This window comes from Pinus tabuliformis, chromosome 1_2 (assembly GCF_031772625.1).
Source record: "Pinus tabuliformis cultivar Carrire ecotype Pingquan chromosome 1_2, CPIR1, whole genome shotgun sequence".
NCBI classification, from domain to species: Eukaryota; Viridiplantae; Streptophyta; class Pinopsida; order Pinales; family Pinaceae; genus Pinus; species Pinus tabuliformis.
In genome coordinates, this window is record NC_142298.1 from 749006017 (window position 1) to 749078105 (window position 72089).

Genomic DNA, 72089 nt, shown 5'->3' on the forward strand with positions numbered 1-72089 from the left:
AGGGTTTGCCCAAATGTCAGTCCATGTCATCATTCAGCTGAGTTTATCATCATTCATAGGGTTGTCATTATCATGTCAGTGTCAAATGAGTCATTTTACACCTTGTTCATGCTTCATGTTGCGCCCAGGCAAGGTCATTTCCCTCTCCTAGGGTTTTGAAGGCAATTTCTCTTGGATGGTCAAATCACCGGCAAAACTTGTTTCCTGATGTTCATACACCTTCCAATATCCTTAAAGTACCTTACCAAACACTTCCCATCCCTTAGATCCGCCAAATTCCTCATTTTTGCACAAACCCTAGTTTCTAGCTACAACCTGGCAATTTTCTAGGTTTGGCCTGTGTTTTGCCCTTTTCGACTCCTTCCCCTCACTCAATCTCTGAGATTCCACTTTCCCCTGCTTCCTAACATCCCTCCCCACTCCCAAAAATTTCCCCAAGAATTTAGAAGCCCCCTATCCCCTTCATTTCGCTCCATTTCGTCAAAATTCCTTGCTTCACACATCGGGACAAGTCGCACTCAAATGATGTTCCAGAGCAATCAAAGATGAATTTTGGAAAACTGAGAGAGGTTTTTGTCCACAACATGCCAAAGAAGAAAAACCTCTTTCACGTTTTACACAGGTGTCATGGTTTGAGAGAAATGTCAAAAATACCGGCGAGAATGAAGGTGCTCCAAGGACGGTTGGCCAAAGCACAAAAACGAAGGAAAACGCCCGATCCACTCCAAATTTTGGCCAAAGCCTCTTTGACTGAGCATGGCACTTGATTGGGGACTCCCAGCCCAAATTTCAAGAAAATTGGAGAAAAATTTGTCATTTGTGAATTTTTTGTGCAATTTACAGGTTTTTGCCCGTGGAATGGTCTCACCCCGGGTGAGACCATTCTGGAGGATTGCTCGGAATTTTGAAAACTTGGCATTTTTGGAAAGGGCATGCAAAGAGAAAAATTACCAATACTTGGGAGAAGCCTGATTTTGAGATTTGAGCCTCCAAAAGCTCAAAATACATCAAACAAATGACTTTCTGCCCACTTTTTGAGTTGCAGAAAGTGACCTTGGGAGAAATGGTTTTTGAGGGGGCAAAACAACTCAAAATTCAGAAATTCCACTTGGGATGGAAAGTCGACAGACCAAGCTTTCCAATGAGCCATCTTGCACCTGATTTGGATCAGTGGAACCCACTCAAAAGGTGCTGCAAAGGGGCGCGACCATTTGAACAGGGGGCGCGACCATTCGAGCCAGCTTTACCAGAATTGACCTTTCTTGTCAAAAAACACTGTTTTGACTATGGTTGACCATTTTTATTTGTAGATGATGGATAAATGTGATATTTTCATGGCATTTTGATAGATTTTATCTCTCTTTACCCTTCTAGAAGCTTCCATGATGTAAAAAGTGAAAAATTAATGCATGGATGAGTTAGCTAAGTAATAGAGGCAAGTTGTTTGGCTGCCTATTTTCTAGTTCTTAGTTTAGAATTAGTTCAAACTGCTCCTAGGAAGCTGAGCTCGACCCCTAGAGGTGGGGAAAGGAGTTAGATGGTCTAGATGGTCTATATTATGCTCTCTCCTTCTCATTTTCATGGTTGGACTCTTGTGGGAGAAAGCATTATTGTGTATTGTACATCTATTTCTGCAATTTAAGGAAAGGAAGGCCAGTGTTTTGCAGACTTCATTGTGGATTCTTGTGGATTGTTGTGTTGATGGTGTGTTCTCTACATGTTCTTGTAAGTTTGTTTATGTATTCCACATCTCTCTTTTGCTTCTAATTGGACAGATGAAGTGGTAAAGTTTGAATTCATGCTTTGACATGCTCAGCTTTTTAGTTTGTTCAATATTTATGTTTTCTACTGTCTAGAGAGGATTCAAAATGGTTGTTTTCCCTCTTTAGCTCCTCTTCTATCATCCCTGATCATCCATCTCAGATTAAGGCATCAGCGCTCACTCCTACCTTGCCCCAAAGATCCCCCTGCAAAAACTGTGCTCATTCCCCGCACCCTGAATTGCACTTCCACCAATTGCCACCAAAAACCCCAAAAATCATTAAATCAACCCCCTTATCAATTTACTAGCCTAAAATCTTTATTATTAATTGGTCAGCCTAATCATATTGAAAGATCTATCGAATCTGACCCGAGAGAGCCTTCTCATACCTCGTAGGGCTAGCTACGAGGTGAAATGGTTTGATGTAGCCTTGAGAGTTTGTCTATCTCAGCCTAGGTGAATTCCAAGCGCTAACATAGTGGCGACCATACTGGGGAGAACATATTAATCATTTGCTTATTGTCGTGTTATTTCATAAGTCTTAGACGGAGCCTGAAGTTACGCCAGAAGCCTTCGAAAACGCTCTTGTTTTACATCAACGCAAGTAGATAAACGCTGCTTCAGTCTATCTCCGTGGGATTTGTGAACATAGCGCTTCATTGATACTTTACCCCAGTACATGTATCAAGTTCAGATCTGATTATTGATAGTGGACAACGATCAGACACTTGAAAGGCTGAAATCATTCACTGGCGACTCCTTTCACTGAAGAATCCAGCAACCTGTGCTTCATGGTGACTTCACTGCAGAGAGATCAGTAGCTTTGAGATTTCTCAAGATGGATCAGATTGCAAGAAGATATGCTCCCTTGAGCCAAGATCATATTCCAAGTTTTCCAAATAAAATTCCGAAGGTAGATTGGTCAAGGAATTTGCCTACATTTAGTGATGATGGTAAGAAGGATGTTGCTTTACATCTAGTCAGATTTCATATGCATATTCGCAAATTCAAGATCGATTTTCCTGAGGATTGTTTGATGAAGATATTCTTGGCCACTCTGGAAGGTAAAGCTCAATCATGGTATGAAAGTTTGCCGCCTGCTTGTATTTACTGTTTGAAGGATTTTCATGTCTTGTTCATTGAAAGATATCAAGCATCGTATCCATCATTAAAATTGGTTCATGATTGTTGCAAGCATGCATATAGTTTTATCGAAAGCCTTGAGAAGTTTTATGAAGATGATAATTTCATGGATGAAGAGACCATGGAGGCTTTGTATGAGAATCCATTTCAGCAACATGAAGAGAACCTAGAGGATTCCCATAGAGACGATCATGAAAATTTGCAGCAGGACCAAGATCTTAGTATGGTGGAAAATGAAAAAATTTCGCCTCTTGACAATCAACAGAAATTGCATGAAATGGATCAGCAGTATGAGGAAAATCTGTATACTCCTTCACTTGAAATCAATGAATACAATCACTGTTTGAGCAGAAGAAAACAAAAGGCATTATCTCCTTTGTCTGAAGAGGAGATAGATCTACTTTTGAGAGGTCTTGTTCCGGCTCAAGTTAACGCAGATTTGCAGTGCACACATGGTCAAGAAGATGATGGTGGACCTTCTTCCTCTTCTGAAAAGGATGATAGTCTTGTAAGCAGCTTTATAGATCAGCAGGTTGAAATTTGTTATATGGCTGAAGATGGTGAAAGAGAAGAGCTCATTTCAGATCTACCCACAGAAGAAGACAGCATGTAAAGCCTGCATGAGGAGGTAATTCAGTCAGTTCATGAAAAGCAAGATGACATCTTCATTCAAGTAAGTGAAACAGTTCCTTTGGATGAATTTATGATAGATGATAGAAATGTCATTTTTGCACGTCAAGAATCAGCTGAAGTTTCTTTCCTTATGATTGAAGAATGTAATAAGGAACTTGATGATTTGGTTGTGATATCATATGAAGATGACCTACAACACATTCACACCATAGAAGATCATAGCATTCAGGATTTCCATTCAGATTCTTCATATGTTTCATGTGCTGAAATGTTTTTCCAAGAAGAGATCTGCTCATCTACTTGTTCAGAGTTTTTTGAAGCCCATGAACATACTCTTTCTGAAGCACATGAGGAGGGTAGATCAGACTTTGAAACAAAAGACATCTTGTTCTTTCAGCAGGAGGTGGCAATGGCAACTCTTCATGTTTTTCACGATCCTCTAGTAAGTTTGTTGCAGCCAGCAGTGATAGTGTTTATTGCAGTGTTCAGTGATGAAGGAAATCATGGTCAGCTATGTTTTTGGATGCTCAGTTATAGGTTTGTACTGTTGACCAAAAGATCTGATAAGAAGAATCAATCAAGAAGGCATCTGCTTGATTGGTTGCATTGGCATTTTGATATAGTTTGATGTATATTGTCTTGTAAGAAACACAGGTGGTTGTCATCATGATTTCAAATCTTGATGGACTGCTGCCCTTCATAAGCTTTGTAAGTCTTGTTTTAAGTCAGTCATGAGTCATTTGTGTTTGGTCTGTTGAGTGAGTTTTTCAAGTTATTTCAGTTTGCCATCGAGTCGGTTTGAGTCAAGTTCTAGTTAAGTTTCAGTCAAGTTTTCATTCAATAAATGAGTCAAAGTCTTGTGTCGTTTGCTGAAATAATGACTCCATCGCCCAATGGTTGCAAGCACTGGTCTGCTCTCCCAGATGTCTAAGGTTCTTGGCACCTCCAAGGAGCTACCATCCCCATTGGAGCCAATGTTAGTGTCAGTCTTTCCAGCCTTCCTACAGTGATCAAATATGCTCTTACAAAGTGGTCTCAGAGTTTCCAAGTCAAATTTTGTCATTTCAAAGAGTTTTCAAGCAAAATTTGGTCACTAGGCATTAGGTCTAGGGTTTGCCCAAATGTCAGTCCATGTCATCATTCAGCTGAGTTTATCATCATTCATAGGGTTGTCATTATCATGTCAGTGTCAAATGAGTCATTTTACACCTTGTTCATGCTTCATGCTGCGCCCAGGCAAGGTCATTTCCCTCTCCTAGGGTTTTGAAGGCAATTTCTCTTGGGTGGTCAAATCACCGGCAAAACTTGTTTCCTGATGTTCATACACCGTCCCATATCCTTAAAGTACCTTACCAAACACTTCCCATCCCTTAGATCCGCCAAATTCCTCATTTTTGCACAAACCCTAGTTTCTAGCTACAACCTGGCAATTTTCTAGGTTTGGCCTGTGTTTTGCCCTTTTCGACTCCTTCCCCTCACTCAATCTCTGAGATTCCACTTTCCCCTGCTTCCTAACATCCCTCCCCACTCCCAAAAATTTCCCCAAGAATTTAGAAGCCCCCTATCCCCTTCATTTCGCTCCATTTCGTCAAAATTCCTTGCTTCACACATCGGGACAAGTCGCACTCAAATGATGTTCCAGAGCAATCAAATATGCATTTTGGAAAACTGAGAGAGGTTTTTTTCCACAACATGCCAAAGAAGAAAAACCTCTTTCACTTTTTACACAGGTATCATAGTTTGAGAGAAATGTCAAAAATACCGGCGAGAACGAAGGTGCTCCAAGGACGGTTGGCCAAAGCACAAAAACGAAGGAAAACGCCCGATCCACTCCAAATTTTGGCCAAAGCCTCTTTGACTGAGCATGGAACTTGATTGGAGACTCCCAGCCCAAATTTCAAGAAATTTGGAGAAAATTTTGTCATTTGTGAATTTTTTGTGCAATTTACAGGTTTTTGCCCATGGAATGGTCTCACCCCGGGTGAGACCATTCTGGAGGATTGCTCGGAATTTTGAAAACTTGGCATTTTTGGAAAGGGCATGCAAAGAGAAAAATTACCAATACTTGGGAGAAGCCTGATTTTGAGATTTGAGCCTCCAAAAGCTCAAAATACATCAAAAAAATGATTTTCTGCCCACTTTTTGAGTTGCAGAAAGTGACATTGGGAGAAATGGTTTTTGAGGGGGCAAAACAACTCAAAATTCAGAAATTCCACTTGGGATGGAAAGTAGACAGACCAAGCTTTCCAATGAGCCATCTTGCACCTGATTTGGATTAGTGGAACCCACTCAAAAGGTGCTGCAAAGGGGTGCGACCAAATTTGAACAGGGGGCGCGACCATTCGAGCCAGCTTTACCAGAATTGACCTTTCTTGTCAAAAAACACTGTTTTGACTATGGTTGACCATTTTTACTTGTAGATGATGGGTAAATGTGATATTTTCATGGCATTTTGATAGATTTTATCTCTCTTTACCCTTCTAGAAGCTTCCATGATGTAAAAAGTGAAAAATTAATGCATGGATGAGTTAGCTAAGTAATAGAGGCAAGTTGTTTGGCTGCCTATTTTCTAGTTCTTAGTTTAGAATTAGTTCAAACTGCTCCTAGGAAGCTGAGCTCGACCCCTAGAGGTGGGAAAAGGAGTTAGATGGTCTAGATGGTCTATATTATGCTCTCTCCTTCTCATTTTCATGGTTGGACTCTTGTGGGAGAAAGCATTATTGTGTATTGTACATCTATTTCTGCAATTTAAGGAAAGGAAGGCCAGGGTTTTGCAGACTTCATTGTGGATTCTTGTGGATTGTTGTGTTGATGGTGTGTTCTCTACATGTTCTTGTAAGTTTGTTTATGTATTCCACATCTCTCTTTTGCTTCTAATTGGACAGATGAAGTGGTAAAGTTTGAATTCATGCTTTGACATGCTCAGCTTTTTAGTTTGTTCAATATTTATGTTTTCTACTGTCTAGAGAGGATTCAAAATGGTTGTTTTCCCTCTTCAGCTCCTCTTCTATCATCCCTGATCATCCATCTCAGATTAAGGCATCAGCGCTCACTCCTACCTTGCCCCAAAGATCCCCCTGCAAAAACTGTGCTCATTCCCCGCACCCTGAATTGCACTTCCACCAATTGCCACCAAAAACCCCAAAAATCATTAAATCAACCCCCTTATCAATTTACTAGCCTAAAATCTTTATTATTAATTGGTCAGCCTAATCATATTGAAAGATCTATCGAATCTGACCCGAGAGAGCCTTCTCATACCTCGTAGGGCTAGCTACGAGGTGAAATGGTTTGATGTAGCCTTGAGAGTTTGTCTATCTCAGCCTAGGTGAATTCCAAGCGCTAACAGATTCAACCAAACCGTTTGCTTGAGGATAATAAGGAGTAGAACTATCATGGCGTAAACCAAGCTGGCTTGTAAGTTCTGTCATCATAATGTTTCGAAAATGGCACCCATGGTCAGTGATGATCGCTTGTGGGACACCAAACCTAGCAATAATATGATTGAATACGAAAATCGCTGCTATTTTTCCGCTTGCCTCGAATGTAGGCATCGCCTCGGCCCATTTAGTAAAATAATCAACCGCAAGGATGATATACGCATGCCCCCCGGCCGAGTGAGGGTTACAAGTAATAAAATCGATACCCCATTTAGCAAAAGGACCAACGACAATTATAGGGTGGAGAGGAGCAGGTGGTGCGCGCATCTTGCGATCAAACACTTGACAGTTGTGGCATTTTCGGACCGCAATGATACAATCTTTAAACATGGACGGCCAGAAATAGCCAGCACGCAACACCTTCTGAGCTGTGGCATACCCAGACATATGACCGCCACATGCTCCAGAATGACAGTCATTCAAAACCCTTTCTGCCTCTTCATGAGTTAAGCAACGACGAAAAACCAAGTCCGCCCCACGACGATAAAGAGTATCTCCAATAATTCTGTATTGTTGGGACTGGAATCGAATTTTCCGGCGTTCCGACTTTGAAGCTTCGGGCCGAAAGGATTGGGTTTGGAGATAGACGATTATATCCCCATACCAAGGATCTAAAGTGCTGATAAGAAACAGAGATTCGTCCGCAATGGGTTCCTCTGCCACAGTTTCTGTGTCAGCACGCGGGAAGTCACACATCAATTCCGCAAAAACTAAGGATTTCTTAGACTTGGACTTCTCAAACTCCAAATCGAACTCCTGCAGGATAACAATCCATTTGGAGTAGTTGCCCCCTAGCAATTGTTTTGCAATCCGAAATCACTGTAGTTTTACGGAGAAGAATGTAATGACGAAAACGCTGGACAGCCTGAACAGCTGCCAGGGCCAATTTCTCCACATGCGAATATTTTAGCTCAGTGGGATTTAACGTCCTACTAAGATAATATATCACATGTTCCGTTCCGAATTCATCTTCCTGAACTAAGACCATTCCAATGGTGGAGTGGGAGGCGGTGAGATACAAAAAGTAATCCTGGTTGTAGTTGGGAGGATGCAGCAACGGTGCATGGGTCAACGCGTGCTTAAGTGCATCAAAAGATTTCTGAGCTATCTCATCCCAAGAAAATTGAGCGTTTTGTTTCAACAACCGGGTGAAACCCTTTGTGACCTCGGCATAGTTAGGAATGAATCGACGTAAAAAGTTTGCTTTCCCTTGCAAACTTTGGAGTTGACGCAAACTCGAAGGAGGAGGCAATTTGATGATGGCTTCGACCTTCGAGGGATCGACGCGGATACCGGCTTTTGAAATGACAAATCCTAGCAATCGTCCCACTTCTATGCAGAAGACACATTTGTGTGGGTTCAACCGAATTCGATAATGCCGACACTGATGAGCCCCAATTTTTGGTACAATTTGGGCTCATTTGTCCTACTTGCTCTGCTCAAACCATTCATTTTTTATTGCTTATGCATTCATTTCTTGGTTTATTCGTGTTGTTTGTAGGAAGAAGGGTAGGCATTCTATCTACGTGACTAATGCATGATGATTTCAGGTTTTTGGCATCAAAAGGGAGCAAAGACCACGAGAAAGGAGACAAGGAGACAATAAGGTGGCACTGTTGGTTTTTAGGAGAGGATGTCCACAGTCTTGGGGACCTTCCTCGTGATTCCCACCATAGCTCCGAGCTCCAACCAATCTCCCCACCGAGCTTAGAGGCAGCCAACTGTTCTACAGGAACAGCAGTTACAACTGTCCTACAGGATCAACAGTTTAACCTTCAGTTGGACAGCCGAGCTCCACAAATCAAGGAAACCTGTTGGACTATCATTTTGCATAAATACTGAGGCCGTAGCCTTGGATAGGAGCTTTTTGAACTTTTGCATTACTCTTGTAATTTCGAAGTACGAGCTACAACTCGGTGTTGGTTCTTTTTGTAAGCCAGTTTTGGCATGACATCAGATTTATGGTTATGAATAAAGGCAGGCAGATTTTGATCTCATTCTGAGTTTATAAGGGAGCTATAGCTCTTAGGTTAGGGCCCAACCTGAGAGCAATAGATCTCCTCGGTGTTGTAATGTTATTTGCCTTTCGTTCCAGCACTTCTTTTCTTTAATTTGCCATGCAATTCGAATTTACAGTCTGCTGATTTAGTTTTTTGATGAGATTGAATAGGATTAGTTTATGGTGAATTTGCTTCCAGTTGCTTAGGTTAGAAGAGGATAGTATAATTCATTGGAGCTCCAGAAAAAGGTTGTTAGAACTCACTGCCATCTCTGCTTAGGGATTGGGGTGCAGTCCATATCAACCACCAAAAAGAAACGCAGTCTTTTACTTCCATGCAAGCTGCAACATAGTCATTTTCGTTGAAGATCCATCCATGCACTTTTGATATTGAACCATACTTCTACATTCCACTTCCATGCATGAGTTTCTTTTCTTGGTTTTACATTGCTGTTCATAGGTTTAATGGCACAGGTATCATAGGTTAATGAATTCTCGTTGTTGATGCAAGACATAATTCATTTGTTTCATTTACGCTGCTCCATATCGTTCCACTTCCTTCTTCTTCTTCTTGATCCCTCCTCAAGCCACCTACTCGGCCTCTGTCCAGCTCATTTACCCTCCAACTCTTCCATTGTCCACGTAGCTTCATTTTCTTGACCTTTCGTTGTTCTAGCCTTCCATCCACCAGCCAACCTTATGCACTCTTTCTCCATCTGACTTCTCTGCTCCTGAGCCATCACCAGTTCCATCTCCATCTCACTTATCCTCCCACACCACTCCAACACTTCACCATCTCCCAAAACTCCCACGATCGAACATCCTGTAGAATTGCACAGACTTCCTGTAGAATCCCTGAGTTTCCTGTAGGATCCCCTGCAGATTTCCTGTAGAAGCCTGCAAACTCGGTTGCTGAGCATCCGAACGTGGTAGACTTCTGTGGACTGATGCTAGAGACCCTCAGGGACCTCCCCTAGCCATCCTGACCTTGCCCATGCTTTCCTTCCATTCAAACCGCTCCTGCACAACCAAACCCTAATCAAAAGCATCATCACAATAAATCCAACCACTTAATGAAAAAAATACAAAAACATGTCTTTTCAGATGCAAGTAGCTTAGATGCATGTATTTCAGCTCACTGTAAGTAATGGCATCATTGGTTGAAGTTTCATTCACAGTTTTGCATTGTAAGGGCCTAGCTAGTCAAATTAGGGTTTCCTAGGGTTTTCATGCTTTGTTGACTTTCAGCTTCTTTCTGCAACTAGATTAGTCTCCTTTAAGTTAGCTTTCATCCATCACTCATAAAGCTTCTTCTGTGAGCATATAGAACTTGGCTTGAGCCCTAGCAGACTTGTGCCAGCTGACCAAGTGACAGCTGCGACAAGAGCTAGTACTTGTGCATACAGCACTGTCGCTTCCAAGTTTGTACGAACTACCGGGTTGATAAAATTAGAGATAGGGAGCTCCAGGAGTTGTAGCATTATTGCTACAATACTGGAGCCCACCATCTTTTTGGCGCCATTGCCGGGGAAGCATCAGAGTATTAGTAATTGTTGCTTTTCTTCTACTTTCTTACTCTTGCCTTCTGCTAAGTAGTTTACTTCATTTCCATTCTGCAAAAGTAACATAGACATTTCCTGCTTTCATAGATTAGCATTTCCTGCTTTCATAGATTAGCATTTCCTGCTTTCATAGATTAGCATTTCCTTTCTGCAAGCGTAGACTAGCATTTCCATTTTTGCAATTTCATTTGAGCAAAGTAGAATAGTTCTTTCCTGCTTTCAGTTTAATTCTGCATCTTTCATAGTTAGTGTAGATCAATCTGTCTCAGTTTTGCAGGTACCAAAAGAAAAGCAAAGCAAAAACAATCAAAAGAAAAAGAAAGTCTTTTCCATTTCATGCCTCGTAGGAACCGAGATAGATCAGGCAAATTCCTACCAAACACCCCCACCACATCACTGAGTCACCCTTCTCTCTTCTTTGGTGACAGTGACCCAGAGGAACCTATAGGTGAACATCCTGAGATATACAAAGATCCTATAGTAGAAGAAGAGTTAGAGACCACTCCATCTGAAGCTATGGCTGACAACAGAAGAGAAGATGAGAGAATAGAAGGTGCCTTCCCCATCCGAGAGACCAATGGAGAGATGAAAATGAAGAACATTAGCCCCTCCGCCTTACCTCACTTCCATGGGCTGACCACTGAAGATCCGGATACCTTCCTGTTTGAGTTTGCTCTCCTTTGTAGAACCTATGACTATACTGAAGATGAGCAAAAGCTGAAACTTTTCCCTTCCACTCTTAAGGATGCAGCACTACGCTGGTTCATGGGCTTACCTGGGAATAGTATCACCACTTGGGCTCAAATGCAGCAAGCTTTCAACACTAAGTACCGGGATTACTGTAGGTCCAAGGAAACAAAGGGGGAAATCTTTCGGATGACCATGGGAAATGATGAGTCCTTAGAGGATTATGAGGAGAGGTTCCAACTAAGCTATAAGCGGGCCAGGTGCACACTTGACCCTGAATCCCTCAAGTTGGTCCTGCTCCGAGGAGTCCCTGAAGACCTCTTAGATACCCTTCACATGTTAGCTGGGGGGGACATTTACCAACTGCCTTATGAGGACATCAAGACTGTGTTTAGAAACCACTCCAGGGCAGCTCGGAAACGAGGTAGAGGAAACCACCTCTCAACTAGTGTCCCTTTCTCCAAACATGAGCTTGCAAATCAATTAGAAGATCTTAAGAGTGAGGTGAGACAGAACATTGCCATGCAGCTTGACACATTCAGGATTCAGCAAAAGAAAGAAGAAGCTGAGAGAGCCTTGGCTGTCTTCTGCCCTAGGTGCACAAGGAGACACCCTAAGAACGAATGTCCATTGCATTCGGTTGAAGTGTGTTTCGTTTGTGAGGAGGACCATCCCACAAATCAGTGTCCAACCTTACCTGGGTTTAAAGCCATGTACCAAGGGACAGAAGCTCCCACTGAACCTCTCTATTACCTCAACCAAAGGAGGCCACAAGGATCTAGAGCTTATCAGCAGGGGATGCAAGGGGCATCTCAAGCTTATTACAGCCCCAACCAATCGACTCCTATGCCTTCCTAGGGTCCCCCTGCTCATCCCTCATGGTCCATGCCTCCTCCATGGTCTTATCCACCTCAGTACCCCACTCAACCTACTTCTCATTCATATCACTCACATGCCCAGCCACAGCCTCAATGGAATGCACCTCAGTCGGGGTGGAGGCCCCAATACAACACTCCTCCTGCCATCTTGCCTCCACCACCAGTTCAACCTCAGCCATTACCTCCTGCTCCTCCAAGGCAACCTCAAATGCCTGCTCAACTGAACCCGAACCCCAACAATAGGCAGGCCCAGCAGGTATACACTGGGGAAACCTCATGCCCTACCTATGTTGTGGAGATCCAGGAGATCAATCTTTGATCTGGAAAGACTATACCAGATCGCCAACCTCCTCCCCCAGAGGATGAGGAAGCTAAACAGGAAAGTGAACCAAAGGCTATTCCACCCTTTCCTGAGAGACTAACAGCCACCACACAACCCAACCCAGAGGAGGATGAGCTTCTGGGTGAGCTCAAGCAGTTGTGTGTAAAAATACCACTTCTCCAAGCCATCAAGGATGTGCCAATATACAACAAACTGGTTAAGGAGAAGTGTTTCAAACACCCAGGCAGACGGAAGAAAGATGCTTCAACTATCAATGTCATAGGACAACTGTCTGACCTTATGTTAGGACAAGTCATCTGCCCAAAGTACCTAGATCCTGGAAGTCCTGTAGTAGATGTTCACATCAATGGCACCATTATACCTCACACTTTGATTGATCTGGGGGCTGCCATTAATGTGATGACCAGGGATACCATGCTTAAACTCAATCTTCAGGGTTCCCTGAGGAAGACCTCGACCGTACTGCAATTAGCAGATCGCTCCACCTTGACTCCCGAAGGGATTGTGGAGGATGTCTTGGTCTCTATTGACTCTTGGGAATACCCTGCAGACTTCCTGGTTCTGCAACCAAAGGCAAAGCTTACTAGATATCCTCTCATTTTGGGAAGGCCTTGGTTAGCTACTGCAGATGCTTACATAAGTTGTCGTGCAGGAAACATGACCATCAAAAATGGTCCCATGTCCAAGCAGCTAGTCCTATACCCTCCTGCCCAACCCTCCTTAGAGCATGACTTACCACTCTGGTTGGAAGAAGGAGAAGAAGACGAGGTGTACTCAGCACCTCTGTGCACCTTAGATACCACTAGAAGAGACCCCCCAACCGAGGATGACTTGATCGAGACCTTGATCCAGAATCCACCTTCCAGTGCACTACCCTTAGAGAAATTGGTGGAGGATGCCCAAGCCAGCACCTTAGTGGATCTTTGTACAACCAACCCTGTTACTCCCAGAGTCAAGAATGTGGAGTTCGGCCCCGAGAAAACATTGAAGATCAGCTCCTCCCTATCTCCTTCCCAGGAAAAGGAGCTGTGTAGTCTGTTGGCCAACCACCTAGATGCTTTTGCTTGGAGCTATAAGGACATGAAAGGAGTCCATCCTTCGGTCTGTACCCATCATATATACATCAAAGAGGATTATAAACCAGTTAGGCAACCTCAGAGGAGAATGAATCCAGCCCTTTAGGACATTGTCAAGGAAGAATTGCAAAAACTGTTGGATGTCGGGTTCATCTACCCCATTTCAGATAGTGAATGGGTGTCCCCTCTAGTGTTGGTTCCCAAGAAAAATGGGAAATGGAGAATCTGTGTGGACTACCGAGAACTGAACAAAGCTACCAAGAAGGACCATTTCCCTCTACCTTTCATAGATCAAGTGTTGGATGGACTGGCAGGAAAGAAGTTCTTCTCTTTCCTGGATGGGTTTAGCGGGTACAACCAAATCCAAATCAGCCCAGAAGACCAAGATAAGACCACCTTCACTTGTCCCTGGGGTACCTTTGCCTACCGAGTCCTTCCCTTTGGGCTATGCAATGCTCCTGCTACCTTCCAGAGAGCTGCCTTGAGCATCTTCTCGGAGCTGGTCCATGATGCAGTAGAAATCTATATGGATGACTTTACTCCTTATGGGGCCAACTTCCAGGAAGCATTGTCCAACTTGGGAAAAGTCCTAACCAAATGCACCGAGATGAACTTGTCCCTTAGTCCTGAAAAATGTGAATTCCTAATGACTGAAGGGACTGTGCTAGGCCATACCATTTCTTGCCAAGGGTTGCAGGTGGATCCTAACAAAATTGCTCTCATCAAGAGGGTTTCACCTCCTCAAAAGGTAAGGGATGTCCGGAGTTTCTTGGGATTAGCAGGATACTACCGGAGATTCATTAAAGATTTCAGCAAGCTAGCCTCGCCATTGTTTGGCTTGTTGGCAAAAGATGTGGAGTTTAATTGGACTGACGATTGTCAGAGGGCTTTAAATGAATTAAAGGACAAGTTGGTGTCAGCCCCAATCCTGAGAGGTCCAAACTGGGCCCTACCTTTCCACATTCACACTGATGCCTCGAACAAAGCCATAGGTGCAGCTTTAGGACAAGTTGAGCAAAAACTTCCATATGTCATTTACTTTGTTAGCAAAAACTTGTCCAAAGCTGAGCTGAATTACACTGTAACCGAGAAAGAATTCTTGGCTGTGGTCCATGCACTGAACAAGTTCCGACATTATATTACTGGTTACCAGACCTTTGTACATACTGACCATGCTGCAATTAGATATTTAATGAATAAACCAGATGTGAATGCTCGTATTATTAGATGGTTACTTTTATTGCAGCAATTTGATTTGACCATTGTTGACAAACCAGGTAGAGAAAATGTTGTTGCTGACTTTTTATCTAGATTGGATTTGTTTGCAGATGAGGATGGAACAGTGGATGACCAGATGCCCGATGAACATCTGTTTGCTATTTCAGTACTCTCTCCATGGTTTGCTGATATAGCAAACTATCTTGTTTCAGCACAGTTCCCTCCGCACCTATCTTCCAAAGAGAAGAGCAGAATCATCAGAAAAAGTGCCTCATTTACTTGGATCGGGGGCAATCTGTTCAAGCTTGGCCCCGATCAGATCTTAAGGCGTTGTGTAAGGGAGGAGGAAGTCTTTGATATCCTCCTCACTTGTCATGATGGGCCTTGTGGAGGACATTTTGCAGCAAAGAGAACTGCCTTCAAAATCCTGCAGGCGGCTACTATTGGCCCACACTTCATCAAGATGTCAGAAGATATGTCAGTCAGTGTGACCAATGCCAAAGAATGGGGAAACCGACCCAAAGGGATGAGATGCCTCTCCAACCTCAAGTGACTCTTGAGCCATTTGAGAAGTGGGGCATGGACTTTGTGGGCCCAATCAACCCCTCTTCGAGGCAAAGGACTTACATCATTGTGTGTACTGACTATTTGACAAAGTGGGCAGAGACCAAAGCAATCAAAGCAGCAACAGAAGAAAAGGTGGCCGAGTTCCTAAGAGAAAACATCTTCTATAAGTTTGGCTATCCAAGAGAGATGGTCACCGATCAAGGGAGCCAGTTCACCTCCAACCTGGTTGAAGATCTACTAGCTCATCACAAGATCAAGCATAGGACTTCCACCCCTTATCACCCTCAAGCAAATGGGCAGGTGGAAGTCACCAATAGAGCCTTAGAAGGGATCTTGACTAAGGTGGTGAGCAGCAGCAGAAAGGACTGGGAAGATCGCCTGGTTGAAGCCACATGGGCTTACAACACCACTTGGAAGACCACCACCGGCTTCACACCGTATGAGCTGGTCTATGGGAAGAGAGCTTTGCTGTCCATTGAGTTTGAATACAACACTTTGAGGATGGCAGCTTAGCTAGACCTAGATCTCAGCCATGCACAACAAGAAAGGCTACTGCAGCTGAATGGCCTGGATGAGCACCGAATGCAGGCCCTCCTTCACTCAGAAGTGGTTCAACTTCAGAGAAAAGTGTGGCATGACCAACATCTCCATGACAAGCAATTTTAGCCGGGAGATTGGGCTTTTTTGTATGACTCCAGATACAAAGATTTCAAGGGGAAGCTGAGAACCAGATGGCTAGGACCATATGCAGTGGAAAAATGCCATGACAATGGATCTGTCCTCATTCGAACCATTGATGAGGAAGCCATTCCCATGCTTGTCAATGGGCATCGATTGAAGATCTACAGGAGACCTCTCTCAAGACAAGAGTTCATCAAAACTATGGAGAAATCTGTATTGGTCATAGAGAAGGGTTCTGCCTCTGCTTTTGGCATACCCTGAAGGATATATAAAAAAAAAAAAAAAAAAAAAAAAAAAAAAAAAAAAAATAATAATAAAGATCCTTGGGTGAAAACCTCTCTGAGGCGCCCAAGGCAGGTGGTAGGGGTGAAAACCTCATTGAGGCGCCCCTATTGTCTTTCAAAAAAAAAAAAAAAGAGAAAAAGGGTTGAAAAAGATCCTTGAGTGAAAACCTCTCTGAGGCGCTCAGGGCAGATGGCACGCGTGAAAACCTCTTTGAGGCGCCCCTGTTATCTTTCAAAAAAAAAAAAAAAAAAAAAAAGAAAAAAAGAGAAAAAAACAATAAGCAAAATATGGTAAAATTGCATGCAGGTTGCAGATGTTCTATGGAGGAGAGGAAGCCCTTCAACTCAAAGCCAAGGGTCCTTATCATGCTATCAAGAGACCTCACCAGAACCTCCTCCAAGGGTACCCATGTTTTTTCAAGGTATGTGCAATTTTATCATGGTTTGAGTCCTCTACAGGAAGATGCAGTTTTTCTACAGGAAGATGCAGTCTTTCTACAGGAAGACGCGGATTTTCTACAGGAAAGTGCAGACTTTCTACAGGAAGCCCGAACTTTCTACAGGAAGCTCTGTGTTCTACAGGAAACTTCCTGTAGAAGTTTGGGACGGCCCAGAATTCATCTTAAAAGGAGATTTAGCGACTACGGATTGGTTTGGATGCATGCAAGCCTCTGTTGGCACCCTTGCACATTGTTGTCACCTTGCTCCACCATCCTTGTCGACATGCAACCGAGTTCCCTGCACCAACAAATCAGATCGATGAGTTCTCGCGGGAAAAGCCATTTTCGAAGATAAACAAATGCTGAGATCTCATACCATAGGCATCAAAAGCTCGGGGAACGTGATTGAAAGGCCAGATCCTCCGTCGTGCAGCATGCACCCAAGGAGGAAGAACTGTTACGAGACACCCCGCGGGGATCCTGTAACAGTTAAACCTGCTAGAGTGGATACCATTCACAGCACCGCCATCTGAGATGAAATGCGGGCGCATGCAACCAAAGCATCCACTCCATCGTCGGCAGCCTGTAACCACGAGCCTCCGGGTCTGTGTAAGTTCGCATGCAGCAGGTAGATCCACTCACCATCGTCCAAAGACTGGAAAAATCGTGTGCAGCCACGCAGGTAAGTGTCTCGACCCTTCCTTCCATCAAATCGCATGAATTTTACTTTGAATTGTTTGCATGGCGTAAAAGTGAATGGTTGAGCGGCCGTATGGCCAGTCGACTGGCCACGTCGGCTAGTTATGGTGTAATTGGATGATTGGGTGGCGGCCACGACAAAGAGAATGAGCGGCACGCACGTGAGAACACTCCCGTCGGAAGCAAGAGTTTAACAGGAAAAGGCGGCGGCAGATCTGTGTGAATGGATGCGGCAGCAAGTGAATACGCAGGCGAATGATGGATGACGTCGCCCAACGGTCCGGCGGGGACAGCTCACCCCCTGCGCCACGAATTGCGTCGATTCAAAATCTAATCGGCTCGATCATGCGCATGCATTTATCAACCACCACTTCAAACTCGGGTGGCCATTCTGATCTCCTCTGCACTTTGATACGCCGAGCTGTTGGCTACCAGAACACCGGTGAAGCACACCTCGAGCGCAGGCCAACTACAGTCCTCCCCGAAATTTGCGCACTGCTCCTACAGGAACACAGTTTCTACAGGAACACAGTTTCTACAGGAGCGCAGTTCTACAGGAACGCAGTCTTCTACAGGGAAGCGGGTGTCTCACGAAAAAAGGTGGCCAATTAAAGAGGTAACCCTGAACTCTTCATGCAACTGGTTAGTAAGAGTGGCAAGACCATCGTCCACAGTCTGGTCATAAAGATATTGGTGAAATTGTTGTTTGTTGTGCCTATGCTGTCGTTCTACAGGATGTCAATATAAGTAGACTGTGTTGAATTTTGTGGATTATGTGCATGCTCTGTTTTAATAGACCAAATCTCTTTCGCATTTGCCACCTTTAATTAAAACAACCGTGTTCATGATGCCAGGTGGGTTTATAAGACGGGAACCCACTGATTCAACCAAATTAAGGGAAAACCCGGCAGTGGTAGAGCTCTTCACCAGAGCACAATGGATGTCTTTTTGTGATAAGCTGCAAGGTTACGATGATGAAGTGGCCGAAGAATTCTTGCAGGCTCTGAAGCCGAAATCCCAGACATTGGCCACAGTGAACTTCAGAGGCCTAAGCCTCAAGCTCACCCCGCAACATATCAGTCGGATCACAGAACTTCCTATGGGTTTGCCGTGGGATAAGGAGGAAAGAAAGCTGAGCCAGCAGGCAAAGAAAGAATTCTTTCCACCTGAGGAAGAATTCTCGGAGGACAAAAATAGGGTGTGAAGAACGAGCCTGTTGCCACCATGGAATCAAGTCAGTTTGCAAATCATGAAATATATCACTTGTGAAGGCCGTTTTAGCATCGTGTATGCATATCACTTTCGGTTGCTCACTGAATTGAGGCACCAGATTGATCTTCCTGTAGAACAAAAACTGAGCATCCCTTATTTCCTATTGCAGTCTCTAATGGAGTGTGCCACAAAGCTAAAAGAGGGCATACCAGATCAGATAGCCCACCATGGGTTGATCAAGCTTCTTGTGGAGGATGCGCTACATTCATATAAGGTTCCCCTCTCATGGGAATCCTTCCGGAATTTGACAAAAGATGGGGACATTAAAATGTTGATCGAAGAAACGGGTTCCTCCAGCAGTGAGGAACAAGAAGCAGTGGCCGAGGAACAGAGAGAAGAAGGCCAAAAGACCCCGACCACAGTACAGAAGAAAGAACAAAGGAAGAAGCATGAGGAAAAGGAGGACAAAGAAAAAGGTGGCACACCTATCTTGTCAGCAAGAGAAAAGAGGATGAAGAGCAGAATGGACAAAGCTGAGGTGGTCCACGTCAGCCCAAGTACCTCAACAGCACCTGCAACCAAAGCAAAAAGCAAAACTCAGGCAGGCAAGCAAGCAGAGGTGGAGACACCTGTGTCTACAGGAAAGCAGAAACAGGCTTCTACAGGAAGCCCGAGAACAAAAACAAAGGCTTCTACAGGAAGCCCAAAAATCATTGAGAAACAGGCTTCTACAGGAAGCCCGAAATTGGAAAAAGGGGCTTCTACAGGAAGCCCGAAAGTCATTGAGAAACAGGCTCCTACAGGAAGCCCGAAGACAGAGAAAGGGTCTTCTACAGGAAGCCCGAAGATTACCAAAGCAGGGGCTTCTACAGGAAGCCCGGGAGTGGCTAAAGCCGGGTCTTCTACAGGAAGCCCAAAATCGGGAAAGAAAGAATCTTCTACAGGAGGCCCGGAAGTGGGCAAAGCAAGGTCTTCTACAGGAAGCCCGAAATCTGAAAAGGAGGGGCCCTCTACAAGGAGCTCTGAGAGAGCAAAACGCAAGAAAGAGAAGGCTGGTATTCTCGAAAAGGAGGCAGCAGCGGCGCTGGCCGCCCTCAGTACACCTCCAAAGCCGAAGGAGAAGAGAGAGAGGGAGACCCCTCTACCATCTGAAGCCAGGAGAAGCAAGAGGATAACCACGGGCAAGCCACAGCCTCCACCCGGCAGCCAAACCATTTTAGGGGATGTCCCTACTTCACCCAGTGCAAGAATCCCCTCTAAAACATCAGCCACCCCCGAGAAGGGAAGCCCAAAAATAACTTCCTGGACACGAAAAATAGGCCAATCGCCTTCCGAAGCCCGACTCAAGGAAATGGGAAAGGGGGAAGAAGCACCACCTTCGTCACCACCAGGGGCAGCGAAGGCAGGGCCGCCAAAACCAGGAAAGGAAGAAGCACCACCTTCGTCACCACCAGGGGCAGAAAAGGCAGGGCCGCCAAAAACAGGAAAGGAAAAGCATGCTCCGGGCCCTAGTTCTCGGCCAAAGACGAGGAGCCAGGGAAAAATTGCTCAAGGATGAGCAAATAGTTTAGCTGGGGGGTGATGATGAGCCCCAATTTTTGGTACAATTTGGGCTCATTTGGCCTACTTGCTCTGCTCAAACCATTCATTTTTTATTGCTTATGCATTCATTTCTTGGTTTATTCGTGTTGTTTGTAGGAAGAAGGGTAGGCATTCTATCTACGTGACTAATACATGATGATTTCAGGTTTTTGGCATCAAAAGGGAGCAAAGACCACGAGAAAGGAGACAAGGAGACAATAAGGTGGCACTGCTGGTTTTTAGGAGAGGATGTCCACAGTCTTGGGGACCTTCCTCGTGATTCCCACCATAGCTCCGAGCTCCAACCAATCTCCCCACCGAGCTTAGAGGCAGCCAACTGTTCTACAGGAACAGCAGTTACAACTGTCCTACAGGATCAGCAGTTTAACCTTCAGTTGGACAGCCGAGCTCCACAAATCAAGGAAACCTGTTGGACTATCATTTTGCATAAATACTGAGGCCGTAGCCTTGGATAGGAGCTTTTTGAACTTTTGCATTACTCTTGTAATTTCGAAGTACGAGCTACAGCTCGGTGTTGGTTCTTTTTGTAAGCCAGTTTTGGCATGACATCAGATTTATGGTTATGAATAAAGGCAGGCAGATTTTGATCTCATTCTGAGTTTATAAGGGAGCTATAGCTCTCAGGTTAGGGCCCAACCTGAGAGCAATATATCTCCTCGGTGTTGTAATGTTATTTGCCTTTCGTTCCAGCACTTCTTTTCTTTACTTTGCCATGCAATTCGAATTTACAGTCTGCTGATTTAGTTTTTTGATGAGATTGAATAGGATTAGTTTATGGTGAATTTGCTTCCAGTTGCTTAGGTTAGAAGAGGATAGTATAATTCATTGGAGCTCCAGAAAAAGGTTGTTAGAACTCACTGCCATCTCTGCTTAGGGATTGGGGTGCAGTCCATATCAACCACCAAAAAGAAACGCAGTCTTTTACTTCCATGCAAGCTGCAACATAGTCATTTTCGTTGAAGATCTATCCATGCACTTTTGATATTGAACCATACTTCTACATTCCACTTCCATGCACGAGTTTATTTTCTTGGTTTTACATTGTTGTTCATAGGTTTAATGGCACAGGTATCATAGGTTAATGAATTCTCATTGTTGATGCAAGAAATAAGTCATTTGTTTCATTTACGCTGCTCCATATCGTTCCACTTCCTTCTTCTTCTTCTTGATCCCTCCTCAAGCCACGTACTCGGCCTCTGTCCAGCTCATTTACCCTCCAACTCTTCCATTGCCCACGTAGCTTGATTTTCTTGACCTTTCGTTGTTCTAGCCTTCCATCCACCAGCCAACCTTATGCACTCTTTCTCCATCTGACTTCTCTGCTCCTGAGCCATCACCAGTTCCATCTCCATCTCACTTATCCTCCCACACCACTCCAACACTTCACCATCTCCCAAAACTCCCACGATCGAACATCCTATAGAATTGCACAGACTTCCTGTAGAATCCCTGAGTTTCCTGTAGGATCCCCTGCAGACTTCCTGTAGAAGCCTGCAAACTCGGTTGCTGAGCATCCGAACGTGGTAGACTTTTGTGGACTGATGCTAGAGACCCTCAAGGACCTCCCCTAGCCATCCTGACCTTGCCCATGCTTTCCTTCCATTCAAACCGATCCTGCACAACCAAACCCTAATCAAAAGCATCATCACAATAAATCCAACCACTTAATGAAAAAAATACAAAAACATGTCTTTTCAGATGCAAGTAGCTTAGATGCATGTATTTCAGCTCACTGCAAGTAATGGCATCATTGGTAGAAGTTTCATTCACAGTTTTGCATTGTAAGGGCCTAGCTAGTCAAATTAGGGTTTCCTAGGGTTTTCATGCTTTGTTGACTTTCAGTTTCTTTCTGCAACTAGATTAGTCTCCTTTAAGTTAGCTTTCGTCCATCACTCATAAAGCTTCTTCTGTGAGCATATAGAAGTTGGCTTGAGCCCTAGCGGACTTGTGCCAGCTGACCAAGTGACAGCTGCGACAAGAGCTAGTACTTGTGCATACAACACCGTCGCTTCCAAGTTTGTACGAACTACCGGGTTGATCAAATTAGAGATAGGGAGCTCCAGGAGTTGTAGCATTATTGCTACAATACTGGAGCCCACCAGACACCTCATAAAAATAGCGCGTAAGTGGACAAGGTGGTCAGCTCGATGTAAAGAATGAGCAGGCAAATCATCGAGGTACGGTTGCACAATGTGCTTGATGTCGTGAAACGCGTAAGACATTGCCCGTTGGAAAGTGGCTCCGGCATTCTTAAGTCCAAAAGGTAATTTGAAATAAGCAAATGTCCCCCAAGGACAAATGAAAGCCGTTTTTGGTTGATCGGCAGGTAGAATATTGATTTGGTTGTAACTGGAAAAACCGTCCATAAAGGAAAATATTTCACTACCGGCACAATCATCAATTATTTGATCGATATAGGGTGTGGGATAGTTGTCTTTTGGACAAGCACGATTTATATCCCTATAGTCGATACATATTCTTATTGTTCCTTGTTTCTTGTTAACCGGAACAATATTCGATACCCAATCCGTTAACGGGATCGGATAAATGAAACCTGCTTTCAATAGCTTCTCGACTTCTGCTTTAATCGCAGCCGCTTTCCTAGGGTGTATCTGACGCAAACGTTGCCGAATGGGTTTAGCGTCCGGGTAAGTCTTGATTTCATGAACAACAATGGAGGGATCAATTCCTGGCATTTCCTCATAGGACCAGGCAAACACGTCGCGGAATTCTTGAAATAGGACCTTGTATGTTTGAATTTCGTTATCTGTACACGAGGCACCTATATGAATGTTTTCAATAACTCCGGTTTTGACTGAAATGTCGATGGCAATAGTTTGGGAAATGTTTCCCAAATTCAACTCTGAATCAGGATGTTTCATGGGATTCTGAGCGTCCTTGACATATTCAGCTGTAAAAATTGATGAAAAATCATTTTCAAAGTCATCACTCTCAGGTAAAAACGAAGATCTATGATGAAGATCTTCCCATGGTAGATCGTCTACACTTAGGATTTCGCGAAGTTGTTTTTCAGATGACACAACTTCAGGAAACGTTATCCGTTCTGAGGTTGATGTGAAAAGTGATTCCTCACGGACCACATTCATTTGGTCAAATTGGGTTGAACTGGAGTCGGAAAATGACTGCACGGCCTCATAAGCAATTTCATATGGACTCAAAGGCATTGCATTACCGAAGGAGTCTATTTCAGATTCAGATGGGACAATCCAAGGATCATCGTAAATAATAGTGTCTGAAGTAATCATATGAATGGATGCGAATGAAGGGTCTGCATTGATCGAAGGAAAGGGAAAAGTTCCCAGTAAACCGGAATCTTTAACCAATCCTACACCAAGATCCCTGTAAGGGATAGTCGTTTTACCGACATGCTGGATACTCTCTGAAGAGGCTAGGTCGGATGAAAAGTAAGCCAGCTGGTCTATCGTCACGATCTTACCATTATGTGGAAACTTTATAACTCTGAAGACCGATGACACGACCGCTGTCATAGCATAAGACCAACTACGAACCAAAAGAAGGTTGTAGTCTAGAGGGGCATCAACCACCTCCACATCCAGACTAACGGTTTTTCCTTCAACCCCTATAGGAAAATCCTGTAGAATGCCAAATGGATGGAACCCACGGCCATCAAAGGCCTTAAGAATCGTCAGGGATTGGTTCAGTGAAGGAAAACCAAGCGATCTCCAACACTGAATCGACATAATACACGTAGAAGCACCTTCATCAATTACAGTCCGATGAATAGGCGTGTTTTTTACTATCACTGGAATCTGGAAAGCCATTTGATGAGGGAGACACGGTGTACTATTTTCTAGATCAAAGATTATCAGGTTCGGGTCCTGAATATCAACAGCTCCTATAGCCGACAAGAGTAATTTTCGTTGTGCTGGGCATGATTGCAGCACTTCCAAAGCCGACATTGCTGAGGGTGAAACAGCTAAATCCTCAACAATGTTATAATTCTGAGCTGCTCTCGCATGTGGATTGAAAGCAGACTTTTGAAGTATACCCTTGGCGGGCGGTTTAATTACCAAGTACGGGTTAGGTTTCTCGATCTGTAGTGGATCGGAACCGGGAGCTGAGGTTGATGGATTAGAATGAGAAGATTTTGCTTCTTTGCCATCAACAGGATTCTTACTACCATAATCTTGCGATCGAGTCGCAATCCGTACATGAGACATCATCAATATGGGTTCTTCACTGGCACTCGAGGAAGAACCTATCATTTTACTCTCCTGCTTTGGAAATGGATCTTTCAAAACAGTAGGAGTTGGGGAACCTTTAACGATTTTCACAACCTCTGCCTGATGAGGGCAATCTCTTGTGAAATGATCTTCTTCACAAATTAAACAAGGATAGCGAGGTTTGCGCTTTTCGTCGGTAGATTCCGACTTCTCTTTTTTCTCCTTTGGAGCCTTGTCTGCTTTATCCTTCTTTTTGCCTTTCTTCTTACCACCGTTTTTTGATTTAGCTGGAGATGACTCTACAGCGTGAATATCGGTAGTAATTTCAGGAGAAGACTCTCCTGTCGGGGAGTCTGGTAAGGTTATTATTGGAGAAGAATTCTTTGAGGATTTCTTCTTACTTTTAGTATTTACCGTACCAATCACGCCATCAGCAGCATGAGACCCCGAAGGAGCATCAGCAATTTGATTCGACTTAGGAAGATCTGGGATCTTCTCGTGCAACGTACCCGACTGAGTGTAAACTAAGTCAAGGTATTGGGCTTGAGAAGTGACTTGCTCCTCAGTAACTACTCCGGCCTTAGCTACATCTTCAGTAATCTTCGGTAATAATGATTTTACAAACCATTCAGCTAAGATTTGGTCCGGGATAAAAACTTTCACTAAACGTCTTCGACGTCTCCATTCATGAATATGATCGGAAATATAAGTGGAGGTCGACTGTTTTAATGAAGTTAATAGCTCCGTGCCGTTATCGTATCTAACCAGCAACTGAAAATGAGTTAGGAACGAGGTATCTAACTGGCTAAAATTGTAAAAAGAGGCCCGTGGTAACTCAATGTACCACTTGGCCGCGAGACCAATGAGCGTACGCTGGAAAAGACGTAAGCGGATCGAATCATCCGAGATAGAATTGGAAGCACACCAGAGGTGGTAAGTCATCACTTGATTGGACGGATCCTCTCCAGACTTACCTTCGAACTTGGGTATATCACTGGGAAACTTATTTGGCATTGGCGGCCAGAACGGAAGATATTGAATTGGATCGTTCGTTAGATACGTCAAGTCTGGTAAATCCAAAGTTGCGATAAATGGTAACTGCCGGTTAGGATCTCTAAAACTCTGGGTCACAAGACCAGTCCCAGGAGGAGGATATCCAGGATAACTAGGAACAGGAATCGCATTAGGGATATTATATCCTCCTGGAAAACCAGGATTAACTGGACCGTACTGGGGTTGTTGAGGTTGTTGATAAGTGTACCCAGGATACGGTTGATACTGGTAAACCGGTTGTTGGACAGCAGGACCGAATTGGTACTGTCCCTGGTACTGTTGGTGGGTAAATTGAGGTTGACTTGTTACAACAGTACTTAAACCAGGCTACCCTATAGGCATCTGGACCGTAGTTTGAATCGTAGATCCGAACAACGGTAAAGATGTCTGAGGAGTGGTTGCAGAGACAGTAGAAACCGGAGCTGTCGATACTCCAGAAGTAAGTGCGGTAGTTGCAGCAGCCGTTTGAGATGGAGTACTAGGTACAATTGGTGGCTGAGTAACTACCGAAGTTACAGAAGTTTGAACATTTGACTGGACAGGTTGCGGTTGCTGGGGTGAAACAGAAACTACGGGTTGTCCAGTTTGAGGTACCAACTCTATACTTGGCTGCAACACCTGTTGACCCTATGATGGATCCCACACTATCATTCTGGGGTATTGACCCGTAACAAGTTGAGGATACTGAGATCCATAACCGGATTGAGGATAGGATTGATAACTGAAAGGCATAGTTCCCATACCTTGAACATATGACTGACCTTGAGGTGGTTGATAACTTTGACTCGAGTATTGACCTTGAGGTTGATAACCTTGGGGTAAATACTGATACTGGGGTTGACCTTGACCTTGAGGTTGATACCCTTGAGGTTGATACCCTTGGTGTTGATACCCTTGAGGTAAATATTGATACTGAGGTTGACCCTGGGGTACATATTGAGGCTGGGGTTGACCTTGAGGCATGTATTGTACCATAGGTACATAGTGACCTTGAGGCTGCCCCCCAGACACAATTTGTGTACCTTGAGGTTGCCCCCCAGGCGTTAATTGAGGCTGCCCCCCAGGCGGTAATTGACCACCTTGAGGTTGAGAAATGGGAACTGAACCTGACATCATGTAAATGTCCCCTACACCCAACGGTTTATTACCATTGTTTCCAGCTAATAACCCATGATCAATGAGTTGAGGAGATGCCCCCGCAAAGGTACCAGAAAGTGACTGATACCCGATGGGAACAAAAGGACCGCCATGTAAGAAAGATTCAGGAGATTGAGTGAACACGGACGACTGACCAGACATATTTACAGGAGTATAAATACCTCCAGGTGGAAAAGGAGTACGAGGTGGAGAAAAACCTACCCTTGAGTTGTCTAAATAATTGGTTAACGAAAGGTACCAAGTAGTACTTCTAGGAGGACTGTAAAAGATAGATTCACGCTCCCTTAGATCAATAGTAGGTTGATCTTCAAGGGTAGACACGCCTAATTCTTCCTCTGGAGCAAGCTCTTCAATAGCTATCAATCCAGTAGGAAGATTTTCGGTGATGACTCTTTCTACCCTAGGTGAATCTGGTACACTAGAAGTTGGAGTAACAGGTTCAGATATTTCAGGTTCTTCGCCTATATCACTAGTAGATGAAAAACTACCAGCAAGCTCAGAAACCTCAACTGTTTCAGGATTATAACCTATCTCTAGACTTTGGTAATCTTGATGGACTACCAACGAAGACTCTCCTTCTTCTGGTGAACCTACTCTACTGCCGCTAGGAGGAGTTACAAGGACCTTTAAACCTTCGTAATGACTTGGGACCTCTTGAGGAGATTCACCCCGAAGTCTACGGGATTTCCTCAACAATTCGGCCACAGAAACAACCTCAGGAGACTTGCCCCAAAGTCTACGGGACTGTCTCGGTAATTCCGACACAGTTAAAAACTTTTAACTACTGCACACGCAAACAAAGTAAAATCTCAAAGCAAACCACCTAAAGTCTCTAAAGAACCAAACAAATTTGAATCATACGCCTAAAGAATCTAGGGCGTCAAACCAAGCACAAACAGTAGCCTTCCAGACCGAAAACGCTAGTTGGAGATGAAACCCAACATCGCCGGATTCAGTACAGAAGTGGCGGGTGGAACAGTTACCCCGGCAACTTGCTTAATGAATAGACCGGCACAAGTTCCTCCACTTTAACCGTCTCGAGTGAAGTGAACCCCCCGGAAAATCCAAGTGAGTCTAGCCGACGTCTGCTCCAAGTACAGTGGGATCTTCCCTCCACCGTCACCTCGGTAGAATCCTAAAGATAATGGTTACTAAGGTTACCAACCGCAACAAATGAACCTGGGGGAACAGTCTACACTCCGACAGCACGCAAGGGCAGAGTATCAAGCTCAATCCCCTTGCCGGTTCCTTGACAATAATCCAAGGTTTACCGACAAGTGACCCCTGGCTCCTCGACAATGGTTAATCCGAGGTTTACCGTTTGTAATACGTGCGTGTCTGGTGTCGTTCCCAACGAGGGAGGATTGATCCCCTCACTGGTTCGGACACGAGCTCGTGCTTCTCCTTTAAGAGGAGCTTTCCTAGAGTACAAATGAGACAATTGGATTTATTCTATCACAAGATAAGCTACTTGTTTGGTTTTGTTGTCTTGGAGAGTTAATTACTCTCCTACTCCAAGACACTAGCCTGATCTAAATTGGTGTTTCAGAGCCCTAGTAAATAAAAGTTACTAAGTTGATTTTACTTTAAGCGTTAATTTTTTGGTTTTTCTTAAAGACAAAAGGTAGTGGAGATGAAACTGGTGGTGTGTAGACTCGACTCGCAACCACTACAAAGATGCATCTAAGATGATTTACACTACTTTTCCTTTTCAATGAATCTCCTAACTAAGAGAGTTGGAAAATGCAAATTTTATGGAAAACAACTTTCTTAGTAAAGACAATCAAAGAAACAATTCTCTTTATCTTTTCAAAACACACAACTCATGACCACTAATTACTCTACGAAATTTCCTTTTTCTCCCAAAAGTCTACAAATGCTACCAAAGCAAACTTTTTCCAAAAGAATTTTTGTGTTTTTTCTATGTTAATAAAGCATGTAAAACTATTTTATCAAATCGAATTTAACAAATCTAAGACAATCAAATCAAATTCACTCAAAAGCAAATTAAAAGGAATTTTACCTAAAAGCAAAAATAATGAGGACAAAAGCCTACAAGGATGATTCCCGGATGTTTTACTTAGTTAAAATGCAACTAAGGATCAGTTCATGCAGAATCATAAACTAACCAAAAAACAAAATCGAAATCTTTTTGTTCTTTTTTCTCAAGAATGGAATTCAAGGCTTTAACAAACAAACTTTTCGAGATTCGCAAAGAGAAGACACAAAGGTAGGTCTCTCACTAGGGAGACTTCTATGACAGGTCCGACTCCTAAGAGGATTGATCAAAACCAGGGAGATCCAAAGTTCGACAACCTCTAACGCCAAAGTCACTACAGGACCAGTTAAAAATCAAACCCTAAGGCAAAATCCCTATGAATTCCACCAAAACCCTCGACACTAATGGGACAAGTTCAGGTGAAGATCTTTGACAGTAAACTGATGGATCTAGGCAGTAAAAACAAAGTAAAAACAAAATCTAAAGAGCAAAAAGCAAAAATTGAAATTTTCTCAAAATTGACAGGGGTACGCAGGTCATCTGTTCACACAGGCGCGGGTACGCACTGTGCACAAAGACGCAGTGCGTACAAGTACGCACTGTGTTAAACCCAGAGACTGCGTACTGCTGGCAAGGCTAAGAAAAATAAAAAACTAAATTGACTCTAAGCTAACCCACCCAAATACACAGCTAGACAACCAAAAATCAGAAAACAAGCAATTTTTCTCAGACCAAAATATTAAATCAAAAAGAACTCAAACACATTCATGGAGTCCCCAGTATGGTCGCCATTTTGTCACGCGGAAAGAGTCGTTAGTGCGGACACAACTGACCTTCCTAGAAAGCCTAAGACTTTCTAATGACAAACAAGACAAATAAGAGCAATCCTTCCCTAAATATGCTTTTACAATATGAGAAATCAAGTGTTTAGATCCTACTTGTAATCCAACGCTGTTGTAGTAGTCCAGCTTCGTTGATCCGGATGAGCTCCTCCTTCCCTTCGAAACCTGTATTCACTAACAATCAAACGATTAAATAGCACCTGAATATCACATAAAATAAAACATATTTAACATATAGACCAAGGAGTATATGAAACAACTCATAAATAACAAATTGTTGAGAAGAATGGACTAATTTGTATTAAAAGGTAACAAAAGGAACCATTACAACCTGAGCCTTGGTGTTGTGCAAGCTCCTCCCAGGGTCCACAAGAGTTCTCCCTTACTCTGATCAGCTCACCCACCTCCCAATGGAAACAAGTAAAGATGGTAATCTCTCCTCACAAGCTTCTACAAAGAAGTCCTAATTCCAGCAGCATCTACCCTTAGGAATGTTCAGCTTTCAACCTCTCTTCCCTTTGGCCCAATGCCTGTATTTATAGTGCTCTAGAGGAAGTTATTCAGGTCCACCATCAATGGGATAAGCCCCTCTTTGGATGGGATAGCTCCCCTATTGATGGGATAAGTTCCTCTTTGGTAGGGATACATGAACCATCTGGAGGCGCTCCATACACGTCAAACATGCTTCTAGAAGACTCTAGAAATGACCACAAGTAACTTTTTTGGAGTGAAACTTGCGCCTTTTGACCTTTACAGGAGTACGCACCCACCCCTTTACATACAGAGCGTACAAGTACGCAGGTATTGTGAACTTGGGTTGCGTACCTGCAGGTAAGGCTAAGAGAAACTGCGTACCAGAGATAATTGACTTTAAATGACTTTTCTCTCTTTCTTGAAGTTTGACATGGAAAGCAGAGGCATGAGACTTGCCAAGGAGGATAGTATGACAGTGGATGGGGCCATACTAACTGCAAATAGTCATGGTGAAATTTTTTAGTGTAACAGAGGTATTAAATTTATTCACTCTATTTGGACTTGAAAGAAATATCTAATCTATGAAAACTGTGGATCCTTGTAAGAAGTTCATTTTGTGAGTATTGTGCATCCTTTTATCTCAATTGAAAATACTTCATGCTTAGATTGTTGATATCATATGCTTGATTTTTTTGTAGCCCTTTTGTAGTAAGTAATTGTTTCTTTTGCAGGACGTTCTGAATTCAAATTTACAAACGAATTTAAGAGAAAAACTGGGAGGAGGAGATCCTAAAGGCTTTTCTATAGGTTATGCTTCTGCAAACTCATCTGTATTTGATAGTGCCACAAACATGTCTAAGTGTCTTGTTCAAACAAACCAACATCTTTATCAAGGTAAGGTTTTGGTTCAAGTTTTTTTATTAAGTAATTTATCTATTTGTTGGTCCACCAGCTTTTACTAGTTTTTTATATTATAATGTACTGAGATGTTCAATTTCTGCTTATAAATTGTTTCTGTTGAGCCAAAACGTTCTTGACCTTCTAAGCAAGTCAAATAATCCAAAAGAAAGTGACGCATTAAAGCACACTATATTAGGAACTTCAATGTAGCTAGCTATAGTTTTCCCACAACATGCAACAAGCTACCCCTAGTCTTATCTCACCATACCTCTGCTAGGAGAGATTCTATTGGCCTTCAATTGGTGGCTCAACTTTCATGGCACGCTAGTAAGCAAGCAAGTTTTCCCTAAAGTTGTGGATCCATAAGGCAATCCTTCATCAATTAATCAATGCAGCTAGCTATAGTTTGCCCACAACATGCAACAGGCTACCCCTAGTCTTATCTCACCATACCCTTGCTAGGAGATTCTATTGGCCTTCAACTGGTGGCTCAAATTTCATGGACTCTATGGTATGTAATCTTAGTTGGATTTCCAATATACTTTTGAACCGTATTTTCATTTTATTTTTTAGCACTATTAGATATTACATCTGACCTCATTTTATGGTTAGCATTGTACAACAAAAACATGTGTTGTGTTATGTAATTAATACTAACAAGTAATATTGATTTTTTTGTCAGAATGTTATAGGTAATGATTGCCAAGATGATGATCACGATGATGATCCAAACTATGCTCAACATATATCAGGAGATGATGAGGATGAGTATGAGGATGATGGTGGTGAAGGACGAGATGATGATGATAGTTGTGGTGTTGGTGATGATGTGGATGAGACTAATGAGGATGGTCAAGATGATCATGAGGATGATCTTGGTGGTGGTATCTAGGCATGCACATGCATTGTTTTGGATGAAGAAATTATTGTGTAGAATGACATTGTTATGTTTAGATGGGTGTTGTGAATTTACCCTATATCAATGAAACATTTTGATTTTGTAATCATATGATGAGTTTGATTTGATTAAAGATGATGATGATATTATCATTATTATATTTTTATTTGGTTTATATATTGGAAAGTATCATCATTATTTTGATATAGAATTATAATGTATGGTGATATTACCATCTTTGGATGTATGTTGTTAATTTATGGTAGAATAATGATATTCGAGAAATATTTTGATCTATTAATCATATTTGAATTTTAGTTGTTTTGATTAAAAGTAATACTAATGTTATTAGTATTATGTTGCTATTTTATACCTATGTGTTGAAAATTGTCAATGAATCATTGTATATGATGACATTGTTATATTTTTGGATGGATGTTGTAAATTTCCCTTAAATTTCTTTACAAATGATTTTGAACTGTGATATCTTCTTTAATGATATTTAGAAACTATGATACATTTCACTATGCAATTGAAATTAGTAAAATGAATTTATAAAGGGGGTCATATATGTAAAGAAAAATATACTCTGCATAAGAAGTCAAATGCGGATGTAACTATGGATGCAAAATTGAAAGTAAAATTGGACGTTAAACTAGGAATTAATACAAAATTCAAACAATGACATACAAAGTGTTTTAAACTAGAAGTGAAATATTGTGCAATAGTTGACACAAAGAAGGGAACAAAACATGGCATACAAAAGGATATCAAATTGGGAAAAAACAAGGACACATAAATGGACACCAAATTAGATGCAAAAAAAGACAGACAACTAGATGTAAAATAAGATGCAAAGTTGAGTGCTAAAAAGAAGCAAAAAATGTTACAAATTAAAATGCCAAATGATGATGCAAATAATGGTGTAAATTTGGGACGCAAACTTTGGCATAAAAAAGGAAAAAAAAATGTAAGAAAAGACATAAAACAAGATGCAAAATGGGATTGAAAAAAGGTGAAACCAAGGATGCCATATTGGATGTAAAAAATGATGCATAATCAAATGCAAATTTAGGCTCAAACTTAGACACAAAATTATATGCAAATGTGGACACAAAATGAGGCAAAAAAAGATGCAAATTTGGATGGAAAAGTGGGTGTAAACAATGGTGCAACATTGGACACATAAGTAGACACAAAAAATAGTGCAAAAATGGGCATAAAAATAACTCAAAATTGGATGAAAAACTTGGTGCAAAAACAAATACAAAATAGACGTAAAAAATGACTCTAAATTGAATGTACCATTAGACACAAAATAAGATGCAAAGGTGGAAACAACACATGAATCAACATAAGATGCAAATATAAATGCAAATTTGGATGCTAAAAATGGTGTAACATTGGATGCAATAAATGGTGTTAAAAACAATGCAAAATTGGATGCAACAATTGACGCAAAATATGGTACAAAATGGGATGGGAAAAATGGAGACAAATCAAACGTAAAAGTGGACGTAAAAAATGGTCCAAAAAAAGATGCAAAAATGGGCACAAAAATGGATGCAAAATTTGGTGCTAAATCAAATTCAACACATTGTGCAAAGATAGGCACCAAATCTGGTGCAAAAATATAAGAAAAAACTAGTGTAAGACTAGATGCAAAACCTAGCGTAAGGTTAGATGCAAAAACTAACACGAAATGGATGGAGAAAAAGACGTTAAATTGGATGCAAAATACGGTGTAAACTTGATGCAAATTATGGCGCAAAAATGGAAGCAAAGAATGACACAAAATAGGAAGCAAAACAAGATGAAAAATAGATGCAAAAAATGACACAAAACTAGAAGCAAAACCTTTCATAAAATAAGATGCAAATCTTGGTTCAAAATTTGACACAAAAAATGATGCGTAGTTTGGTGTAAAAAATGATGCAAAATCTAGCGTGAAAAAGGATGCAAAATCAGGCGCAAAAAAAGACGATTTAAAAATTGTACAATAGAGCCAGATTTAGCGCTAGGTTGCTCATCACAATTACAAAAAAAATGCACTAAAATATGGCGCTAAATCTGGCGCAAATCGCTAGTTTTGTTGTAGTGATTGGACCACATGTAGACCATTAATGCCCAATCAATATTCTAATCAATTTCCATGTGTTTCCATGTCACTGCCAGCTTAGTTCCCATTCAACAGTATGTTATTGCCATGTGTTGCTACACTATCATGCCACTTATTCTGCCACATCACGTCCATACTACCACATTAGCATACACTTTTTACATGTGTCACCATATAATCCTACATAATCATCATACATATTTTCCACGTCACCATCTTATAGTGCCACATGGTGCTTCCTGGTGCTACCATATGGGAGGCCTACTAACATTTTCTCCTATTCTATGCAAAATTTTGAACGTGATAACATTCACATATGAAATATGTTTTCTTTCATTTAATTTGCGTTGGAATCATCTCATCGAGCGCTTCAACATGCAATTTCTTACATCAGATTCTGGTTACTTTTGATTTTTTTGTTTGGTGTGTGTTATATTATTTCCATGACTACCCCACGTGCAGGGGGTTCACAGGGGCTGTGGTTGCCCCCCTGTCGAGGGGTATGCAGGGGGGTGGTATCCCCCCTGCACGAGCTCCAAGGAAACACATAGGAAAACAAAATTGTACCCTATATTAGGTGGGTAGACCTACCTATGGTTTTGTGCATGGATTTCGCACATGGTTTTGGGCATGATGGTTTTATGTCCATGGTGTTTTGTAGATCCGGTCAAGGGAACTACGATTATGTTCTAATCCAGGGTTAATGGATTGGGCTTTATGGATGCTTTGACATGTATATATATGTATTGTAACATTAAAAGGAATATAATTAAAAGTCAATCTAGTAGTCCCAGTTTTTGGATCTAGGAGAAAATCTCTGTGTATATATGTTTTATGCTCTCTCCATTGTTTATTTTCTGTTCTTTAGAATTTGTATGAAGGTAATTTATGTACGAGGTTAAAACCTAGATTTGGTATCAAAGTAGTTTTGGCTTCAAGGGGACACCTTTGTTGTTGAGGGGTTTTGCTCGGGACTATGGTAGACCCTATTCAGTGGGAGATCTACGAGATTGATTCTTGTGGTGAAAGAAGATAGTGAGCAGTGGAAATATAGAGATCAAGAAATTTAACGGTCAAAGTTTTGAGTTGTGGAAACTCAAGATGGAGGATCTACTGGTGGATAAAGATCCGTGGATAATGGTAGATCTGGATACTAAACCAACAACAATGCCAGCTGAAGACTCGATGAAGTTGGATCAGAAGGAAAAGAGCACAATATGATTGTGTGTCTCAGATTCAGTATTGTTGAATGTATCGGGGGAAGCTTCGGTGAAGGCTTTATGGGACAAGTTAGGGAATGTTCTAAGTCTCTAGTGAACAAATTGTTCCTATGGAAAAAGTTGTATAACCTAAGGATGAAAGATGGAGACTCGCTGACAAAGCATCTGAACGCCTTTAATATTGTGGTAAGGTAGTTATTATTTGTTGATATTAAAATATTATATGAAGATAAGTGCATCAGTTTGTTATGTTCCCTACCAGATTCATGGGATAGTATGGTTGTTGCAATAGGTAGAAATGTAATTGCCTTGCAGTTTGATGTAATAGTCTCATCCTTGCTTTCGGAGGAGATGAGACGGAAAAATATGGAGGGCCAGAATGGTGATGCCTTTTCTATACGAGGATGGTCCTAGAACAGAAATAAAAATAAGTCCTCGAGTGGGAGATCTAAATCTCCAAGAAAACTTGTAAAGGTGTGCTGGAAATATGGAAAGGAAGGGCACTTCAAAAGGGACTATAAATCTAAACCTCCTAAGAAAGGAAATGGATTTTATGATGCTCCTTTAGTATAGGCGAAAACCACCTCAGTTGAGGGTGGGGATGTGTACTTGGCTTCTTCTTCAAGTACACATGTAGATCATGAGGCATGGTTGATTGACTTAGGTGCATCCTTTCACTTCACTCCCCATAGAGATTGGTTTTGCGAGTATGAGAAATATGATGGTGTCTTCTTAGGGGATGAAAAGAAGGCTAGAATCGTCGGTCATAGAAAATTCAAGTTGAAGTTGCAAGGTGGAAGGATTAGAACACTCCCGGGTGTTTTGTATATTCCTGCATTGGCCAGAAATATGATTTTTGTAAGAAAGTTGGATGATGCAAGTGTAAAAACAGTGTTCGAGAAAGATATCTGCAAGAGGGTTCAAGGAGCACTGGTATTGATGAGCGAAGTTTGGATTGGAACTCTGTACAAGCTTTATAGTAGCATTGTTATTGATGGGTGCAACAATTCTGTGGTTCCTGAAAGTGGAGTAGAAAATCTAGTGGTCTTTGGACAAAATACCATGCTATGGCATCAAAGGCTTGGACATATTGAAGAGAAGGGTCTTCGAATACTTCATGGTAATGGTATGGTAGATGGTATGTCTAATTTCTCTCTGGATTTTGATTTCTATGAAAATTTTGTACATGGGAAGAAAAATCCAGTGAGTTTCCCCTCTGGTGCTAAGAGGGAAAAACGAATATTAGAGCTTGTGCACAGTGATGTGTTTGGACCTATGTCAGTTCCATCACTGGGTAAGTCGGTGTACTATGTATCATTTATAGATGACTTCTCAAGGAATACATGGATATATTTCCTCAGGAAGAAATCTAAAGTCTTTGACAAATTTAAAGAATTTAAGTCTCTGGTGGAAAACCAGACAAAGAATAAGATAAAGGTGATAAGGACAGATAACGGTGGAGTGTTTTGCAAGAAGGAATTTGAAGAGATCTGTAAGAAGTGTGGTAAAGCATGGCAGAAGAATACTCCATACACACCTCAACAAAATGGAGTTGCAGAAAGAATGAACATGATGTTGATAGAAAAGGTAAGAAGCATGCTCAGTGGTGTCAGGATAGGACAAGAATTCTGGGCAGAGGCGGTGGAGACTACATGTTACCTAGTCAACATACCACCTTCATTGACTTTGGAGGATAAGACTCTATTGGGTCCCTATAATACTAGTGATTACCCCATTACTATTGTAGTTGTACCCCTTATTAATATTGTTGTGCCCCTATTATCCCATATTGTTATTACTGTGCCCCATAGAATCCCTCTATTGTTATTTTTGTGGCTTTATATTATTATTGTTAGGTCGGCTGGGTTATATTGTGACTCCTTAGACTCCTATATATAGAAAGGAGGTTTTGTCATTTGAATCATCGAAGAATTGTTCATTTATGTAATGTAAAGGAGGTTGACCCCTCGAAGAGGCTGAATTCTAAGGCATTGATCTATCTTTTCTATCTTTTTCTTGAGCTGGATTCATAACATTTGGTATCAGAGCTTTGGATTCTAGGGTTTCGCTGCTCCAAACAGGTCATCGTGGCATTTTGCCTATAACTTTTTTCTGCGACATGTCAGAAGTTGCAAAAAAAACCCATTTGAGAAGAAATCGTGCTAAACCTCGGGTCCAAATTTCAGAGTTTTTCGTGCTATATTTGCGGAGATATGATCTGAGGAAGTTGGTCTTTTTGCAGACTCCTGAATTACATTCCAAACAGGTGACCTGGGGAAAAGCATCATAACTTTCTCTCTGGGGATCGAATTGAAATTTCGTAAGAAGTTACAGAAAGAGGACGGACTGTAGTTTCTTTTATGCATTTTTCATATCCAAAGGTCGAAATAGTGACTCGTGGCACGTTGTACAAGTTCGCTCTACTGAACTAGTCTATAATCAAGCCACTGTGGGAGATTTCGCATAACTCTTCCTTGGAGAATCCAATTTGGGTCAGACTTGTGGCATTGGAAAGAGGACATAGAGGGCTACTGCAAGTCACAAATTCAGATCTAGATGATTGGAAAGTACAGAGATACATCAGAGGCAATATCGAGCTCCTACAAAGTGAAAAAAGGTGTGTAGATTTTCTTAAATTTTTGCTTAAGCTTGGTTTGAAAATTTATTTTGAAGGAATTCAAAGGGCATAGTAGAGCATTATTATCGGTAATTGATGCCCCAAGGAAAGAAAATGCAAACACCTAGTAAGGAACCTGAAAGCTCTAGCATGACTCATGAAGAAGAGGAAGAAATGCAACATGATATATCAAAATTACAAGACCAAGTGCAACAACTGTCCCTTGCACAAAAAGGAATAGAATCTAAGATGGATGGTTTAAAGAAAGGCGTAGAAGCTAAGATGGATTGTTTAAAGAAAGGTGTAGAAGCTAATATGAATGACGTGGAAGCTAAGATGAATGATTTGAAGATAGATTTGAAGACAGACATGGAAGAATTGAAGATAAATATGAATAAGTTGCTACAAGAAAGGGTCACTAATGGTGAAAGGGTAGTAAAGGAAACTCATGATGAGAACAAAAGAAATGTTAATCATGATTCCATAGACTCTAATGTTGGATCAAAGACCCACCATATTCCAAAATCGATATGAGGAAGTTTGATGGCAAGGATCCCGCAACATGGATATTACAGATGGAGCAATTTTTCGATCTCAATAATGTGCAAAACACACAAAAGGTACGTATTGCAACTTTATATTTGGAACCAAATCAGTTTGTATGGTATCAATGGCTTTTCTCTCGTAAACAATTTATCACTTGGGCAATTTTTATCGAAGAATTGATAGCACATTATGAGGGTACAAAAAGCAACACTTTTTTTAGCCAATTGATAAGTCTCAAACAAAAGGGTTCAATAATGGAGCACATTGAGGAGTTCCAAAAATTGAACATAAGGGTAAAAGATATTCCAAAGGAGCATAGGATTGATGTGTTCATAGGGTCTTTAAAGGATAATATCCAACATGATGTTTGCCTTTGGGAACCTGATTCATTAGAGAAGGCATTCAGGTTAGCAAGAAAAATGGAAAGAAAAATTATGGCAACCAGGAAGCATACCACTCACAACTATAAAGACGGAAGTGTTGTTGCCGCTAGTCTTCCACAACCTATAAGGTTGACACCACAAAAATTTGAAGAAAAAAGAGAAAAAGGGCTTTGTTACAATTGTGATAGCAAATACACTAAAGGTCATAAGTGTGCTGAGAAGAAATTATTCTACATAGATTGTGAAGCGGAAGAAGAAAAGGAGCAAGAAAGGTCAAAAGAAGAGGATATACTCCAGGAACAAAGCCTAGATAAAGAAGAAATGAATCCGACCATATCTTGTAATGCATTGGCAGGAATTACCACTCCTCAAACCATCAAGATAGAAGGACAAATCAAGAAGAAAAAGGTAATAATGTTGATTGATTCAGGAAGTACCCACAAGTTTATTCATTGTAAGGTAGCAAGAGAATTGAATTGCTTCTTATATCCAGCACCAGAGTGTCAAGTGATGGTTGCAAATGGAGGAACAATAAATTGCTCGGGAAAGTGCCATAATATCAAGCTATCCATGGGAGAATATGTATTGACTAGCCCAATGCTTTCCATTCCAATGGGAGGTGTTGATGTTGTACTAGGAGTCCAATGGCTACAATCCTTGGGTACAATAGCTTTTAATTTTCAAGAACTTTTCATGAAATTTTCTGTGGAAGGAAAGGAAGTTGAATTAAGGGGTATTGCAAGGAAACCGAGAAAGATAATCAACTCTAACGGTATGACAAAGCTTCTAAAAAAGGAACAAAGAGGTATAATTGCACAATTATGTTCGCTAGATGTGTCCACAGTGGAATCATCTATTTCTCCAGATCTCCAAAAAGTCTTGGACAATCATTCCAAGGTATTTGAGACTCCCAAAGGTCTCCCAACTATTCATGATCATGGTCATGCTATTCATCTGATTCCAGGAAGTGTTCCTCCAAACATCAGGCCGTACAGATATCCCTATGCCCAAAAGAGTGAAATTGAACGTATGGTTGCAGAAATTATAGAGGCTGGTATAATTCAACCAAGTCAAAGTTCTTTCTCTGCTCCAGTCATATTGGTGCACAAGAAGGATGGATCATGGCGCATGTGTTCAGATTATAGGGAGCTCAACAAGCTCACTATTAAAGATAAGTTTCCCATTCCTGTCATTGATGAATTACTGGATGAATTGCATGGATCAATTTACTTCACCAAGTTGGATCTTCGTTCAGGATATCATCAAATCAGAATGAATATTGAAGACATTCTGAAAACAGCATTTAGAACTCATGAGGGTCATTATGAATTTTTGGTCATGCCTTTTGGCCTTACCAATGCACCTTCAACATTTCAAGGTTTGATGAATTCAATTTTCAAACCATTCCTTAGAAAATTTGTGTTAGTATTTTTTGATGATATACTAATCGACAGCAAGTCTTGGAAGGATCATGTTGAACATGTTGACATGGGTGCTACAACTATTGGAGGAGAAACAATTATATGCAAAAAGATCCAAATGTTTCTTTCGAGTACAAGAGGTGGAATATCTGGGTCATATTGTATCTCATGAAGGAGTTAAGGTAGACCCTAGCAAAATTAAAGCCATTAAGGAATGGAAAATTCCCACATCCATAAAGCATTTGCGAGGATTTCTCGGGTTGACAGGGTATTATCACAAGTTTGTTAAGAATTATGGGAGAATAGCAGCACCTCTAACAACATTATTGAAGAAAGATGCATTTTCATGGACTCCAGAAGCAACAAAGGCATTCGAACATCTTAAAGAGGCAATGTGCCAAGCACCGGTCTTAGCTACACCGAACTTCACAAAAACCTTTATTGTGGAATGTGATGCTTCAGGAAATGGAATTGGTGCTGTTTTAATGCAAGATGAAAGACCCATTGCTTTTGAAAGTCGTCCAATCAAGGGAAAGTTTTTACACAAAGCTATTTATGAGAAGGAAATGTTGGCAATACTCCACGCACTTAAGAAATGGCGACCCTACCTAATGGGAAGACACTTCAAGGTAAAAACGGATCATGATAGCCTTAAATACTTTTTAGAAAAAATATTATCCTCTGAAGAGCAACAAAAGTGGGTCACAAAGATGTTGGGTTATGACTTTGAAATCATATACAAAAAAGGGAAGCAAAATGTGGTGGCAGATGCACTCTCAAGAAAGGATGAGGATGTGGAAGCATTGTTGTGTGCCATTTCTATTATCCAACCAATTGGATAAACGAAGCAAGGGAGGAATGGAAGAATGACGAAGAAGTGTGGGCACTTATTCGAAAGTTACAACAAGATTCCAGTATGTCTGATACATTTAGCTGGAAAAATGATTCGTTATGGTACAAAGATCACTTATACCTCTGTAAGAATTCCCAGCTAAAAAAAAGATTCTTATGGAATTGCACACTTCTCCCTTAGGAGGGAACTCAGGATTTTTAAAAACTTACCACAGGGTTAAGAAGGAATTTTTTTGGGATGGCCTTAAATCAGATATTCAAAAGTTTGTGGTGGAATGTTTGGTTTGCCAACAAAATAAAGTTGAAACAATTAAAACACCGGGTCTATTACAACCTTTATCCATTCCAAGCCAATGTTGGGAGGAGGTTTCAATGGATTTTATCACAGGTTTACCCAAGTCTGAGGGAAAGAGTGTCATCATGGTGGTAGTTGATAGACTTACCAAGTATGCACACTCTTGTGCATTATCACATCCATTTAAAGCCAGTACAATTTATATTGCATTTATGGAAACAATTCAAAAGCTACATGGAAACCCAAAGATTATTGTAAGTGACAGAGATCCCATTTTTACTGGAAATTTTTGGACATAATTATTTTCTTGTCTTGGTACTCAGTTAGCTCATAGCTCATCTTATCATCCTCAATCTAATGGGCAAACTGAGATAGTAAACAATTGTTTGGAAGGATATCTTCGTTGCTTTGTATCTGATAAATAGACACAATGGGTCAAATGGTTGCCTCTGGCTGAATGGTGGTATAACACTTCCTTCCATACAACAACAAAAATGACCCCATTTATGGCACTTTATGGGTATCAGCCACCATCCATCACATCATATTTAAAAGAAAATTCTAAGGTTCAAGCAGTGGAACATCACATTGAACATCAACAACAAGTCCTCCAACTCTTAAAGGATAACCTCGTGTTGGCACAGAATAGAATGAAACAACAGGCAGATCAACATTGTAGCGAAAGAAGTTTTGATGTAGGTGATTGGGTATTCCTACGGCTACAACCATATAAGCAAATGTCCCTCAAGCAAGCTAATAAGGATAATAAATTATCACCAAAGTATTATGGTCCATACAAGGTGTTGCAAAAGATTGGTACTATGGCATACAAATTGGAGCTTCCTGCAGCTTCTCAATTGCACCCAGTTTTCCATGTTTCATGTTTAAAGAAGGTTATAGGTGACAAGCTCCCAGTTCAAACAATATTGCTAGAACTCGACAGCTACGAAATCAATCAATTTTGGAGTATCTTATCAAGTGGAAGAACTTATCCGCTGAAGATTCCACATGGGAGGATGAGAATTTTATACAGAAGCATCCAGAACTTCTCAAGCGTTGAGGACAACACTTTTTTGAAGGAGAGGGGCATGTTGGGTCCCTATAATACTAGTGATTCCCCATTACTATTGTAGTTGTACCCCTTATTAATATTGTTGTGCCCCTATTATCCCCATATTGTTATTACTGTGCCCCATAGAATCCCTCTATTGTTATTTTTGTGGCTTTATATTATTACTGTTAGGTCGGCTGGGTTATATTGTGACTCCTTAAAATCCTATATATAGAAAGGAGGTTTTGTCATTTGAATCATCGAAGAATTGTTCATTTATTTAATGTAAAGGAGGTTGCCCCCTTGAATAGGCTGAATTCTAAGGCGTTGATCTATCTTTTCTATCTTTTTCTTGAGCTGGTTTCATAACAGACTCCAAAAGAGGTATGGACTAGTAAGAAACATTCTCTTTCACATCTGAGGGTATTGGATGTGATGCATATGTACATGTTCCAAAGCTGGATGGTAAATCTGAAAGGTGCATCTTTATTGGGTATAAGGATGGATTAAAATGTTTGAATCTTTGGAACCCAGAAACAAGGAAGGTTGTGTACAGCTGAGATGTGGTGTTTAGAGAGATGAAAGATGTTATTAAACATGAAGTCCTATCAAAGGAACCTGAGAAGATAGAGTTTGAGATAAAGGAGGAAGAATCAGACTCTACAGTAGAAGAGGAATCAGAAGATGAAAAGCCACAAATTCCAACTATGAGAAGATCAGTTCGAGAAAGAAGGGAACCAGAAAGGTATAGTCCATCTGCTTTCTGTTCAAATTTTTCTTTATCTGTTACTGATGATGATCCCAGAACTGTGAGGGATGCAGTAGATTCATAGGATGGAAAACTCTGGAAAGAGGCCATGGTTGATGAAATGGCATCTTTGCACAAAAATGAGGCTTCGAATCTCGTGGAGTTTCCGACTGGAAGTAAACCCATTGGTAGAAAATGGGTGTTTAAGAAGAAGATGAATTCAGAAGGCAAGGTGGAGAAATAAAAAGATCGGTTGGTAGCAAAAGGTTATTCCCAGGTACCAGTAATAGATTTTAGTGATATTTTTTCTCCTGTTGCCAAGGTAGCTTCTATTAGATTACTTCTATCTATTATTGTTGCTTTTGATTTTGAGGTAAAACATATGGATGTGAAGACAACATTTATTCATGGGGATTTGGAAGAAGAGATCTACATGAAGCAACCTGAAGGCTTTGTGGTGAAGGGTAAGAAAGAATTGGTATGCAAGTTAAAAAAGTCTCTATATGGGTTAAAATAGTCACCAAGGATGTGGTATCAGAAATTTGATACATTTATACGGGGACTTGGCTTCACCAGAAGCAAAGCAGATCACTTTGTGTGTTTTAAATTAATTTGTGACCGTGTTATTTATGTGGTCATGTATGTGGATGATATGTTGTTGGTTGGAAACGACAAAGAAATTACCCAGGATTTGAAGACCCAATTTTCCTCCAAATTCGACATGAAAGATCTTGGTGTTGCAAACTATATTTTGGGCATGGAAATTAAATGAGATCAGGCAAAGAGGAAGCTCTAGTTAAACCAGAGGAAGTATGTTGAGACAATACTAAAGCAGTTTAATATGCAGGATAGTAAACCGGTGAAGGTTCCTATTCCTGTAGGTGTAAAGTTATCTATTGAACAGTGTCCCAAGACACAAGAAGAGGAAGAGGACATGTCTCGTGTTCCATATGCAAGTGCAGTTGGTAGCCTAATGTATGCAATGGTTTGTACTAGAATAGACATTGCATATGCAGTGGGAGTATTGAGTAGGTTTATGTCAAAAATAGGGAAGGATTATTGGACAACAATGAAGCGAGTTTTCAAGTATTTGCGTGGCACTAGTGATTATGGTTTGTGATACCAAGGAAGACAGGGATTGGAAATTTTTTTGGACATATGTGGCTTTATTGATGGAGACTGGGTTGGAGATTTGGATCAGAGAAGATCTACAAGTGGGTATGTGTTTAACCTATTTGGAGGTGCAATCAGTTGGATGAGTAAGAGACAATTTGTAGTGGTACTTTCAAATATAGAGGCAGAATACATGGAAACCACTTATGGAAGCAAGGAAGGAGTTTGGTTGCAGAGATTGTGTTCAAGTATGGGGTTAGTACAGTGAGCTATAAGGATAGACTCTCACAACCAAAGTGAAATTTTCTTGGCAAAGAACCTTGCTTATCATTCAAATACAAAGCACATTAATGTTCAGTATCACTCTGTGAGGGATATGGTTGAGGATAAAAGGTGTTTCTAGTAAAGGTGGACACTTTGAAGAATACTGCAGATGCATTGAAAAATTGTGTGAGCACTAAGAAGTTCTTTTGGTGTAGAGAAATAATGGGTGTTGCACAGCTGGATCAATGAATAAGCTCTCTCGTGGCCCCCTGTGGAAATAAAAAAACAAGTGGGAGAATGTTGGGTGTGTGTTATATTCTTTCCATGACTACTCCACGTGCGTGGGGGTCACAGGGGGGGTGGCTGCCCCCCCTATTGAGGGGTATGCAAGGGGGCAGTAGGCCCCCTACATGGGGTCTGTAGCAATGCCCCGGGAATTTTTTTTTGGACCCTATATTAGGCAGGAAGCCCTACCTATGGTTTTGTGCATGGATTTCGCACATGGTTTTGGACATGATGGTTTTCTATCCATGGTATTTTGTAGATCCAGTCATGGGAACTACGATTATGTTCTAATCCAAGGGTAATGGTTTGGGGTTTATGGATGCTTCGGCATGTATATATATGTATTGTAACATTGAAAGGAATATAATGAAAAATGAACCTGGTAGTCCCGATTCTGGGATCCATGGGAAAATCTTTGTGTATATATGTCTTATGTTTTATGACCTTTCCGTTGTTTATTTTCTTCTTTTTAGAACTCGTATGCAGGTAATTTCTGTACAAGATTAAAACCTACATTTTAAGGCTTTTTGGGATCTTCCCAAATCAATTAATAAACCTTGAATATTAATAACTAAAAAATACAAATATTAAAAGTAGGGATAAATGATTTAATAATATTCCTAAAAGCCGTAGAAATCATATAACCTAGATAGAATAATAAGAGAAATGATTAAGGTGAAAAAGATAATATAAAAGAAGAATTGGGAGGCGATGGAAGTGTTGCAGGATGAAGGTTAGTGGCTAGGGTTTCTAGCATTTCTTGTGGAAGGAAGGCAAGACCTATTTCTAGAGTTCTTGTCTAACTGATTGGAAGTTTTTCTGTGAGAATGGATACACCATAGTTAATATATTTTTCGAAGAGCCCAGGTCACATGCAAGTTTTTATATATTATGAGGAATATTGGATTTCCAAGGCTTTGGCCTCTAGAGCTAGTAGTTTCTTGATTGGGATTGGGTTAAATACTAATTGGTTTTCCTGAAAAAGTCCTTCGCTACTGGGTAAGGTGCTTCTTTCTTAGGGGAAAATTTTATGAGGACTTTCCCCTCTACTAAGTCAATTTTAACAAGTTTCCACCCAGTAGTGGAAAATGGGGGGGGGCTGTAAATGACACTGAGACATCTTCAAGTCTAAACTTTACTGTACCTACATTCTTAGCAGGATTTGGTTTCTTTGTCCCAGGTGTTTTGTTGGGTCATTTTCAAGAAGCAAGGTTTGTAATATCTTTATTTTGTTAAGGTAGCATGGTTTATGCCCCCTTTTCAAATGTGGGAGGGTTTCTCCATGAAGTAGAACCAACGAATATTTTGTCTGAGGAAGTGGTAAGGGATGAGTTCCCTTCAACTTTTAGTGGTTTCTTGAATATATTTGTGGTGGCTAGTATATGGGATGGTCTCAATGTTAATATGCATACTAAGGGTCCTCTAGAAAAGGAAGGTGGTGGGGAAGCAACATCCCTATCGTTGGTTAGGGTTTCAACTGGCCCCAATCAAAAGAAGAGGAAAAAAAAGGTTTTTAGGTGTGAGTCGAGTCCTACACCATATAAGATGAGTTTGGGTTTGATGTCGAGATGGAGGAAGTGGAAGACTTGGCTACAAATATTTCGTGGGTAAATCTAGGGTTAGAAAATTTTGTATTGGAAACCTTCGGGAGTGGCTCGAAGAGGAAATTTCACCTAAATTCAAAACTGAGTTGGAGTTGTTCATGCTAGATAAGAGTTGGATTACACTAATTTTTGGTTCACACAAAGAGGAATCTATTATTAGAAACAGTATTTTCTCTATTTATGCCATTCTAGTTTTGTTCTAATTATGGATCCCTTTATTTGACACTAGTTGCGAGTGGATGGATGTTGCCCCTATCTGGGTTTGGATCTCTGGCCTTCTAGCCCATATGTGGAATGAGAAATGTTGTAAAGACCTCAGAAATAACATTGGGGTTTTTCTTCAATAAGACTACTCATTTAAGGAGACAAGGGATAAACCAATGGAGAGAATGGGACAAATCAGACTATTAACATAGGTAGGGGGGTCGATCAATTGCAAGTTCTAGAATAAGAGGTAATCATGTTTTGTTGTAGGTGATGTCATAAATATGAGCATGTTGTTAGTCATTTTCCTCTCCCCTTTAAGAAAGTGGTGTTGCGAGGGGACATAAGGAAAAAGTAGAAAGTTGATTCCCAATCATATTTGGTCTAGAGGTCAAAGAATGGGGATGGTGCTCAAGGGGACATCACAAATATGGTGGTTGACATAGATGTGGAGCACATAGTGGATGGGTTTCCTTGGCACAGGATGTCACGGTTGATGTTGGAAGCACTCTGTAGGATTTTGGTGTCAATATTTCTCCAACCTCTCCTCCACCATGTTTTTCTTTTCCCCTTCCTCTGTTACTATTCTCTCAAATTATTTCCCATATTTTGGGAATTATTGGGGTCATGTTTCTAGTTTTTCGCATGATGTTGTGTCGAACCTATTGATTAGTAGTTTTTCTACGTATATCCCATGTCTAGCCCCTTCCCCATCAATATTTGTCCCTTCTCCTAAAGCCTCAACCCTCTCTATTTCATCAAGGGACCATGAAAATGGATATATCATTTAAAATATTAGGTCTATACATACTTTTCCTTCCCTGAAGGGTTTGGTATGTGGTTTGGGGAAAATTGATCTATCCTTTTTGGGGTCAAAATCAAGTGGAAGAAAATACGCCATCTCAAAAGAATAAAGAAAAGGCCATCGAGGATGTGGCTACAGGAAGGCAATTATCCATAACTAGGGTGTTTAGAGATGTGAATTCCCAAGGGGTGGTTTCTTAAAGAAAATTATTTCCTTCAACTATCGAGGGTTGTTAAGTTCTCTGAAAAACTTGCCTTAAAAATATTGGTCATGCTAGAGCATCCAAATATTATTTTTCTTCTATTTTGGAATCCTTGTTTTGTGGGTGTAAATTTATTACAAAAGATGCAAGGGGTCACTCTTGAGTTATTTTTGTTGTGTGGTTGCAGTGTAAATTGAAGGTAAAAAATATGTGGACCATCTGCTCTAGTTTTGGGATTGAGATATTTTCAGCTAAGCTAGTGTCTCTTTTACTTGTATAAACCTTTATGTCCCCTACAATGGTAGATTATAATTCTAGATAATATTTTAAATTTAAAGTTGTTGGAATCTAAAAATATAATCTTGGGGGAATCTAAATTTTTTAGATGGAGTTACTAAGTCTTGGGGCCCTAGAGCTAGTGTTGGGACGAGGTCCCCTGGGTCAAGTTTTGTTAAAATTTTGTATGTCTCCACATTTTGAGGAGTAGAGTGCAAGTAGCACAGATCAAATAGGAGTCAAGGGGTTTTAGGAAGGTCTAAACCCCTTATATTTTGGTATTGTTTTGATATCCACCCATGGTTTACAGACCATGGTATTGTAATAGTGAAGGATATATAAAGAGATGTCTTAGCAAGTCTAAGGAAGTCAATCAAGTACTTGATGATGATATGATTTTGGTTTTGTAATTGTAGATCTTTCTGTGTTTTTGGTGAAGGAGAAGGCTCCTACAACTGAGTGTGTGGAGACCCTAGTAAGTCCGTAGCTGAGTGGGCAGGCCCTTGTAGCTGGGCGCGTAGGGTTGGAAAACTTGTAAAGGAAGATTTGAAGTAATAGCAAGATATTTGAAGAAAATCTATGTCTATTTTTATGCATTGTGTATTTTCTGTACTTACGTGCCACTGAATGATATTTATCTATATTTTTTCTTAATTACTCCACGAAGATCTGGATCAACTGTTAGATGTTGTTTTACGCGTGATTATATAGTTACGTGAATCTTATAACTTTCTTGAACTGAAAATCATCTCAGTCTCATGAATAAGGGTTCGCGAAGGTCAGATATGAACTAAAACTACAGAAAGTTCCTTAAACCACATCACATAACCTTCTGGATGCAGAAGCCTGGTTCTAGCATCCCCCAATATTGCCTCGGGTGAGACTACAGTCTGCGCTACACAGGTTGTTGCTGAAAGGGCCGGTAGTGTAGGGTTTTGTTGGTTAGCGTCGCTAACTCTGAACTTGGGTGCAAACCCCCTCAAGCCAAAAAATGGTTCCATTGTTGGGACCAGGATCTATTTGAGGGATGTGTGATGTGGCATAAGTGGATACCGACTAAGAAGGAAATCGAAAAGTTGATAGGCTGGAAGTTGCATGAGTTTGCAAGCCAAGAGAATAGGAATCCACGCTTATCAAAAGAAAAGTGGTTACAAAGGTATCTTTACATAGAAGTGTAAGAAGTTTTCTTTTCATCATTCCCCTGCGTGTTGTACGAGTGGCTATCCGATTTAACGGATAGCGAACCTACTCATAACTGTGACGATCCCATTATGTGGAGTTCGGAACTTGTGAGACATCTTGAAAGCTCTGATTATAAGGTTGCAAGGGTTGTTAATTATTATATTGATAGTATCTTGGGCAGTTTAATCACTAAATTTGCAATAGATACATCTGTGTATTATAGTGAAGTCTAACGACGATTCTTGAAGGGTTTGAGAGGTAGGTACCTGAAATCGCTAAAAACTTGGATTAAAATTCTTTTGTGTGAAAAGTAGGTTATGCCTTTACTTTAATGTTTAAGAGGGGTCCAATTGGATCTAAGCAAAGTGGAAAGCAATTCAAAGTAGATCAAGACAAATTTGTCGAAAGTGAATACAATCCCTTATTGGGAGAGTCTGAAAGTGAAGAAGAGCGAAGTTGCCTAAGTATGCCCAGAGGCGCGGTGTGTACTGTAGCTGAGGGTAGTTCTAAAATTCAACATCCCACCACTCCACCCCCACCTTCGCCTCCACCTCATACACCTACACCTCCACCTCCGTTATTCAGTATGGAAAATACGATAAAAATGCCTCTATTCAAGGGTCAAGGATCAGAGGGTCCTGAACAATTTTGGTTTGTCATAGAGGTTGTGTGAAAAGTACAACAGATCAATGATGATGATATAAAGAAAGCGCAACTATTTAAAATGCTACGAGACAGGGCACTTACCTGGTATATCAAATACAACATGACTCACCCAGCTACTTCATTGGCTATTACGAAGGATGCGCTGAACGCAGAATATACGAAGCGGAAGTCAAAGGTAGTGTGTGACTAAGATCAAGGAGATTAAGCAAAAAGTTAATGAATTTTCATAGGATATAGATTAGTGACTCAAGTGTTTACTAAGTCAAGCTAACCTTTAGATCCTGGATGAACAACATAGGGACTGATACATAGCTTCGATATTACCTCACTTAAGGTTACCATTATCCCCGCAGAAGATTGGATCTCAGGCTAAAGCATTGGAAATTGTGATGAAGCTAGAAGCTTTGCCAATCTAGGATACGAATGTAGGAGTTCAGCAGATCCAGGCGCATCTAGCAAGCCTGCATATGGAGTTGCAGAACCTGAAGAAGGGAAAGGAGGTTAAGACATGGACAAAATATGAAGTTTAGTGCACAAACTGCAAGGATGAAGGTAATTATAAGGATCAATGCTCTGTATTCTGGGATTATATAGCTGCAAAAGGTCCTAACTCACTCAAACTAGAGTCTTTCGCTGGATCAAGCACTGGTGCAAGTCCCTGGTGTAGTATTTGCCAAGTTTCAGGACATCATTCAATCGATAATTTCTCCTTATTACATAAGTTTATACAATCTCCAAATAATTATTTTTGTAGCCTTTTTAAGTCAGTTGGTCATGACGAGAGGAATTGTCAAAGCTATGAGCTAATGATGGACATAACTCCACAGTATAGGATGCAAGTTGAAAACCGCACATAGAACGACCAAGTCTTACCTACAGCTCATGGAAGATTTCAAGGACGAGGAGGAGGAGCTGGAAGAGGTTGGGGCTAGATTATTTGTTACAACTACGGAGAACCATGACACTTTGCACGTGACTATCAAAATCGAACGCACCCCTCATGTCAGTACTGCCAACAATTTGATCATGTTATAGAAGATTTCTTGATCTTAATAGCAAAGATGCAAGAGAAGAAGATTTAGTAGCCAACATAGAATATTAAAATGATGAGATCCAAGCCACGCGAAGATGATCCTAGTGTCAATATAGTCACGTGAAGAGGTGTATCCATTGGTGACGACAAGGTTGAAGTAGTCATGGTTCTGAAAGGTTGGTGAGAAGAATGTTGGGTTTGATTTACATAAAGAAAAAGAAACATGCATGGAGGCCAGAAATAATTTTATGAGTTTGGGTGCTTATACATCTCAGAACTCGATGTTGGTAGATTTGCGAAAGGAGAACCCTAAAGATTCTACTGGAACCCAAGGGTCATATCCCACAGTATTGAAATCATTTCTGCAAACCTGTAAGAAGTTATTACAGGATCAAAAGGAGTAGAGAGGGACTACAAGAGCTGATAGATAACTACGCCAACAAGGACTAGGAGAACACACAATCAATAAGGTAAATCAAAGAAAGAAGAGAACCGGTAGAGAGTTGTGATTGACTGTGTAGATTGGTGATTTTCAAAAGGATCAAGTCGTCCTAGACTTTGGCTCCGATGCTAATGTACTGTCGAAACAGACTTGGGAACGTATGGGAAAGCCTAAGTTGCAATGGTCACCAATTCAGCTATGCATGGTGAATCAGTAGAAGATAATTCCAATGGGGCACCTACATGGAGTAACTGTAGATATTGAAGGAGCAAGAGTTGTTGCTGATTTTGAAGTTATGGAAATTGTTGATGATAGTAATCCATTCCAAACATTGCTCGATATTGATTGGTATTTTGACATGAATGTAATCATCAACTTAAAGAAGCAAAGCATGGTATTTGGGAAGAATGAACTTCTCGTTGAATCCAGCTAAAGGTGTGCAGTACACAGAACCGAACTGCGACTATTATGAAGAGGACGACATTGAGCACATTTATAAATTAACTGCGTGGGATGAATATTGGATCAATCCCATTGCGAATGGAAGGATTAGTTGGGAAAAGGATAGCTCATACCAATCATACTCAAATGAAGAGTTAGAAAACTAGCAGAATTAGTTGCATGAGGTCTCTACGCTACAATGCAATCATCTTCCGAAATTGCTACATTGTGTATTTATTGAGGTACATAAATTACCCTATTATGATGGTTGGGTGATGTCAATTTATTTCTTGAACATTTTGAAAGATATGTACCAGAGAAACATCGGTTCCAAGCCTTATATCTAGCTCTAAGAGCTACATCTACAAGATGGTGGGGTATGCATAGGGAGAATTTTTCTGACTAGAATGAATATTGTCAAATGACGCGATTAAGGTTTGGCTATGCAAACACCTGACTCACTGAAAAATACATAGGGAAGGATGATCCACGTGAACATCTGGTGTGATGGACTAAGGTGTGAAATACCTCAACTTGAGTGGGTGCACATGTTTACTTACCCTAGATGTTATTTTGAAGAATTGTTATTTAAAAACAGAGTTGTGACACAGGATTGCTGACTGGGATGAGATGAAAGAAAGCTTCTTTATCACATTCCATTTTGAAGATGGGTTCGCATGCATTGATGAAATCCTTTAGGAGATTAAGGCAATAATCTTATGAACCCCCTTTGAACCTATCACGTGGGTACAACCTGACTGAAGTATGCAACTGCAATGTGCTTTAGAATGTTACAATGTCACGACGGAAGAAGCTGATGAGGATCCGAGGAATATTAATATCCCTAAATCAGAGGGACAATGTGAAGTTGAGGGACCTAGTGCAAAGATCTCTGATATTTCAAAACCAGTGCACATAAAGTAGGTGAAAATTGGCTCAAAGGTAGAACCAAAATTCGTGAACATTGGTGACTATTGGGATGAAGATATAATGGATAAGGTAGTTGAATTGCTACATGAATATCAGGGCTTATTTCCAACCAAGTTTTTTGACTTGAAGGGGATAGTAGGAGATTTCGGGGTAATGAAGATCAATTCAAAACCTGGTGTGAAGCCTGTTAAGAAGCACCCCTATTGGTTGAACCCAAAATACAAGGAAAAGGTATGAGAGTAACTCGATAAATTGCTCACAGCCGAAATAATCGAGCCTTTATAGGAATTCGAGTGGGTAAGTCCCATGGTGGTCCAAGAGAAGAAAATAAAGGGCAATATCAGGATTTGGGTAGATCTGCGGAAGCTAAATGATGCATGTGTCCATGATCCATTCCCTACACCATTTACAGATGAAGTTCTCGAGAATGTTGATGGACAGGAAACTTACTCATTTACCGATGGATTCTCAGGATACCACCAAATTAAGATCGCACCATAAGACAGAAGCAATACTACATTCACTACTGAATGGGGGTCGTTCCAATATATAGTTATGCCTTTTGGACTCAAAAATGCCCCTGGAATTTTCTCTAGGGTGGTTGTCGCGGCGTTCAAGGAGTTCATTCATAAGTTTTTGGAGGTTTACTTCGATGATTGGACAGTGTTTGGGTTGGTCAAGAAGCATGTCTCTAGTCTACGCTTAATGTTGGATACCTATAGGAAGTACCAGATCTCTCTAAACTTGAAGAAATGCATTTTATTTGTACCTTACGAAATATTGTTGGGCCAACTTGTCTGTAAGCAGGGATTGATGGTAGACCCTGCTAAGATCATCATCATTATCAATATGGATCCCCCTAGGAATGTAAAGCAGCTATGTGCGACAATGGGTCATACTGGGTACTATAGAAATCTTATTAAGGCCTATGCGCAGATCACTGCACCCGTGGAGAAGTTGTTAAAGAAGGATGTTATGTTTTCCTAGGATGACGATTGTCAAAAAAGCTTGGATACTCTGAAGGAGAAGATGGTTATGATGCCAATACTATTATTCCCCAATTAGAAGAAGGAATTTCATGTTCAAGTGGATCTGTCTTGCATAGCATTGGGAGTCATCTTAACAGAACCAAGGGCAGGAGATATCGATCACCGAATTTCCTTCTCCAGTCGGAAACTATCTAGGGCTGAAAGGAACTACTCAACCACAAAGCACAAAGGTTTGGCCATGGTTTATGCACTACATAAGTTTAGGAATTATCTACTAGGTGCGCACTTTAATATGTACACATACCATTTTGGTTTGAAGTACCTGGTCAATAAACCTGTGTTGGGGGGGGATCTGTAGGTGGTTTCTCCTTTTTCAGTAATATGAGTTCGAAGTCATAGTGAAGCCTGGGAGATTGAATTCTGAACTAGACCACCTGTCTCGGATCCAAAATGGCGAAGAGCCTACAAATATTGAGGAAGGATTACCTGATCCATAGCTCTTTGCTGTCAGGGTTGCAAATGAGCATTTTGTAGATATCATTTAGATTTTATCTACTGGCATAGATCCTAAAGTTTATACAACACAACAAAACAAGGAACTAGTTGTCAGGGCTACCAATTTTTCTATGATTTCAGTACAACTATATAAGATGGGGTCGAATGAAGTCCTACACCGATACGTACTTGAATATGAAAGACATAGTATTCTAGTAGAAGCACATGGTGGTGTCACTAGAGGAAACTATGCAGGTAAGGCTACTGTGCAGAAGATCCTACAAGCAGGACTATGGTGGCCAACAATACATAAAGATTCCAAGCAATAATGTAGTGTGTGCAATGTGTGTCAAAGGATTGGGAGACCGTCGCGATGGGATGAACTCCCATTAAATCCACAGGTCACATTACAAGCATTTGATAAGTGGGCGATTGACATTGTTGGACCTATTCAGACACCAGGGAAAAAGACAGGAGCACGTTATTTTATCATTGCGACAAAGTACTTAACTAGGTGGGCCGAGGCACATTCTGTGAAATATTGTACCACAGACACTACTACAAAGTTCATATTTGAGTTCATTCTGTCAAGGTTTGGATGCCCAAAAATTTTGATGAGTGGTAGAGGGTGACACTTCCTGAATGAGACAATCGCAGCTTTAACAGAGGAATTCTAGATGTATCATCAGAAGAGTATGCCTTATCACCCCTAGGCAAATGACGTTGTTGAAGTTTTTAACAAGATCCTAGAGAATGCCCTCACAAAGGTATGAAATGTTAATAGGAATGATTGGGATGTGTGCATACCAGCGATTCTACGGGCTTATAGGAATACCTATAAGAAATTGACTGGGAAAACACTCTTTCGACTGGTTTACAAATAAGAAGTGGTTATATCGATGGAATACATTGTGCCCAGCCTATGAATCGCAGCAATAACCGAGATGGTAGATCATGACGTCATGGAAGAATGACTTGCACAGTTGCTGGCGTTAGAGGAAGACCTCTTTTTGGCTAGTTTTCATCAGCATGTACAAAAAGCTAAAGAAAAGGCATGGCATGATTGACACATCAAGCAACACACCTTCAAAAATGGAAATTTGGTACTAATGTATGACAACAAGTTTAACAAGTTTCCGAGGAGGTTTCAGATGCACTGGCTCAGACCATATATCATTAAGGAAATTTTGGATGATGGCGTAGTTCAGCTTGCGAAGCTGAATGGGAAAATACGATCCCACCCCTACGCAATGACTACATGGATGCAAGAAAGTCTTAGCACTTCTGGAAGTTGAAAGAAATCACAGGACTATAAACTACGCTGGCAAGGAAAAAAAATTATCGAAGAAGGAAGGTTATGCGATGTGCTGGAAAAGCATGAAGATGGAAGCCGTGACAAGGTAGTTGCACCACAAGGAGGATTTATGCATAGCCTGCCCAGAAAATGACCATTGGAATAGTTATTGTTGATTTAACAACTATTTTTCTGTTAAAAGGAGTGGGGGAAGCACATTTAAGGCACAAATCTAGGAGGATCTATCGCATAAATTGCATTTATGAGCAATATTTATGCAGGAACAGACAATTTGAATTCAAATCAAATAATAAATATTGTGCCCCGCTCCACACTTGGCCACTTTTATTCCTCATAAATTGTTATGTGTTGTTGCACTCAACGAGTAGAGTGTATTATTGTATGTCCAGTTACTTGAGTTGGGCAGAAGTTGATCAAGAATTCCTAAAGAGAGGGACAAGAAATATCATGAATGCAACGTCTCCAGTCCCTTCTACAGCGCCCAAGTCACCAAGGCCAAAACCTAATGCCTCTGCGGTAGGAGAGAAAAAATAAAAAAATCCACAGCAAGCCCTGGTTGGTAATCACCATGCAAAATCCCAACTAAGCACAGATAGAAGGGTTGCATGGATAAAAAAAGAAACCTATGGAACCCCAGGACCTGGATGAAGAAGAGAGGACTATGGGGATTTAAAATATCAGTGCAGAGGACGCAAATCCAATTTCTCTACTGTCGCCATATATACCCCCAAGGAAATCAACTACCAAAGTAACTAGGGGACCCTAACTCGTTGAAATTCAAGGTATTCATGCCGTTGTTGCCAGAGGAAGTACCTATTGAGGGTGAATTGTTGGTGTGAGTACCATTTCTAAAGATGGAGGATTGAGATTTGGGCGATCATGAGAAATTTCTGCAATTAGAACCTAGTATATATTTGAAATCGGTCTACTATGAGGAGGCGGGTGTCACAAGGCTTAAATGAATGAATTGGGTGGTTGGTATTGAGCGCACAAGGTTTCTCAAGATGATGTATGTCCCACATTTTAGCCGCAACATTATTAATACCATCTGTGTTCACCAGTTGTTGGCGTTGGTTCATGATGGGTGCCTCTAGATGGGAGGGCCCATCCCAATTGATGATATGTTGGTCCACTAAATCACAGTGCTACCATATCAAGGCATGAACCCCATAGATTCTTTTGTGGGAAAGTTGCAAGATAAAAAGCTCGTGGATCAGATGAAGAGTGACTTCGGGTTGGTGAAGAAGTCACGAGGATACGCCATTAGTTCTGTCTCAAATGAAGTTGTGCAGTTTGCTGCACAGATCTTGGCAGGAAAAATAATGAGGAAGTGTTGTTCCAATGAAGTACCAGCACCAGGGATATCCTTAGTTGCGTAATGTAGCTAAGGGGTCTAATTCAATTGGGCAAAGTACCTCTGCCAATAATTTTTGGATGATTGACACGAAGCCCAGGAGGAAGGAAAAGCATTCCACTATGCGTGGTTACTCTTTTTGATCATGTTGATAGCTTGGAGGATGTAAGAGGATTCCCAGTTCCAAACGACGGATTCGAACTTGTGCGAGGCTTCAAAATTCACCTCGCTGTGGGTGATGAAGGACCCTAACCATGCCATTGAAAACAACATGTTCTGGGTACTTTTTGAATCAGAATTGTGTATGGTGATTAACTAGAAGCCACGGTTATCACCAACTATGTTAAAGGAATATAAACGCATTGCAGATTTTAAGCCCAATTTCCATCACATATACATCTGCGTGAGGCGTGATATGACTAAGAAATGGGTGGCATTGCCATTTTTGGTCATCAAAGATGATATCATGTAGTTAGTCATTAAGTGGATGACTGATTGGATTCTTCCCATGGATGTTATCGAAGGTATCATGGGGAATAGTGTCGAAGGCACAACAGACACCAGTAAACCAGTGCAGAAGGAAAAGAAGAAGGTGATGATCGATCTAGAGAAAAATACAGTGCAGAAACTAGAGAGCGAGCACAACGAAGAGCCACATACCAAAGAACTGGACCAGGGTACTGAAGACCCCTTTGTAGACTTGGAGAAAATTGGTTCTCCATTTATTCTTAAATCGCGACAAAAGTTAGGTTCGAAAGGCACACGCAAGAAGCACAAGTCGGATACGATTTTCAGTGCAAAGGCCATGGTCCTCACTAAGGGGGACCTTGATGAGATTGGAGACACTGTTCAGACTAAGACAGAAGAAATTTGGGGTCATATTGAAGATCAGTACCAGTCTATTTTGTCAAAGGTCCAAGTGAGCCTCACAGAGTTGTAGGTTTAGGTGAGCTAGGTTCAAGCAAGCGTGGTTCAAGCAAGCCAGTCTCAAGTGAGCGTGAAGCCAACAACATCAGGTAGTGTGTAGTCGGTCCTCACCTCAGAGCTCTAACTTGTTCCCTTTCCTGATGGATTTTTACATTTGAATTATTTCGCAGAACGGGAGAGTGCCCAGCTGCCCAAAGATGTAAGTGTTAACGTCGCTATGCTCCCCCTATCCACAGTGCATGAGCTACACCAGGGTGTAGAAGATGAGCTTAAAGTGCGATACGAATGTATTCTCATGGTGATAAAGGATGCATAGATCACTAATCAACACATTTTTGATGAAAAGCACAAGGCTGTCCAGGACCGTGATGAGGCAACTGCGAGAAGGGCGTAGCTGGAGCAGGCCATTTCAAGAGTATGTAGTGAGCTCCACAAGCTCTAGATTCAGTCGCAGGCTGCTTCTGAAGACAAATTATAATAGTTGGCAGATGTGTTCAAAGAGTCAAAGGCACAAGTGGATAAAGTTCGCTTTGATCTGCACCTCCAAATTACTGAGCTTCAATTGAAGCTGCAACCCACCACACTACCAGAGATCTGAGAACAATGCAAGACTGCCATCCAAACAGAGAGGGAGAGGCTCGACGCTGCAGTCAAGTCGTGTAGCTAACTATATGAGGAAGCTCTATAACTGTGGGCTTCACTACAGGAGGAACCACAAGTGAGGAAGATCGATGTTGCCATTCGGGATAAGCAGTTGTAGTACGATGAAATAAAGGCAACGACACGCATCCTATCCCCTATGCAACGGTTCACCCAATTGAAAGAGGGGACATCCCGACAAGGACAGATCGAGGATATGCAAAAGAAGATGTAGATCATCACTGCACGAATGCATCCATGGGAGGAAGAAGCAGGGTAGCTCTCACAAACCGTGGAAGGCACGCTTAAGAGTATGCAGTAGATGCAGCAGACCATCAGCCTAGCAACAGATGGGCAAACGATGGAAAAGTTCGTGGAAGAAGTGTGATAGGCAGTTGTTCAATGCACGGAGGCGCTTCACCCAGTGAAGTCTTTATTCAACAGCCTAAAAGTGAAGATCTTGAGTGTACCAGCAGAGTGACTCGAGGACGAGTCACATAATTGTGTTGGGGGCTTGTTGGGATAGGGTCCCCTGGGTCAAATTTTGTTAAATTATTGTAAGTCTTTGCATTTTTAGGAGTGGAGCATGAGTAGCGCAAGTCAAATAGGAGTCAAGGGGTTTTAGGAAGGTTAAAAACCCTTATATTTTGGTATTGTTTTGATATCCACCCATGGTTTGCGGACCATGGTATTGTAATAGTGAAGGATATATAAAAGAGATGTCTTAGAAAGTCTAAGGAAATCAATCAAGTACTTCATGATGATATGATTTTGGGTCTGTAATTGTAGATATTTATGTGTTTTTGGCGAAGGGGAAGGTTGTTGTAGCTATGTCCATGGAGACCTTGGTAAGCCTGCATCTGAGTGCACGGGCCCTTGTAGCTATGTGCGCAAGGTTTGGAAAAGCTGTAAAGGAAGATATAAAGTAATAGAAAGATATTTGAAGAAAATTTGTGTCTATTTTCATGCATTGTCTATTTTCTATACTTATGCTCCATTGAACGATATTTATATGTATTTTATCTTAATTACTCTGCGAAGTTCTGGATCAATTGTTAGATTTTTTTTTACGCATGATTAGATAGTTATGTGAATCTTATAACTATATTGAACTGGAAACCATCTTAGTCTCATGAATAAGGGTTCGCAAAGGTCAGATCTTAACTAAAACCACAGAAAGCACCTGAAACCACATCACATAGCCTTCTGGATGCAGAAGCCTAGTTCTAGCATCCCCCAATACTGCCTCGGGTGAGACGACAGCTTGTGCTACGCGGGTTGTTACTGAAATGGCCAATAGTGTATGGTTTTGTTGGTTAGCGCAACTAACTCTATACCTGGGTCCAAGCCCCCTCAATCCAACAACTAGAATCGATAATCTCTCATATTTTTTCGTAAACAAGCTAGAGTCCTCCAAACTTATGGATATAGAACCTATAAACTTAAAACCTACATGGTGTAATCATCTCATTGGGGAGGAGTATATTGCTAAGAGGTTAAATAGATTTTTTATTGCTAATGGTTCAGTGGAGCATTTTAATTCTATCAAGTAGTGGGTTGGATTTGGGGGAGAATCTAACCACTGCCCCATCTTGTTGGAATTAAAAGGTCATGGATCCAAGCCTCGAAGTCATTTCAAATTTAACTCTTGATGGATTATAGAGGAAAAGTTCACCTCTTTGATCAAAGAAGGTTGGATTCCTTTTGAATCTCTCATAGGATCAACAATTTGAGAAAATTCTTAAACGGGTGAAAAGAAAAGCAATGGAGTGGGTGAGATGTAAACATGGAAAAGAGGAGGAAGAGCTTATGGATATTAAAAGGTCATTTCTACAATTATTTGAATCAATTTATGGGGGATTTTTATATGAGGCTTCTAGGGAGAACATATAAAGCTTGGAAGCTAGAAAAAAGGCCATCCTTAAGACTCAGGGGGATTCTTGGAGGTTAAAAAGTAGGGCCTTGTGGCTTGAAGGTGGGGAAAAAACCACTAAGTTATTTCAAGCATATGAAAAGGTTAGGAAGCTGGCAAATGTTATATGGAATCTCCAAGATGTGGATGGTGGGGAGGTTACAAATTTTGAGGGTCTTGCCTCCTTAGAAAGAGACTATTTTCAAACTCTTTTTGAAGAGCCTCTCGGGATAAATATCATAGAGGTAATAAGGGTGGCTCGATTTTTTCTCATTTTTGTAAATGAGGAAGATAACAACGAACTGGAGGAGGAGATTTCTGAAGAAAAGCTGAAAATTGTTCTGGCTAGCTTTCAAAAAGGAAAAATTCCAATGGATGATGGGTTGGGTGTGGATTTTTTTATGGGTTACTTTGATATTATTAGGAAGGATCTACTTGAAATGGTAAATGATTCCACAAGAGAAGGAAAATGGTTGCCTTCAATACAAATTTTATTGCCCTCATTCCTAAAATTGATAGGCCTTATTATTTTGAGGACTTTTTCCCAATCTCCTTATGCAATTGTGTTTATAAGGTTATCTCTGAATTCATTTCCAACCAGTTAACATTGATTTAGTCATGTGTTATATCCAAAGAGAATTTTTTCTTTCTAGAAGAGAGGAAAATCCACGAAGCCATTAGTGTGGCCTAGGAGGGCCTTCATAATAACAAAACCTTCAAAACAAAAGGAGAAATCATTAAAATTGGTCTCTCTAAAGGTTATGATCAAGTAATATGGTTGTATATTAGACTTCTATGTCTGATCTTAGTTTTGGTATTTTTTTTATCAACTAAATTATGGGATGTATTAGATCAATCTCCTTTGTTGTTTTAATCAATGGCTCCGCTTCTCCTTTTTTTCATTCATAGAGAGGTTTGAGGCCAGGGTGTCCCTTCCCTTACTATTCCTTCTAGTTTCATAATGTCTCAGTTGCATGATTGTGGATGCAAAGTGCAAAGGGGTCTTTCAGGGTGTTTTTATTTCAAATAACCTCACATGATCACTCATTTATTATTTGTTGATGATATACTAATTTTTTGTAATGGTTCTATTTAAGATGTGGACACATTAGTTAAACTTATTGTATTGTTCAAGGTGGTAATTGGGATGGTTGTTAACAATCAAAAGTCGACTATTTCTGCTCAAATTTGGGATTCCCTTGAAATTCAAAATCTTAGCATGGCTTTTCCGTGTGAGGTTGTTGATATGGAAGAAAGGTTAAAATATTTGGTCTTTCACTTAAAACCAAATTGCTACAAAAAATGAGATTAGATGTGGTTACTCTCAAAGATTGAGAAAAGATTGAAATGTTGGTGCTTTAAGTGGTTGTCTTATACATGAAGGTTGGTTTTGGTGAATTTTGTGCTTGAGGAAATTCCTATTTTTTAGATGTCTGTGGCCTAGATTCCTAAGGGTATTTTGGAAAAAATCAGGAAAATATGTTTTAAATTCTTGTGAATTGGGTCATGGGATCATTTTGTTCTCCCCTAAGTGAAATGGAATCGAATTTCCTTACCCAAACTTCTTGGTGGGAGGGGACTTAAAAATATTTTCATGTTTTCAAAAGCACTTGCTACAAAATGTGGGTGGAAGCTTCTCTCTACTTCTAGTCTTTGGACCTCAATTTTCATTTACAAATGTATTCATCCCTACTTCCACTAGATTATATTTCCAGAAAAGCCATAGTCAAATAATTCCTAAAGTTTGCAAGTAGTGCTAAAGTATTTTGATCTCATGTTTTTGGTTAGGCATTGAAATTAAGGATTGGATTAAGGGTGAGGTTGGGGCAGGATCCTTTGCTTCATAGTGATCTCAATGATCATCTTCCTCAGTCCTTAGTAGATATGCTCTAAGATAGTGGTTTCTCCCATCTAGCTCACACTGTAAATCATGACATTACTACTATATGGCGACAAAGTTGGTTAGTGGTCGACGATACTCATATTGGTTAGGAGTTCAAAGATAGTTAGTAGGTTTACCTGGAAGCATTAGAGGATATTCATATTTGTATTTCAAGGGAGGAGGATGAGTTGGTCTGGGCACATGCTCCAAAAGGAATTTATACCCCGAAATTGGGTTACCTATATTTGAATGTGGAAACAAATAATGGTGTAGAGATGTAGTGGTGAAAAGGGGTTTGGAAGATTAAGAGCCCAACAAAAACTTGTCTATTTAAGTGGTGTATTTTGGAAAAAAAGGTTCTAACTTGGGACATTTTATAGAAGCGACACAAAATTGGGCCTGGGTGGTGTCTTATATGAAAATATAACAGTGAATCTATTGAAAATATCTTCATCGACCGCCCTTTTTTCTACTAGATATGGGCTCGATGTCGTTATTTTTGTGGTTAATTCTATGTTGAGCATGGCCTGTGTTTTGAGGAATTGTGGAGATATTGGTCTGAAGGTATGAATAATAGATATTTCAAAGACCTGCCCCTAATCATTTTCTAACGTGTTTTTTTGGCCCGCGGCAAAGAAATTTTTCAAAATAAAACTTCCAGTCCTGATAGGCTGGAAGCTAAAGTGTTTGCTATTTTGGATCTTCTTCCACAACAGATGGTTACTTTGTAGGATATAATATAGCCCCTTAAAGAGATGAACAAATCTCAACCATGGGGTTTCTTTAATGGGGAAAAATAAGGAATAGATCATACCTATGGTGGTGGTTTTATTATACATCTTTATGATCAACATTATTTCAATGTTAGTATTGGATTATGTTGGGTGTGGAGCCTGATTATCTTCTATATTCAAAGGTATCGCCACATAGGACCCCAGTTCGAAATGGGGGCGGCAACGCCGCCTGTAAAATATTCGCTGTAGGGGGGTCCAGGGGGGGCGGCTGCGACCTTTGGGAGCCCCCCCCTGGCGGGGGGGTTTCGGGGGCAACACCCCCGAAGCTAAAAACAGCTGTAAAACTGCCTTGTAAAAGTATAGTAATTTCTATTCAATCTGGTCCGTTCATTAGGCAGATGATCTAACGGTAGAACTTATGTTTAGTTTAGGGTTTTTTGCCCTAGAAGGCAACCCCTCTCTTTGTATGAGGGTATTGTATTTGAGGCTGTGTGATAGATGTGTATTCTGTGAGCGAGAAACAGAGAGGTGAGACTGTGAGAGAAAACAGAGGATATTACAGCGATTTGTTGTAGGTTGTGTCTCTTCATTTTGCTGGATAATAGAAAGGAAGGACTGGCTGTTCGGGGTGGACGTAGCCCAAACTGGGTGAACCACGTATATCTGTGTCTCTCTTGTTTTTTGCGTTTTCTGTGTTTATATTTCTGCAATATTTTATGTGTTCCATTGCTCCGTAATATATAATTTTCTAACAACTGGTATCGGAGCCGAAGGTCTATTTGGCTGATAAACTCGCAGGAAAGAAGGGTTCCTGGTTCAAGTGGGAGCAATGGCAGAAGATGGTAAGTTTAGGGTCGAGAAATTTAACGGCAAAAACTTCTCGTTGTGGAAGATGCAGATGGAAGATTATCTGTATCAGAAATATCTATACCTACCATTGGGCGGAAAATCAAATATGCTGACGGGTATGACAGACAAAGAATGGAACCTTCTCGATAGAAAGGCACTCGGAACAATACGGTTGTGCCTTGCTGCGTCAGTCGCCTTCAACATTTCGAAGGAAACCATGACAGAGGGTTTGATTCAGACGTTGTCGAAACTATATGAAAAACCCTCGGCCTCAAACAAGGTATTTCTTATGAAACGGTTATTTAATATGAAGATGTCGGAAGGTGGATCTGTTGCAGACCATTTAAATGATTTTAATACAGTTACAAGTCAGTTAAGTTCTGTAGGGGTAAACTTTGATGATGAAGTTAGAGCTCTGTTATTCTTGTGCTCATTACCAGAAAGTTGGAATGGTTTGGTAATGGCCATTAGTAACTCCATTTCTAGATCTAGTACTTTAAAGTTTGATGATGTTGTCGGTGCTATCCTTAGCGAGGAAATGCAACGGAAAAGCTCCGGTGAGACATCGGGAAATGCTTTGAGTGCAGAGTCTAGAGGAAGAAAAATGGAAAGAGGAAAGAGCTCAAGATATCGCAGTAAATCAAGGAAAGGTAGATCCAAGTCCAGATCGGGGATAGTGTGCTGGAAATGTGGAAAGAAAGGACACCTAAAGAAAGACTGTAGATCTCGGAAGGGAAAAGAAGGAGATGCACAACAAGAAAACAATCATGAAGCAAAAGTGATAGGTGAGGTGTTACAAGATGCTTTGATTCTTTCTTTCGAAAATATTACTGATTCCTGGGTGGTAGATTCAGGGGCTTCATTCCATGCCACACCCGATAAGAAATACTTTCATGACTATGTTCAAGGAGATTTTGGACAAGTTCGTCTGGGTGATGATAAACCCTGTAAAATCATTGGAATGGGTAAGGTTCTTGTAAAACAGCAGAATGGAAACCAATGGCTATTAAAGGAGGTAAGGCATGTTCTAGATCTAAAGAAAAATCTGATTTCAACAGGGCAGTTAGGCGGTGAAGGTTGTGTGACAACTTTCACAGATAAAGCTTGGAAGGTCACCAAAGGAGCCCTGGTAATAGCAAAAGGTGAAAAGGTTGGTACATTGTATTTATGCAATGGTATTTCTAACTCTGTTAATGCTTTAACTTCCAAAGGAGCAGATGCAACATTATGGCATCATAGGCTCGGACACATGAGTGAAAAGGGGATGAAGATTCTTCACTCAAGGAATTTGTTGCCAGGTTTGAAGAATGTTGATTTGGACTTCTGTGAGAATTGCATTTATGGAAAACAGAAGAGAGTCAGATTTCTCAGAGTTGGGAACCTGCTCAGGTATCATCTCTTGGTGGCTCTCATTATTATGTTACTTTTATTGATGATGCAACTAGAAAAACTTGGATTTATTGTATTAAGAATAAATCTGATGTATTTGATACTTTCAAGAAATGGAAAGCTTTGGTTGAGATTGAGACAGGAAAGAAATTAAAGTGTCTTAAATCAGACAATGGAGGTGAATATTGCAGTAAAGAGTTTGAAAGGTACTGTTCAGAGCATGGAATTCGCAGAGAGAAGACAGTTCCAAGAACACCACAAGAAAATGGTGTGTCAGAAAGGATGAACAGAACAATCATGGAGCGTGCAAGGTGCATGAGATTGCATGCAGGATTGCCTTTACAGTTTTGGGCAGATGCTATAGATACTGCTGTTTATCTAATAAACAAAGGGCCTTCAAGTTCCTTGGATGGTGGTGTTCCAGAGGAAGCATGGACAGGTAAAAAGGTAAACTTCTCTATTTTAAAGCCTTTTGGTTGTGAGGCCTTTGTCCATATTGATAAAGAAAATAGAACAAAGCTTGAGGCAACGTCAAAGAAATGTACCTTTAGTGGATATGGTGTTAATGATTTTGGTTATCGCTTATATGATTACGAAAATCACAAAATCATTAGGAGCAGAGATGTAATATTCAATGAAAAGGTCTTGTATAAGAATCAGTTGCAGGAAAAGAAACAGGAAAAGGAAAACAAGGAATACACAGTTCTTGATGAAATCACTGAAAAAGTAAAGGTGCCTAAAAATAATAATAATCAACAACCACAACAACAGCAACCACCACAACAACAACAAGCACCCCAAACACCTGAAAGTGGTGTTAGAAGATCTACCAGGATAAGTAGACCCCCTGAACGATACTCTCCTTCATTATATTATTTATTGTTGACTGATTCCGGTGAACCCGAATGTTATGAAGAAGCAATGCAGGTTGAAAGCAGGAAGAAGTGGGAGGTAGCCATGGAAGAAGAGATGGACTCCTTAATGCATAACCAAACTTGGGATTTAGTCAGGTTGCCTGTAGGAAAAACTACATTGAAGAATAAATGGGTTTACAGGCTGAAGGAAGAAGATGGAGGAAAACAGAGGTATAAAGCTAGACTTGTGGTGAAGGGGTTTGCACAGAAGAAAGGTATTGATTTTGATGAAATATTTTCTCCTGTTGTTAAAATGACTTCAATCAGAACTATTTTAAGTCTTGTAGCAGCTGAAGATTTGCATCTTGAGCAGTTAGATGTAAAGAAAGCCTTTCTCCATGGGGATTTGGAGGAAGAGATATATATGTAGCAGCCACAAGGATATGAGGTGAAAGGGAAGGAGAAACTAGTGTGCAGGTTGAAGAAGAGCTTGTATGGCTTAAAACAGGCTCCAAGGCAGTGGTATATAAAATTTGACAAGTTTATGTCTGAACAAGGTTATACTAGATGTCACTCTGATCATTGTGTTTATTTGAAAAAGAAAAATGATGGTAGCTATATTATATTGTTATTGTATGTAGATGACATGCTTGTTGCAGGATCTAACATGCAAGAAATAAATGTGCTCAAAAGAAAATTGGCAAATTCATTTGCAATGAAGGATTTGGGAGCTGCAAAACAAATCCTTGGTATGAGAATAACTAGAGACAGGAAAAATCGTAAATTAACATTGTCTCAGAATGAGTACATACAAAAGGTGTTGAAAAGATTTAACATGCACAATGCAAAACCAGTTAGTACACCTTTTTCTAGCCATTTCAAACTTAGCAAGGAAATGTGCCCAAAGACCCAAGAAGACATGGATTATATGTCTAAAGTTCCATATGCATCAGCAGTTGGAAGCTTAATGTATGCAATGGTTTGCACAAGGCCTGATATTGCACATGCAGTGGGAGTTGTAAGCAGGTACATGAACAATCCAGGAAAGGAACATTGGATGGTAGTGAAATGGATTCTCAGATATTTGAAAGGTACCACAAATCAAGCATTATGCTTCGGTGGTTCAAACATCTCCCTACAAGGATATGTTGATGCAGATATGGCAGGTGACGGAGATAACAGGAAGAGCACTACAGGATATGTATTTACTGTTGGAGGAACAACTGTCAGTTGGGTTTCAAAAATCCAAAGTGTTGTTGCACTTTCAACAACGGAAGTAGAGTATGTTGCTGCTACAGAGGCTAGTAAAGAAATGATTTGGTTACAAAGGTTTATGGGTGAATTGGGTAAGGAGCATGATATGGGCACGTTATACAGTGATAGCCAAAGTGCCATTCATCTTGCAAAGAACTCAGCATTTCATTCTAGGACTAAACACATACAGCTCAAGTACCATTTCATACGATCAGTGTTGGAAGATGGACAGTTGAAGCTGGAAAAGATACACACTAGCCAGAATCCTGCAGATATGCTAACAAAAGTTGTAACCAGGGAGAAACTGAGAATATGCTCAGTTTCAGTTGGTCTTCAAGGATGACGATGAAGATGAGAAACAGCCAGGTCCAAAGAGGAGTCATTGTCCAGCAAATGGAGCAGCGGTGGAGTTGCTACAATCAGTCTCCAAGTGGGAGATTGTTGGGTGTGGAGCCTGATTATCTTCTATATTCAAAGGTATCGCCACATAGGACCCCAGTTCGAAACGTTGTCGCCCGTAAAATATTCACTGCAGGGGGGGTCCAGGGGGGGGCGGCTGCGACCTTTGGGAGGCCCCCCCTGGCGGGGGGGTTTCGGGGGCAGCGCCCCCGAAGCTAAAAACATCTGTAAAACTGCCTTGTAAAAGTATAGTAATTTCTAATCAATCTGGGCCGTTCATTAGGCGGATGATCTGATGGTAGAACTTATGTTTAGTTTAGGGTTTTTTTCCCTAGAAGGAAACCCCTCTCTTTGTATGAGGGTATTGTATTTGAGGTTGTGTGATAGATGTGTATTCTGTGAGCGAGAAACGGAGAGGTGAGACTGTGAGAGAAAACAAAGGATATTACAGCGGATTTGTTGTAGGTTGTGTCTCTTCATTTTGCTGGATAATAGAAAGGAAGGACTGGCTATTCGGGGTGGACGTAGCCCAAACTGGGTGAACCACGTATATTTGTGTCTCTCTTGTTTTGTGTGTTTTCTGTGTTTATATTTCTGCAATATTTTATGTGTTCTATTGCTCTGTAATATATAATTTTCTAACAGATTAGGGAATGGTAAAAACAACCTAGTCGAACTTTTAGCTTGTCTCTCCTTGTTTCTTTTGATAAACAAAAGGGATGTGATCAGTTGCGAGTCTTTGGTGACTCCTTATTGGTTATAAATTGGGTTAACAGGTTCAACAATGATGTGAAATTCATCTTGTTCATAGTTTGGAGGATTTACAAAGGATAAATCTTTCTTTCTCACATCTCACATGCACTCATATTTACAAAGACAAGAACCAAGCGACGGACAAGCTTTCTAAGGAAGGCATACAGTTGGATCGAGACCTTTGACACATTGAAGAAACCCTGAATGGAGATCATTATAGTTATTATCATAGGTCATTTATGGATTATTAGATCACAAAACATTAGTTTCATGACCCTTTTTATTTTTCCAGCTTTGCTTCTTCATCAAACTCAGTTTTTAATTTTTGTCCAATGTTTTATTGGTTGGAGCCGTATGGGTTTCTTACATATTGTTGGTAATCATGATTTTCGTTAGACCAAAAACCACAGGAGTTAGTCAACGATCGCATCTCCAGAGATAAGGATCCACGACAGGCAGTTAGTCCATTTAACAAAACACACGGGGAGCGTTGATTTATCCAATGTCCAACAATCTCCCCCCCAACTTGAGCCAGGTGTGTATCGAACTCATGACCTATGCTCTGATACCTCTTGTTGGGAATCATAATTTCCATTAGACCAAAACCTGCAAGTGTTAGTCAATGATTGCATTGCCAGAGATAAGGATCCACGAGAGGCGGTTAGTCCATGTCATGAAACACATAGGGAGTGTTGATTTATCCAATGTCCAACACATATTTGCACTGACTTTTATGGAAAATTGACATACTTTTTTGTTTACATCATACATGTATGATTTTTATATATTTTTAACTCATATGATGACCATAACAGTTTAAACCTTGTGATGTATTTATTGGAGTTATTAAGGGATCCGGGAAGATCCTTGGAAATGAATTTTTATAAAGTGTATATGTAAAATATAATTTTATTTATCAAACATATCTATATATATATATATATATATATATATATATATATATATATATATATATATATATATATATATATATATATATATATATATATATATATATATTTATTTATTTATTTCTTTATTTCTTTATTTTATTTTATTTTTCTTTTTCTTTTTTTCTTTTTTTATTTTTCAGTTTTTTCCTTGGACAAAAATGATGAAGGTTAATTATTAATAATAAACCTAAGACAATATAGATGTATATTAATTATAATATAAAAGAATAATCTTATTAATTATTGATCTAAATATTAAGGGAAGGAATAGATGAGGTACAAAATGCTAAGGATGAAGTCTAATAAACTACACACACACATATAATATTAATAATAAAATAGTATTTATTTCTAGAAAATCATAAATTATTCTATATTATTTTAAATAGTAATTGATGGAAATAAATAAAGGAGAGAAATAAAGGGATAAGATTGAAAATTTTTATCAAATAAACAAGAGAAAAGGTAACAAAAAGGAGTAATAACACAACGAGGATAGAAAGAAAAAATATCATGGAAAGAAAAAGACAAATAGGGAAGGGGTTGAAAAAAAAGGGTTGGGGGTGGTGAAGGAATCAAGAAACAAACTTAGTGGAAATTACATGAATCCAGTTTCTATTGATTTTCGAACCATCGTACATGTTTAGGTTGTTTGTCCACTTGGAAAGGACCCTAGCATCCTCGATACATAATGATGGAAGCCTGAATCACCAATATTATGTTTTTCAAAACTTCTATCTCCAACACTTCTTTTCCAGACACACTGCTTCTCAAAGAGGTTGGAAACTTCAATTTTTGGAGGCCTTTCCCTAGGTATTTTGTCAAGTTTGATGATTCAATATAAAGTAGACACACAGGGCTACTTGACCCAACAATCAAAGTTCGAAATGGACTCCTAAAAGTTGATTAAAAACACAATTCTGAATCAAACACGACCCTTCTGTAGGTTGGCAGGACCTTTCTCTAAGCTGGCATGACCTTTCTATTTCAAATGAAACCCACGACGCAACCCTTCTGTGTCTTAGGGTTTTGTTTTCTTGGGGCGATTTCAAGCAAGAAAGAACATGGAAATTTGAGAATTCCTTAGCTCTATCATTGAGAAAACATGAAATTAGGATAAAATACTCATAGCATTGAGCAGATATATAGATCAATCTTGTTTGGATGCAAAATTCCCATAGATACACAATCTACTAGATATCAATCTACAAGATTCCACCATTAAACCACAACAGAATGATTTTTCATCAATTGAATCAAACAATTTTCTTGACAAAAGATGATGACAAATACACCTTGAAACTCCACTGAATCAATTATGAAAAGAAAAATCACAACACTGAAAATTGTTTGGCCCTTACTGAGCTGGTCTACATTTAGCATCTCCCAAAAAAATGAGTTTTTCTCTTTTTTAATGCTCCTCTCTAAATTCGAATTTCTCAAACAACATAATCCCTATTTAATTGGACTAACACACACCTAAGCTAACAAACTCTATCACTTCACTCCTAATCTGGGCACTCCAATAATTTTTACAAACAAATAATAAATAAGAACATTTAAAAGGTCCAAACCTCTTTAGTAAATAATTTTGACCGATCAGGTCAAAGGTAATTTATCTCATTTGATGCTCCTGCATCACATAAGTGTTGTTTAGTTTTCTAAGAATGCTCAACAAGGACTGAAGAATGAGAGTGATTATTCTTAATGTCGATGTAGTGTTCCCGAATTCTAAGTTTAATAGAATGACTAGTTTCACCTACATAAGGTTTACCACATGAGAAAGGTATCATATAAACACCTTTCAAGTTTGAGGGCTCAACTAGATCTTTGAAATACCTAGGGAAGATGGTGTTGAGAGGTTTGAAGGTAGAAAATACATTATTTTTTGTAAAATGCAAGCCAACTGGTCTATATCTCCTTAAATGAAAGGAAGATGAATTTTCTACCATACAAATCCTCAGATAGACTCATTTTTCATAATATGTGATATTCCTGCCTTGGGATACCTTTAAATTATGCTTAACTTTAGCAACTTCCTACTCCATCTTCTTAAAAAATTATAGCCTAAGCATAATTCTATTTGCTAGAGTATCCTATCTCATTAGTTCCTTACATCTTCTACCACATAAAGCCTTAATTGGATTCATTTTCTATTATGCTTTATTCCCATTGTTATATGCAAACTCTATCAAGTGTATGTAATCTTCCCACTTGGATAGTTTTTCCATCATACACATGTGAATCATGTCATTAATCAATTGGCTTACTTGTTTAGCCTATCCACTTTTCTATATATGATAAGAAATGCTACAATTCTACCAAGTACCCAAATCCACAAAAAGACTCTTATAGAAGTTCAATAAAAAATTTATATCCCTATTAAATACAATTATTTTTTGTAACCCATGCTTGAGTATTTCTCTCATAAATAATCTTGCAATATCATCAATCTTGTAAGTGGATTTAACAAGAACAAAAATGTGTTTCTTTGGACAATTTATCCACCACAACCATAATAGAATCATGTGGTCTTACTATAGTTGGTAGCCTAGTAGTGAAATCCATGGTTACTACTTCTCATTTCCCTTCTAAAATTTGAAAATATTGCAATAAACATATTGGATATTGATGTTCAACCTTAACTTTGTAACATTTCATACATCTAGCAATGTATTTGACAACATCTTTCTCCATCCTTGGCCAAAATTATTTCTTTCTTGTTGTAGCAATAATTTTTTAGTAGCCTCAATGTCCATACTATGACATTTTAAGTATCTCATCCATGAAAATTATTCTCAATTCTAAAGGATTAGGAATGTGCATTCTATTTTTATCAATTCAAAATCCATAATCTTCTAGTTAATATCCTCCATATCTATTTTATAATTTTTCTTCTTATAATCTATTTTCACTCGAATATAATGCTGATCTTCA